The sequence below is a fragment of the Meles meles genome, chromosome 16 (genome assembly GCF_922984935.1).
Source record: "Meles meles chromosome 16, mMelMel3.1 paternal haplotype, whole genome shotgun sequence".
Lineage (NCBI taxonomy): Eukaryota > Metazoa > Chordata > Mammalia > Carnivora > Mustelidae > Meles > Meles meles.
In genome coordinates this window covers 13046571-13118659 of record NC_060081.1, presented here as the reverse complement: position 1 = coordinate 13118659, position 72089 = coordinate 13046571, and the positions used below count along the sequence as shown (strand labels likewise).

Genomic DNA, 72089 nt, shown 5'->3' with positions numbered 1-72089 from the left:
ATCTGCTAGAGTGGAAGAAGTGCCTGGATTAAAGGTGCTCGGGTGGTGAAGTGGGGTGGAATCCCAGGTGTGACAGCATAGTCGGAGGATCCGAAGAGTCCCAAGAACACAGGTGATGCCTAAGTGCAGCATTGTTCCCAGGCACATTGTTCCCAGCAGGGAAGGTGGCTGAAAACAGTACGTCTAGGTGCTGGCTTTCTGCCCTCTGTTGCCATATACTGCAAATTGCTGCATGGTCTTGCCACCCCTTTCCTGGGAGGGGTCTAGCAAAAGGCAGAAGCATGGCCAGATGCCTCCCCTCCCCCAGGAAGAGCAGAATGGGTCTGCACCACAGGAGTCCTAAAAACTTTGGAGTTTTGAGATTTAGTCTTGTGCCTGAGACAAAAAAGCTCAGACAATCAGCATGAACACAGAATTCTGATGGAAACCAGGGTGACAAGCGTGGTTGATTGCTCTTCTGTTAGAGTTCACTGAAGAGTAGGGAGGGGAGGACAAATTTTCAGCTCCAGGGCTAGAGAATTGGGCACTGTCATATTCATCCGTTCAATCAATGCTGAAAGCATTCAGGGAGCAAAACAGTATCACCTACTGGAATCCGGAGCCGCATACACTGAGCCCTGCCTCCGCACCCTGGAGGCCCATTTCCATGAGGGTAAGTCCACCTGAGAATCAGCCCAACAGACCCCTCTCCCCAGAAGACCAGCACAAACAACTCACTCTCACCAAGTTTACTGATCATAGAGGGCTGCAAAACTTCAGCTCTGGGGGAAAACAGTAATAGCATTCTCTGTACTTTTAATCTTCATTTTTTATTATTACTGTTCAGTTATGTTCTTTTTTTTTAATCCTTTATTATTCTTCTTTAATTTTTATTTTTATATATACTTTATATATTTTATTTTTTGTTTTCTTTCATTATATTTTATTTTATTTACATGTATATTTTCTTTCTTTCTTATTTTGAGATCTAGTTTCTCTTAACAAGCAGACTAAAACACACCCAGGATCTAGTTTTTGTTCTTTTTGCTTTTCTTTTTCTTTCTTCTTTTCTTTTCCAGACAAAATGATGAGATGGGGAGATTCACCCCAAAAGAAAGAACAGGAACTAGTACTCACAACCAGCGATTTGATCAATACAGATATAAGTAAGATGTCTGAAATAGAATTTAAAATAACAGTTATAAGGATACCAGTTGGGCTTGAAAAAACCATAAAGGACAATAGAGAATCCCTTACTGTAGATATACAACAACTAAAATCTAGTCAGAGCAAAATTTAAAGTGTTATAACCAAGATGTAGTCCCAAGTTGGGCCATAAAAACATGGATGAATTAAGCAGAGAGTGAATCAGTGATACAGAAGATAAAATCATGGAAAATAATGAAGCTGAAAGAAGAAGGAAAGGAAACTTCTAGATCACAAACTAGACTTAGTGTACTCAGCAATTCCCATAAAGCAAAATAATACCAGTGTTATAGGAGTACCAGAAGAAGAAGAGTGGGGAAAAGGGGCCAAAGGTTTATTTGAACAAATATACCTGAGAACCTCCCTAATCTGGGGAAGAAAACAGGCACTGAAGTCCGAGATGTACAGAGAATTCCCAACAAAGTCAACAAAAAATTGAGGCACCTGGGTGGCTCAGTCAGTTAAGTATCAGCCTTCAGCTCAGATCATGATCCCAGGATCCTGGAATAGACCACGACATCAGGCTCTCTGCTCATTGGAGAGCACGCTTCTCCCTCTGCTCCTCCTCCCCTCCCCACTTGTGCTCTCTTGCATCTGTGTGTGCCCTCTCTGTCAAAATAAATAAATAATATCTTTTAAAACAATCAAAAAATAGGTCATCACCATGACATATTATAGTGAAACTTGAAAATTACAAAGATAAACAGAAAATTCTAAAGCAGCTCTGGAGAAGAGGTCTTTAGCCTACAAGCATAGATACATAAGTCTGGCAGCACACCTGTCCTCAGAGACCTGGAAAGCTAGTAAGGACTGGCATGAAATATTCAATATACTAACTGGGAAAAATATGCAGCCAAGAACACTTTACTCAACAAGGCTGTCATTCAGAATAATGAGAGATAAATAATGAGAGATAAAGCGTTTCCAAGACAAAATCTAAGAGAATTCATGAACACTAAACCAGCCCTGCAAGAAATATTGAAGGGGACTCTCAGTGGAAAGAGAGACCAAAACTAACAAAGACTACAAAGGACAAAGACAACCTACAAGAACAGTGACTTTATACGTAATACAATGACACTAAATTCATATCTCTCAATAATTACTCTCAATGTAAAAGTGCTGAATTCTCCAATCAAAAGACATAGGATACCAGAATGGATTAAAAAAAAAAAAAGACTTCTCAATATGCTGCTTACAAGAAACTCATTTTAGACTCAAGGACACCTTCAGATTGAAAGTGAGGGGGATGGAAAACCATTTATCAATGGAAGTCAAAATAAAGCTGGAGTAACCATCCTTATATCAGACAAACTAGATTTTAAACCAGAGACTATAATAAGAGATGAAGAAGAACACCATATCATAATAAAGGTGTCTATCCAACAAGAAGTTCTAACAGTTGTAAATATTTATGTCCCTTATTTGGTAGAAATATATAAATAAATTCATAATAAACTTAAAGAAACTCATTAATAATAATACTATAATACTAGGGGACTTTCACACCCCATTCATAGCAATAGACAGATCATCTAAGCAGAAGATCAACAAGGAAACAAGGGCTTTGAATGATGCACTGGTCCATCAGGTGGACCTAACAAATATATTCAGAACATTTCATTCTAAAGAAGTAGAATATACCTTCTTTTCAAGTGCACATGGAACATTCTCCAGAATAGATCACATACTGGGCCACAAATCATCATTCAACTGGTACAAAGGGGTTGAGATTATACTGTGCACATTTTCAGACCACAGTGCTATGAAATTTGAAGTCAACCACAAGAAAAAACTTGGAAGGACCACAAACAACATGAAGGTTAAAGAACATCTTACTAAAGAATGAATGGGTCAACCAGGAAATAAAAGAAGAATTTTAAAAATACAAGGAAGCAAATGAAAATGAAAACACCACAGTTCAAAACATTTGGGATGCCGCAAAGGTGGACCTAAGTGGGAAGTATATAGCAATACAGGCCTTCCTCAAGAAGCAAGAAAAGTCTCCCCTTATTTAAAAAGCCACCACAGCATATTTCCATTCTCTACCCATTTGGTCTATACCAGTGGTTTCCACATTACATATAACCTTATACCAAAGGAGCTGGCCATTACCTTGATTCCAAAACCAAAGACCCCACTAAAAGTGAGAATCACAAACCAATATTCCTGATGAATACAAACCAATACTCCTTATGAATATAGATACAAAAATTCTCAACAAGATACTGGCTAAATGGATCCAATAGTATGTTAAAAGGACTATTTAACATGACCAAATGGGATTTATTCCTGGACTACAGGGTGGTTCAGCATCCACAAATCAATCAGCATGATACATCACATTAATAAAAGAATGTATAAGAACCATATGACCCTCTCAATAGATGCAGAAAAAGCATTTGACAAAATACAGCATCCTTTCTGGATAAAAAAACCTTCACAATATAGGGATAGAGGGAACATACCTCAACATCATAAAGGCCATATATGAAAGACCCACAACAAATATCATCTTCAATGGGAAAAGCTAAGAGATTTCCCCCTAAGGTCAGGAACATGACCCCTCTCACCACTTTTTTCTTTTTTTTTTTTTTAAGATTTTTTTTCTTATTTCTTTATGTCACTTTTTTCAATATGCTACTGTAAGTCCCAGCCTCAGCAATCATACAATAAGAAGAAATAAAAGGCATCCATATTGGCAAAGAAGAAGTGAAACTTTCACTCTTCACAAATGACATGACACTGTATGTAGAAAACCCAAGACTCCATCCGAAAATTACTAGAACTGCAACAGGAATTCGGCAATGTCATAGGCTATAAAATGAATGCATAAAAACCAGTTGCATTTCAAAATACTAACAATGATGCAGAAGAAAGAGAAATTAAGGAATCAACCCAATTTACAATTGCACCAGAATCAATAAGATACCTAGGAATAAACCTAACTCAAGAGGTAAAAGATCTGTGCTCTGAAAACTACAGAACACTTATGAAAGAAATTGAGGTGGGGTGCCTGGGTGGCTTAGACAGTTAAGTGTCTGTCTTCAACTCAGGTCATGAACCCAGTGTCCTGTGATCAAGGTCGACATCCAGCAGGGAGCCTGCTTCTCCCTTTCCCTCCGCGTGCACTCTCTCTCTCTTTCTATAAATAAATAAATAGTAAGGAAGAAATTGAGGAAGACACAAAGAAATGGAAAACCATTCCATGTTCATGGATTGGAAGAACAAATATTGTTAAAATATCTATACTACCTAAGGCAATCTACACATTCAGTGCAATCCCTATCAAAATAACAACAGGATTTTTCACAGAGCTGGAACAAACAATTCTGAAGTAAAGTATGTAAAGTAATGTTGAAAAAGAAAGCCAAAACTAGAGACATCTCAATTCTGGACTTCAAGCTGTATTACAAACCTGTAATCCTCAACACAGTATGATTCTGGCACAAAAACAGACACATTGAAAATGGAGCAGAACAGAGAACCCAGAAATGGATTCTTAACTCTATGGCCAACTAATCTCTGACAAAGCAAGCAAGAATGTCCAATGGGAAAAAAGACAGTCTCTTCAACAAATGGTGCTGGGAAAACTGGATGGCCACATGCAGAATGAAACTGGACCACTTTCTTACACTATACACACTATACACAAAAATAAATTCAAAACGGGTGAAAGATCTAAACGTTATCCTGGAGGATAACACAGGCAGCAACCTTTCGTCTTGGCCACAACAACTTCTTGCTCAACACGTCTCCAGAGGCAAAGAAATCAAAAGCAAAAATGAGAGTTTGGGACTTTAGCAGGATAAAAAGCTTTTGCGCAGCAAAGGAAACAATCAACAAACTAAAAGTCAACCTACAGAATGGGAGAAGATATTTGGAAATGGCATATCAGATAAAAGGCTAGTATCCAAAATCTATAAAGAACTTATAAAAACTTATCAGAACTTATTTACACCCAAAAAAACAAAAAAAAATCTAATCAAGAAATGGACAGAGGACATGAACAGACATTTCTCCAAAACAAATAAACAAATGGCCAACAGACACATGAAGAAATGCACATACTGAGCATCAGGGAAATACAAATCAAAACCACCTCACAGCTCACAACAAATTAACAACTCAGGAAACAACAGATGTTGGTGAGGATATGGAGAAAAAGGAACACTCTTACACTATTGGCGGGAGTCCAAACTGATAGAGCCACTGTGAAAAACAGTATGAAATTTCCTCAAAAAGTTAAAAATAGAACTACCCTAGGATCCAGCAATTGCACTATGAAGTACTTATCCAAAACATACAAACATAGTGATTTGAAGGGTCACACGCACCCCAATGTTCATAGCAGCAATGTCCACAATAGCCAAAATATGGAAAGACCCAGGTGTCCATGGACAGATGAATGGATAAAGAAGAGGTGATTAGATATAGATATAGATAGATAGATAGATAGATAGATAGATAGATATAGATATATGGATATAGATAGACATACACACACATACACATACAATGTAATATTAGTCACTAAAAAGAATGAAATCTTGCCATTTACAATGACATGGCTGGAACTAGAGGGTATTATGCTATGCGAAATAAGTCAGTCAGAGAAAGACAAATATCATATGATTTCACTCATACCTGGAATTTAAGTAACAAAACATGAACATAGGGAAAAGAAAGGGAAAATAAAATAAAATAAAAGCAGAGAGGGAGGCAAACCATAAGAACCTCTTAAGAATAGGGAAAAAACAGGTTTGCTGGAGGGGTGGTGGGTAGGGGATGAGGTGATTTGGGTGATGGGCATTAAAGAGGGCACTTAATGTAATAAGCACTGGGTGTTATATGTAACTGATGAATCACTAAATTCTACCTCTGAAGCTAATAATACACAATGTGTTAACTAAATTGAATTTAAATTTTTAAAAGTTATTGAAAACCCCAAATAGATTTCATTTATGTGGGTTATATCTAGCAACATTTTTCATATTAGAAACTAAAACAGAAATAAAATAAAAATAAAATAAAACCGAGAAATGTTTAAAACACAGGAATACCTAATATTCATTCCATCATCCCGTTTGTCATCAAAATAATGGTATCAATTGGGAGGGAGACAAACCATAAATGACTCTTAATCTCACAAAACAAACTGGGGGTTGCTGGGGGGAGGTGGGATTGGGAGAGGGGGAGCGGGCTATGGACATTGGGGAGGGGAGGCGAACCATAAGAGACTATGGACTCTGAAAAACAACCTGAGGGTTTTGAAGGGTCAGGGGTGGGAGGTTGGGGGAACAGGTGGTGGGTGATGGGGAGGGCACGTTTTGCATGGAGCACTGGGTGTTGTGCAAAAAGAATGAATACTGTTACGCTGAAAAAAATAAATAAATAAATATTATTAGTATATTAAAAAAAAAAAATGGTATCATCACAGATAATATAGCTCCAAAAAAGCCACACTATACACTCCTAAAGAGAATGAATACATAAAATGCAAACCTAATTTATTATTATAAAAACAGTTTCGATCTCACACACCCCCTAAAGAATTTCAGGGATCACCAGGGATTCCCAGAGCATATGTTGGGAAATTGCTGCTCACCGTTAAAGTCAAACAGGATTAGTCTGTTTCCCCAAACAGACCGCACATCTCCCAAGCTCCTCCTCTTTAATGAGGCTGTTGAGGCCTGAGTCCTATTTGCCCCACTACCTCTAATCCACATCACAACATTTCTTTCTTCTCCTTTGAAAGAGGAAATTATATGTTATCTTCTTTGCGCAGTTTTTCATGATGGACCACCACCGTGTGTGTGTGTGTGTGTGTGTCCTTCAGACTCTTCAAAGTATTTTATTTATATAATTTCTATGGTACTTGTAACATGTTCCCTTCCATTAATGCTGCTTATGTATTTATCTTATTCCTTCCTTGTACACACCTGTTGTTTTCATCGTTCCAAAACTAATTCCCCCTTCTACTATTACCGACTTTGACAAACTGCTCCTCCCAAGTGTATACAATTCCATGGGATTAACCGTCAAAGAACCCCACTTTTCTCTAGACAAAGGGTAAAAATATGAGCCAAACTAGGCCAGCCTAGTCAGGCCCCGAATTTTAAGTGTGAGCAGACACTGAATTCATTTGATGCTCACTCAACTTGAGAGAAGTACCTTGAGGAGAAATTTTTCTTTAGGTATTCTACCTAGATTCCTAGAGCTGCTTCACTCTCTGCCCTAGTTCTTTCTCTTTTCTTTCAGTTTTGTGAGCTAACTTATATCCTTCAAATAAAACATTTTTGTGTCTAACTTAAGCGTGGTCAGCTGTTGCTGCTTACAAACAAGCTCCTCTTCAGATCGCCCCGAGTTCTTCCCTCTTCACACCACCCCTGGAACAGGCTTCTGTACCAGTAGCTAGACCTACCCCAGCATGTAAGACTGTCCTAGCCGTCCAATCCACAAAGTGAAATCCAGGGGCTGTCTCCACCCACCACCTCCCCTTCTGCCTCCCCCTGGCATTTGACTGTCTTCACTTGTCATGGTTGGAGCTCTTGCTCATCTTCCCTCTAGGCTATATCCAGTGTCACCTACCTCTGCCTCAAGTCCCTATATTCCTTTAATGCCTCCCCACCCTGCCACTGCAATTTATACCTGCTTCTGAGTCAAAGTGTCACTGATGAATCATACCCATAACCTGTAACACTTAGAATATAATTCTGGAAGCAATACAAAAGGTATCCAGCATGTAAAGTCAAAGCAGTGGGAACAAGGAGCTAGACATAAACACATTGAAAATTGTGTTACCGCCATCCTATCCTGCTATACTGCTATGAAATACAGTGATTCAGAAGAAGATTCAGAATTTGATGGAGTAGACTGCTTGGAGTAAGAAAAATGCGTTGATAAATATTATAGAACAAAATGCAAGCATCCTTTGTGGTGCTTGTTCTTTGAAAATTCTTGATCATTCTAATGTTTTGCCTTTTCCTTGTGATGAACACTTTGTGATAAACCCTTCCCTTGTGATGAACCCTTTCTCTTTCCTTTCCCTTGTGATGAACCCTTTCTCTTTCCCTTTCCCTTGTGATGAACCCTTTCTCTTTCCTTTCCCTTGTGATGAACCCTTTCTCTTTCCCTTTCCCTTGTGATGAACCCTTTCTCTTTCCTTTCCCTTGTGATGAACCCTTTCTCTTTCCTTTCCCTTGTGATAAATTACCCTTTCTCTTTCCTTTCCCTTGTGATAAACCCTTTCCTTCATAAACTTTTATTTCTAAAAAAATATAAAATACATTTCAAACTAAATATTTTACATTGGCTTACCTTTTTCTCCCCCCTGAAAAGACCCAATTTGGTCAAATAAACCACTAAATACTAAGCATGGAAACCTCTTGCTAGAGTAACAGATTTAGTTTTGTGGTATACCTTAATTATGCACTTGTGAGTTCTAATTTAAAGAAAACCAACGAGATTGAAATCTTAAGGGCAACTGCCTCTACTTACAAGCCTTAGTGCATTTCCTAATATTTTAAAAGAAGAAACACTGCCTTGATGATATGAACAACTCAGCTTGTACACTCAGCTTGTAGCTTGTAATGTTTAATTCTCTTAAGGAAATACTTGAAATTTTAAAAATTATTATTTTATTGCTTTTAAATACTTATCTTATTTGAATGTTTAGCATTATCCTTCCCCACTTATATACTTTTATGTAAACACCCAAAAGAAACGAAAAGGATCTGTTCACACAAGAACTTGCACATGAATGTTCATAGGACCGTTATTTCTAAGAGACAAAAATTGAAAACTAACCAAGTGTCCATCAACTGCTGGATGGATAAAGAAAATGTAGTATATACATAAAGTGAAATAATATTCAGCCATGAAAAGAAATTAAGTTCCCACACATGCTATAGCCTGGATGAGCCTTGAAAAGATGACAAAATTGAAATTACAAGGTTAAGAATATTATGAGAAGTCAGTCATAAAAGCCCACATACCGTATGATTCCTTTTGAATGAAATGTCCAGAATAGACAAATTTTCAGAGACATAAAAGAGATTAGTGGTCATATATGACTGGGGTGGGTGGGAAGACTGGAGGAGGTATCTAAATGGAAAAGGAAAATGCTCTAAAATTGATTGTGGCACAAATGCGTGGCCACTAAAGCCCCTAAGTTGTACATTTTAAGTAGATGAATTTGTAGTATTGCATTACATCCAAATAAAACTGTTACATAAAGGAACCAAAAAGAACAGAGATATCACCTTGAAGGTGACGGCTGGCCCAGTGTGTAGTAAGGAAGAAGGGCAACAAAAAATCTACAGCTACAGGTTGGAGGAAGTTTGTCAAAAGTAGCTTTAACTTTAAATTCAAGAATTTTCTTTATTCTAGATACCAGAGTGAGCAAACTATGGCTTACCATCTGTTTTGGTAAATAAAATTTTATTGGAACAACCACGGCCTGTTGAGTGTTGTCTGTAATTGTTTTTACATTGCAATGGCAGAGCGGAGTGGTTGCAATTGCCACCATATGATCAGCCATTCCCCAAATATGCACTACTTTACAGGAAAAGTTTCTGTACAGTAACTTTACAGTGAAATCCAGGGGCTGTCTCCACCCACCACCTCCTCCTCTGCCTCCTTTATGGAAAAGGTTTGCTAACCGCTGATGAAGGTTTTTGAGATGATAACTTGCTTGCTGCTCAGAGAGTAGATTTGATAAGGGAGAAACAAGCAGAGTGTACTTGTCCTGGACACAGACCCCCAGAATTCTGTACCTCTCCCACCAGCGTTCACCCTCTGCTCGAACCTCTACTCATCCCTGCTCAGGGTTATACAATGGAAAGTATGACCCAACATCACTTCCACTTGTTCTAAGACTAAGGGCACAGGCTCTTTATTTTGGTTGGTTAGTTCGTTGTTTAATTGAGACAGAATTGACATACAACACTGTATTAGTAATAGGTGTACTTTACAGAAGTACACATAATGACTGCATACACATATATACTGTGAAATCATCACCATAATAAATCTAGTTAACACCCATCACTACACATAATTATATGCAGTACAGTATGTCACTATGCTATACATTACATCCCAGGACTGACTTATTTTATATTTAGAAGTTTGTGACTTTTAACCACCTTCACCTTCACTCACTTTCCCCACCCACATGCCCCACCTCTGGCAACCACTAGTTTGTTCTCTGTATCTGTGAGTTCAGTTTGTTGAATTGTCTTCTTTTTTTTTAAGATTTGACATAGAAGGGAGACACAGCATTTGTATTTCTCTGTTTTATTTCACATAGTATAATAGTCCCACAGTCAATCCATGTTGTCACAAATGGCAGTATTTCCCTTTTCTATGGCTGAATAATATTCTAGTGCTTATGTGTGTATCACATTTTCTGTATCCATTTATCCACCAATGAACACTTAGGTTGTTTCCATATCTTGGCTATTTTAAATAATGCTGAAATGAACATCAACTTGCTGTTTGTGTTAAGTGTTTTGTTTCCTTTGGATAAATACCCAGTAGGAGAATTGCCAGATCATATGGAGATTTAAGTTTGAGAGAGCGCTCTGTCCTCTCACCGTGACCTGATTTTTATGGAAGGGTGTTCATTCAGTCATTTCCTCCCATAGTTGGGAATGAATTCACCTTGTGTTGCACTCTGAACAGAAACCCAACCCTGACTCTGTACCTCGGCGTGGTCAACCCTATCAAAAGTAAACTCTTCAGGCAGGGCCTTAATAGAGTGATACCGAAAGTAAATTATTGGACAAGAAAGCTATAGCAACATATAGGCTACAGCATTGCCAAGAATGTGGCCACATCTCTCTATGGTGGGACTAATGGTGATTAGACCTCAATGCTGTCGGTTTAACCTGGGTCAAGGTGTTCAAACAGCCTGAAGGTGAAGACTGGTAAAAGTCTCTAAGGAAATCTAGATCTGATCTTGACTTCCTTGCCTGAAGATACACTGCTTGCCTTTAAACACCATCGGTAAGTAATCATAAAAACAAAGGGAGAATGTGTTTGTAGCTCTTCCTTTAGTTAGTCCTTTAAATGAAATGGATTAAAACACTGAAAATGAAATATGTTATTAATTTTAAAAGGGAGTAGGACTGTTAGCAACTTAAAAAACAAGAATAAAGTTCAGGTGGACTTGCTTACTGAGAGAAATGGTTTTTTTAACTTCTTTTATATTTTATTATTTTCCACCTTTATTGACATATAATTGACATATTACATTGTGTAAGTGTATATAGCATGTTGATTTGATACACTTATATGTTTCAAAATGATTACCACCATAGCATTGGCTACCACCTCCATTATGTGATATAACGACTTTTTGCAGGAGAAAACATTTAAGGCATATTCTCTTAACAACTTTCAAATTTATAATACATTATTGTTAACTATAATCACAATGCTGTACATTAGATTCCCAGAAACCACTCATCTTATAATCGAAAGTTTATACCCTTTGACATTTTGTTTACCCTGCGGTGCCTGGTAACCACAATTCCACTCTGGTTCTAGGAGTTCAGCTTTTTTAAACTTCACATATATGTAAGATCGGGTGGTTTTATTTATCTGACTTATTTCACTTAGCACAGTGCCTTCAAGGTCAATCCATGTTGTCACAAATGGCAGCATTTCCTTCTTTTCTCATGAGTGAATAAAATTCCAGTGTGCATGTGTGCGTGCGTGTGTGCGTGCGCATGAACACGCGCATCTCCCATCCTCTTTATCCATTCACCTGTAAATGGACACTTAGGTCATTTCCATGTCACAGCTATTGTGAAAAATGCTACAAAAAACATGGAGTACAGATATCACTTCGATTTTCTTTTTTCATTTTCTTTGAATATATGTCCAGAAGTGGAATAACGAAATCATAGGGTAGTTCTACCTTTAATGTTTTGAGGAAACTCCATACTGTCTTCCACAGTGGCTGCACCAATTTACATTCCCACCAACAGTGCACAAAAGTTCCTCTTTTTTATGTCCTTAACAACTTGCTATTTCTTGTCTGTTTGATCATAGCCATTCTAATAGGGATTAGGTAATACCTCACTGTGGTTTTGATTTGCATTTCCCTGGTGATTAGTGATATTGAGCATTTTTTCATGTACCTACTGGTCATTTGTGGGTCTTATTTAGAAAAATGTTTCTTCAGGTCCTCTGGGAAAGAAATGTTTGTAAAAAGTGATATTGCTCCACACTCTGAACTATCAAAGTATTCTTTACACTTAACATATAAGACCAAAAAGATGAGCAAACAATTCCTTTGGAGGATAAGAGGAACTGTAAGTTACTTAAAGATGTGTCCCAGAGAACATATGGGGAAGGGAGTCAGGAGTAGCCTGTTCTGTGAGAAAGTATGTGAGATCCTTTGTGTCCAAAAATTGAGCCTGGAGCTCTGACCTCAAAAAAAGGGGCCCAACCTGCAATATTCCTCATGTTGTATCAGTGCTGCTACTCTACATTCACCAGGAAACTAAGCTATAGAAGATGGACTTAAAACATGGTGTAGTGTGTTTAGAAGCCTTCACTGGGGATGCAGCCGGCTAGGGTTCAAACTGTGCCCCTGCTGCTGTGATGAGTGGGTACTTACTTCTCAAGTGCCATGACAGAACAGTAGCAGCCACCCCACATTAATTTAAAGATCTAAATTAACTAGTCTGCCTTAGGCTCTGGTCATGATCCTGGAGTCTCAGGATCAAGCCCCACAATGGACCCCCGCTCAGCAGGGAGTCTACTCCTACCTCTGACCCTCACTGCTCTTGTGCTCTCTCTCTCTCTCTCTCTCTTTCCTTCTTAAATAAGGAAAGGTCTTTTTTAGATTTGGAGGGGCAAGATGGCAGAGAAGCAGGAAACCCTATTTCACCCAGTTTCCTAAAGTAAGCTAATCATATACCAGAACCAGAACACTCCCAACACCCATGAAATCAGCATGAGATGTAGGATTGTACACGTCTGGATCTCCATGGGAGCAGAAGACACCAGTGGACAGGTAAAGCATACTGGAGATGATCGGACTGATATCAGAGGATAAACAGAAGGGGGAGGGAGCCACCAGAAATGACCCACTGGAAAATAATACCCCAATATGAAAGTGCCCTGTGATTGGGGACCAGGATTAACTTGGAGTCTGGTTAAAAGCACTCAAAAAGAACAAAAGATCTTAAGGGGCAACTGATGGAATCGGGTGGTCACAGGCATGGGCCTAAGCCCAGGGACCCAGGACGGCCACCGCTGGTGACCACCCATGCCAGAGAGAGTGCAGTGGAGCTCTCAGGGTTGTGGGTTTGCATCATGGCTCAGCTGGGCACACTCCCGCCCCCACATGAGGGAGTCTGGTGACGGCTCCAGCCTGCGCTCCCTAGAACTTTTGCACACTGCACAACTGGGGTCTGATGTACTCTCCACCCACACCTGAGAAAATCTGTGCGGGAACTAGCCAGTAGTCTCTAGGACTGGCAGAGTAGCGATCCCATGGTGACAACCTGAAGTCTGGACCCCTGGCAGCAGTCCTGGCAAAGGCAGCCACCGGAAGCAGTCTCCCCAGACCGATATTGCTCCCCATTTTAGTGGCACGGGGGTGCAGAGAAAAGCAAGCGCTTCAAGCCACCCCTGAGACGGTGGTTGGGGATGTGGACTGCCTGTGGGAGGTTGCACAGTTCAGCGGAGTTTACAGAGGGGAGTCTGTGTGTTCTGGACACCCAGAAGGGAGTGGACTGAGGCTTCTCTCTGAGACGGAGGTCTGGGCGCAGTTTGCTTTCCACTAAACCTCCAAAAAAGCTGCAAAAAGCCTCCAAAGGAAAAAAACCTCCAGAGAAGAAAAGCCTGAAAAACAGGTTTCCACAGAGCCCAGCCCCTTGATAGGGGGCAGGAGGACTCAACCCAAGCAAGACTCCCTGAAAAAAACAACACAGCAGACCCATCCCCCAGAAAGCCAGCCAAAAGAATGAGAGGACAACCACCACATAAAACTGTAAATACCCAATATCAGGGGAAAACAAGATATTAAGCTCCCAGTATTGCCCTAAAACCTGCATATTTCATAGAAACAACATTTTTTTAAAGATTTTATTTATTTATTTATTTGGCAGAGAGAGAGATCACAAGCAGGCAAAGAGGCAGGCAGAGAGGGGGAAGCAGGCTCCCCACTCAGCAGAGGGCCTGATGTGGGGTTGGATCCCAGGACCCTGAGATAATGACCTGAGCCGAAGGCAGAGGCTTAACCCACTGACCCACCTAGGCGCCCCAAAATAACATTTCTTTAAGATTTTATTTATTTATTTATTTATTTGACAGACAGAGATCACAAGTAGGTAGAGAGGCAGGCAGACAGAGAGAAGGGGAAGCAGGCTCCCCGCTGAGCAGAGAGCCCAATGCGGGGCTCCATCCCAGGACCCTGGGATCATGACCTGAGCTGAAGGCAGAGGCTCAACCCACTGAGCCACCCACGTGCCCCACAACTTTTATTTTTAAGTCATTCTCACTATTCTTATTCTTTTTAATTTTTTAACCTACTTACCAGTACAACTAGAGGTTTAATACAACATATTCCAAAATGACCTTTTAACTTGAACTTTTTTCATACATATGCCTGTGTTTTTCTTTTGCTTTTGTATTTTTTAATATGCATATAGATATAAGCTTCAAAGTAATCCTCTTTCCCTAATCAATACTACCCCTCTATATAAAACAGGTTTAATCTCCCTTTATCTCTGGGAAGTTGAGTCCTTTACAAAGATATCTAGATACACCCAGGAAGAAACAAAATAACCTTCCTCACCCACATTGAGGATTTATAATCACCCTCCCATCTATTTCTTCTGTCAGTGTTTCTGTGAATTTGTTTTTGTTCTGGTATATAAATCTTATCCCTGGGGTTCATTTCGAATCCGAATACTTGGAAGCTAAAGACCACCATGCTTAAGAATGTTTGGATCAACCAGGAAATCAAAGAACTTAAACAATTCATGGAAACCAATGAGAATGAAGACACTTCCATCCAAAACCTAGGATACTGCAAAGGTGGTCCTAAGGGGAAATACATAGCCATCCAAACCTCCCTCAAAAAAAGGAAAAATCCAGAATACACCAGCTCTCTTTACACCTTAAAGAACAGGAGAATCAATAACAAATTAAGCCAACCCCCCACACAAGAAGGAAAATAATCAAGATATGAGCAGAGATCAATGAGATAGAAACTAGAGATAAAGTAGAACACATCAACAAAACTAGAAACTGGTTTTTTGAAAGAATCAATAAGATCAATAAACCACTGGCAAAACTAACCAAAAGAAAAGAAAGAGGACTCAAATTAATAAAATTATAAATCAAAAGGCAGAGATCACAACTAACCCCAAAGGAATAGAAACAATCATTAGAAATTATTATCAACAGTTATATGCTAATAATTAAGCAACCTAGACGAAATGGATGCATTCCTGGGAACCTATAAACTTCCAAAACTGAATCAGGAGGAAATTGACAACCTGAATAGACCAATATCTAGTAACAATATTGAAGCAGTGATCAAAAATCTCCCAAAAAACTAAAGTCCAGGACCTGATGGATTCCCTGGAGTTCTACCAAACATTCAAATAAGAAAAAAATACCTATTCTCCTGAAGCTGTTTCAAAAAATTGAAACAGAAGGAAAACTTCTGGACTCTTTCTATGAAGCCAGCATTACTCTGATCCCCAAACCAGGCAAAGACCACACCAAAAAGGAGAATTTCAGACCAATATCCCTGATGAATATGGAAACCAAGATTCTCAACAAGATCCTAGCTAACAGGATCCAACAGTGCATTAAAAAGATTATCTACCATGACCAGGTGGGATTCATCCCTGGGATGCAAGAATGGTTCAACATTCATATATCAATCAACGTGATAGAACAAATCAATAATAGAAGAGAAAAGAGAAAAGAACCATATGGTCCTCTCGATTAATGCAGAAAAAACATTTGACAAGGTACAGCATCTGTTCCTGATTAAAATGATTCAAAGTATATGGATAGAGGGAATATTCCTCAACTTCATAAAATCTATCTATGAAAAACCCACAGCAAATATCATCCTCAATGGGGAAAAGCTGACAGCCTTCCCGTTGAGATCAGGAACATGACAAGGATGTCCACTCTTGCCATTGTTGTTCAACATAGTACTAGAAGTCCTAGCAACAGCAATCAGACAACAAAAAGAAATAAAAGGTATTCAAATTGGCAATGAAGAAGTCAAACTCTCTCTCTTCGCAGATGACATGATACTTTATATGGAAAACCCAAAAGACTGCACCCCCAAACTACTAGAACTCATACAGCAATTCAGTAATGTGGCAGGATACAAAATCAATGTACAGAAATCAGTTGCTTTCTTATACAATAACAATGAAAACGTAGAAAGGGAAATTAGAGAATCGATTCCATTTACTATAGCACCAAGAACCATAAGATACCTGGGAATAAACCTAACCAAAGAGGTAAAGTATCTGTACTTGAGAAACTACAGAACACTCATGAAAGAAATTGAAGAAGACACAAAAAGATGGAAGACCATTCCATGCTCATGGATCGGAGGAATCAACATTGTTAAAATGTCTATATTGCCTAGAGCAATCTATACTTTCAATGCCATCCGAATCAAAATTCCACTGGCATTTTTCAAAGAGGTGGAGCAAACAATCCTAAAATTTATATGGGACATGAAGAGCCCCCAAATTGCTAAGGAAATGTTGAAAAAGAAAAACAAAACTGGGACATCTCATTGCCTGATTTCAAGCTTTACTACAAAGCAGTGATCACCAAGACAGCATGGTACTGGCACAAAAACAGCCCATAGATAAGTGGAACAGAGTAGAGAGCCCATATATGGGCCCTCAACTTAATGGTCAAATAATCTTTGACAAAGCAGGAAAAAATATACAGTGTAAAAAAGACAGTGTCTTCAATAAATGGTGCTGGGAAAATTGGACAGCTATATGTAGAAGAATGAAACTCGATCATTCTCTTACACCATACACAAAGATAAACTCGAAATGGATAAAAGACCTCAATGTGAGGCAGGAATCTATCAGAATCCTAGAGGAGAACATAGGCAGTAACCTCTTCGATATTAACCACAGCAACTTCTTTCAAGATAGGTCTCCAAAGGCAAAGGAAACAAAAACGAAAATGAACTTCTGGGACTTCATCAAGATAAAAAGCTTCTGCACAGCAAAGGAAACTGTCAACAAAACAAAGAGGCAAACCATGGAATGGGAGAAGATATTCATAAATGACACTACAGACAGACGGCTGATATCCAAGATCTATAAAGAATTCCTCAAGCTCAACACACACAGATAATCACATCAAAAAATGGGCAGAAGACATGAACAGACACTTCTCCAACAAAGACATACAAATGGCTAACAAACACATGAAAAAATGTTCATCACCATTAGCCATCAGGGAGATTCAAATCAAAACCACATTGAGATACCACCTTACACCAGTTAGAATGTCCAAAATTTACAAGATGGTAAACAACACACGTTGGAGAGTATGTGGAGAAAGGGGAACCCTCTTCCACTGTTGGTGGGAATGCAAGTTGGTGCAGCCACTTTGGAAAACAGTGTGGAGATTCCTCAAGAAATTAAAAATAGAGCTTCCCTATGACCCTGAAATTGCACTACTGGGTATTTACCCCCAAAATACAGGTGTAGTGAAAAGAAGGGCCATTTGTACCCCAATGTTCATAGCAGCAATGGCCACGGTCGCCAAACTGGAAAGAGCCAAGAGGCCCTTCAATGGATGAAGAGATAAAGAAGATATGGTCCATATATACTATGGAGTATAACGCCTCCATCAGAATGAATGAATACCCAACTTTTGAATCAACATGGATGGGACTCAAAGAGATTATGCTGAGTGAAATAGGTCAAGCAGAGAGAGTCAATTATCATATGGTTTCACTTACTTGTGAAACATTAGGAATAACACGGAAGACATTGGGAGATGGAAAGGAGAAGTGAGTTGGGGGAAATTGGAGGGGGAGACAAACCATGAGAGACTGTGGACTCTGAGAAACAAACTGAGGGTTTTGAAGGGGCGGCGGGGTGGGGGGTTGGGTGCGCCTGGTGGTGGGTATTATGGAGGGCACGTATTGCATGGAGCACTGGGTGTGGTGCAGAGACAATGAATTTTGGAACACTGAAAATAAAATAAAATAAAAATCTTTTTTAAAAATTTATTAATTAAATATTTTTTAAAATGTGAAATTCTTAAACAGTGTAATTTATATGGTAAATCTTATATTATTATGCCATCATCACTTAATGTCATAAAAAGATTTTAATTTAAAGAAAGAAAACTGCTTAACAATGAACTAAAGTAATTTTTCAAGTTTCTTCACCAGAACACAAACACCTTGAAGAACTATAACTATATTGTCAAAACAAAACAAAACAACAACAACAAAAAACAACTCTACTCACATTGGCTGACATCAGCATCATGGAGTTGTACATAGAGATAAAATACCAGTCCAGGCAAGTCTGCTGTGTCCTTGGAACACCCAATGACTGTAACAACTTCTGGAGAGAAGTATATCAGAGGAGGAAGTCCTAGAACTGAGGCCGGAGAAGCAGAGGCCGTGACCAAGACCCTGTCACCACCATAAACTGTAAGACTGAGAGGGACAATGACCCACCACCATGGGAGCCATCCACATTCCACCTGTTGTGAGGCACGAACTCAAAACATGTTCCCAAAGTTCTTCCTTCAGAAGGCAAAAATTCCACCCTTCGGTTACCCTCCATGACCTGTTTCTATGAAATGCACTCTGAGGAATCAAGGTAAACCCACCCTATTTATTTACATAGATCCCTTAGTTTTGCTGATAACTTGGTTTCAGTTGCAGAGCTGAGATGCATTAAAAAATAGAAAAATTTTTTTTTGTTTTGTTTTGTTTTTTCCATTTTATTTATTTTTTCAGCGTAACAGTATTCATTCTTTTTGCACAACACCCAGTGCTCCATGCAAAACGTGCCCTCCCCATTACCCACCACCTGTTCCCCCAACCTCCCACCCCTGACCCTTCAAAACCCTCAGGTTGTTTTTCAGAGTCCATAGTCTCTTATGGTTCGCCTCCCCTTCCAAATTTTTTTTTTAATAAACATATAATGTATTTTTATCCCCAGGGGTACAGGTCTGTGAAGTGTGAAAAATTTTTTTAAAAGAGTATGCTCTGGAGAAAAATATCATTATATTCTGATTACAAAAAGAGCATAAAATCAGTAGAAAATTCAGAAAATACAGAGCAACAGAAAGAAAGGGCAACTGTAATTAGATCCTACTTACTTATCATCCCCCAAACTTGATAAATACTGTCTTTTTCCTTTTACACATTCTGGTGGTTGGGTAGTTGCATTTGCGATTTAATTTTTCATTTAATTTCTTTTAAATTTTAATTTATCAACTTATTGATTTGATCTATTTCTCTGGTAATGACTGATGTTAGTATCTTCCCATGTATTTCTGGCCATGTCATTTTTGTGAAGTATCTGTTCAAATCTTCTGCCCATTTTTCTCTTGGCATGTTAGTCTTTTTCTCATGGATTTGAAGTTCTGTGTATAACATGGATATGAGTCTTTTGACAAATACCTCCTCCGACTTTGTAGATTGCCTTTTTACTCTCTTAATGTGTTTTTGACAAACATAATTCTTCATTTTAATTTAATTTTGTGATTGTTTTCCTTTATGGTCTATGTTTGAGTCTATTTAATGAAGCTTGGCTTTTCCAAAGGTCATAGAAATGTCCTCTCTTGTTTCCTTCTAAAAGCTTTATTGTTTTACTTCTTGCATTTAGATCTATAATCCATCTGGAATTGATTTTCATGTATGGTATGTGACAAGGTGAGAATTCAGCATCTTCCAGCTGGATATCCAATTTCCAGCATTATTAGTTGGAAAGTTCATACTTTCCTCTTCTCCACTGCAGTGACACCTTCCTAAGCCTGATGACTGTCTCTGTGTGGGTCCGTTTGTGGACTCTCTCTGCTCTCTCATCAGACTCTTTGTCCTTGCACAAATACCGCACTGCCTTAATTAATGTCCTCTTATAATAAATCTTGATATCAAGAAGTTTAAGTTAAAATCATTCAGACTTTGGGCCATAAACAATCAGGAGATAACTTGATCTAAACTCATAAAACTTAATTTATATGCTAAGTGCACGGGAGACCAGACAAAAAGAGGCCAGAGGTGAACAGATCTGCTGGAAAGTTCTGCAATGTTACACTTCATCTGCTGTGGATGGGGAAGAAGGAGACATGCATAGTAGTTTCTAACTATAAATTCTTTGATTGAATGAACCATGGGTTTATTCACTGCTACAGTTGCATTCAGTACCTATATGTTAAATTTATAACTGACATTGTTAAGTAGGGGGCCTTCCGCACCCTTAGTTCAAGATGATGCTTCAGATGTGGATGATGGGGCTACTATAACCAGCAGAGAGCATAAGGCAGGTGAAACATGCAGTGCCAAGTGGCTCTCAAATTGGTGCAGCCTTAGCAGGTGGTTGGAAATGAGGGACTTCACAGAGAAAGATTGTGAGTTAGTGCTGAGAACTTATGAGTCAGCCAAGGTTCCAAGATTTAACAGCACAGGAGTAAGTCAAAGAGAAGACAGCAGAATGAAGAGAAATGGATTGAGATTATAGGAAGAAAAAAAAAGAGCTTTGGGATACAGGAGGAAGAGGTGTCAGTGAAGAAGCATCATGAGATTCAGAGTCAAAGAACACAAGAAGACATTGGCAGGAGGGGTGGCTGGGGTGCCTGGTCATACTTAAATTCCAGAAAGAAAAGCACAGGTTGGGAGTTGGCAGAACTGTAGCAGCTCAGAGATTATTCAACACGGACATGGATTCCATTTCTAGATAGCTGAAGACACTAGAGAACATGATCTGTGCCCATGAAGGTACACCCTCTGTAGGACAAGGCAAAGTATAAGTATAAATAAATACTCACTTAGCTAGGCTCTAGACTTTGTTCTGTCTGTGCATTTAGGTTTGGCTGAGTACACTTTGGGGACAAAGGCAAGAAGAACCAGCAGTTTAAAGCACTTACAATGTACTAGGCAAGGTGTTTTCATTAACATTGCTGTTTTTTAATCTTAAAACATTAGTGGCGGGGCACCTGGGTGGCTCAGTGGGTTAAAGCCTCTGCCTTCGGCTCAGGTCATGATCCCGGGGTCCTGGGATCAAGCCCCACATCAGGCTGTCTGCTCAGTGGGTAGCCTGCTTCCCTCTCCCTCTCTGCCTGCCTCTCTGCCTACTTGTGATCTCTGTCTGTCAAATAAATAAATAAAATCTTTAAAAAAAAATTAGTGGGAGACAGGAACTGTCACCCACATTCAGAAAGGGAGTTAAGCTAAGAAGCCAAGAAGGAAGAACTAAAGGAGTGAGAGTCTGTTCAGAGCTGGATGCATCTACTCCTGAAGCCAAGTTCCCATTTTTCCCACAGGTCCAAGTGTTTTAGATTCTCTGCCAGACAAAGGAGCTGCCGCAGCATGAAATCCAGGTTCTGCTGCCAAGCTCAGTTACCAACAGGCATGCACAGATGCTGGGCAGTGAACTCAGAGGAAGGAACAGTATGTTCATCCAAACAGCCCTCAAGTTTGCATAAACTCAAGGGAAATTGGTAGAGAGGGCAAAGCCACATTTGACCTTGTTTACATTTCTTCCACATTAGGCAAGGTCACAGGGCTTGTTCCTGTTTAATACCAATACTTACAGGAATGACTCCAAATTACTGTACTGATGCAAAGCGCCACCTAAAGGGCTTTTACCTGCTGAAGGCCTTGCATGCCTCTGACACTAATTTGAGCCTCTGCAGATGCCATACCCAAGGACCGCTTTCCTGCTTCCTTGGAATGCACTTTACATGCCCACTGACCCTTGATCAGGCCTTTAGTCTGCTGATTCTCAGCTGGAGCTTGAAGGTAAGAATATGGCTTAAAAGAAATCCTTAACTTACTGATTTTTTTAAAATTTTTATTATGGTAATATATGTACTGCTGTATAAATAGAAGTGATTAACTAAAGCCAGAGAGTATTTTAAGGAATCCAAAAAATAGAAGGTATTTGTAACCAATACATACCAACCTAACAGTATAAAGCCTAGAAATTCAGGACCCAGAGGCAAAAAGCTCCAAAATCCCTGTCCTGTAATACCACTCTCCTTCCCACTCAGATCTTCCCCTACATGTTAAGCCTGCAAAGGGGATTGGACCAGGTCCCTGAGCTCCAGCAGGGTTGGACATAAAAACAAGTAATTTTAGGACAGTGGCGTAAGAACTATAAAATCTACATACAAAATGCTACAAGGTCCTGTGAGAAGGCACTCTTTCTGTCCATGGAGTCACAGACAGCTTCACAAAGGAGGCCATGCATTATACGGTCTGACCCGGAGGGATGACAAAGCTTCCAGCTGGTTGCTCAAGTGGCAAGTTTTGTGCCTTTGTGCCTGTAAAGGAAAACCTCTTCCTGTGCTCTCCTTTATGTTACTTAGCAAACTTCATACTTCTGTGACCAGATATGCGGCAGAGGGTGGGGGTTCCCCACACCAAGCAATCCTCCCATTCTCTGGATTCTGGCCACTCAATTCCGACACTCTTTACTTGGAGACAGCATGAGATCCCACAGGTGAAAGGCTCAGCGCCGCAAGACCGCCCTCCGACCCTGACTTCAGATACCAATCACAAGTTCAGGCTACAGCACGCGTTTCTGACCAGCCGCCTTTAGATGGAAGGTTGTCGTGACCCCTTCTTTACGTTTGATTAATTTGCTAGAGTGCTTCACAGAACTTGGGAAAACACTTTATTTAGCAGATTACTAGACTATTATAAAAGGATATAACTCAGGAACAGCCAGATGGAAGAGATGCACAGGACAATGGATATGGGAAGGAGCACAGAGATTCTATGTTCTCTCCAAGGACACTGCCCTCCCAGCAACTCCACGTATTCATCAACCTGGAAGCTCTCTGAGCCCTATCTTTTTGGGGTACATTTATATTGTAGATTAAATTTTTTCATATATATATAGTGGAAAAAATAGAAATACATCAAAATAATAATTCCTAGGTGATGAATTTTTCTTTGTACATTTGGGCTTATTCCAAATTTTCTGGTACATATATACACTCACAATAAAAGACAGGAGGGGTAATTTTTTTAAAAAAGATGTGAAATTTGCAGAAAGACACTGGCTGCAACCCTGGACAAGTTATTGGTCATATGACTCCTAGCTCCCTCACATTTATAAGTGTAAATTATTCCCTCCTAGTAAAACTGTAATATGAATTAAAAGGCAGGGGAAAAAGCTTTAAGAGATCTGACATAGAAGTCCTGTAAAAAGGTTAATTCTCTCCTCTCTCTTAAAGTTGATCACACGGTAATTTCAGTATCATCCAAACTCTACTTCTTTGACATATTGTCAACACAGCCGCTACTTAACGCTTGAAATTTTTTTGAAATAGTTCATCTTTCATTTTCTGAAAACATAGTCTCCATTCTAAGGGACTTGACTCGGTATAAAAGTAGAAGCCACCTCGAAAACAAGCCTCACAATGTGGCAATAAGTCCTTCTCACCCACTCCCTGGAAAGGCTGGGCCAGATTCTTTTATTTGACTTCCAGTAAGTATGTACTATTACATCTCCTGTAAGGATCCTTTTAGCTCCAGAGTCCTGGCACTCATTTTATGCAACACTTAAAATGAGTTTGGGCACTAAGCCCAGCACATGGCTATCTCAATAACCAATTATTCTGGAGTAATATGGCCCACTACTCCTGGCTTCCTCATTTTGTGCATTTAAAGCAAAAAACCTGATTCAAAACATGGGCAGAAGATTTAAATGGACTCTTATCCAAAAGAGATATATGAATGACATATAGGCACATGGAAAGATGCTCAGCATCACTAATCATTAGGGAAATGAAAATCAAAACCACAGAGGAATATCATCTCATACCTATTAGGATGACTATCATAGAAATTAAAAATTTTTTAAAACATGTACTTAATAAATAAAATAAAGTAATAAACAGAAAATAACAAGTAAGTGTTGGCAAGGATGTGAAGAAATTAGAACGCCTCTGCCTTTCTGGTGGGAATGCTAAAGGGTGTAGGCCGCTGTGGGAAACAGCATGGCAATTTCTCAAAAGCTTAAATGTGAAATTACCATATGACCCAGCAATTCCAATACCAAAGAACTGAAAGTCATGTTCATAGCAACATTATTTACAAAAGCCAAGTTAGAAACAAGCCAAGTGTCCATGTGTGGATGAATGGACAAACAAAATGTGGCATATACACAGAATGGAACATTATTCAGCCTCAAAAAGGAAGGAAATTCTGACCCATGTTACAACATGGATGAACTCTAGAGACATTATGCTGAGTGAAATAAGTCAATCACAAAAGGACAAATACTGTATGATTCTATGGATTTGAAGGACCTAGAGTAGACAAATTCATAGAGACAAAGTAGAAGGGGATGGTAGGAAAGGAGCAATGGGGTGTTAGTGTTTAATGACATAGTTCGGAAGATGGAAAAGTTCTGGACATGGATGTTGGTAATGGCTGCACAACATTAGAAATGTACTTAATGCCACTGAACTGTGTACTTAAAAATGGTTAAAATGGTAAATTTTATGTTATGTGTATTTTACCACAATTGTTTTAAAAGTCCCCTCTATCCTCTGCCCGCAGGGACTCCCCCTCCCATTGCAAGACAGTATGGCCCTGGCTGCAGCATTGGAGGGACAGCTACAACTGAGAGAGGTCTCGGGGATCCCCCTACAGGCTAGCACGGTGGACAACTGGAGCCAGATCCAGAACTTTGAGGCCAAGCCGGATGATCTTCTCATCTGTACCTATCCTAAATCAGGTGACTCTGGGACCCGGGGAACAACCAGACTTTGGCTTGCAGAGTCAGCCAGGGTTCTTCACATCAGTTAGACTCCCCCTTCATAGGGTGTTTGCACTGATTCAAGGAAAGCTGCGCCTTCTCACTGTTCCATGACAAGGCCATCTTGGAATGCTTCAGGTTCCCCGGCTTATCCAGGGTCAAATATAATGGCACTAGAGAACCAGCCTGCTGTGCTCTGTCATGGACTGCTCTTGGGTGACAGTGTTGTGCGGCTTTGCTTCTGCTCCTCTTTCTCTCCATAAGAGACCTTGTGGGTTTTTCCTGCATGGATGTCCACCTGTTGTGACTGACAGGACCCTGATCTGAGGGGAGGTTGGACCAAGCTCCATCAGTCTCTATGCGTTCCCTTTCCTACCCAGGACACTCAAGACTGCTTGTCTAACCAGTTTCTTCTTCCTGTCCTTTCCACTTGGGCCCCAGGAACCACATGGATTCAGGAAATTGTGGACATGATTGAGCAGAATGGAGATGTGGAGAAATGTCAGAGAGCCATCATTCAACACCGCCATCCTTTCATTGAGTGGGCTCGGCCGCCCCAGCCCTCTGGTGAGATCTCCCCGCTTTCTACCCTGGCTCCTTTCTCTCTCTTCTTTTAAGAGTTTATTAGTTAGAGCAGTGTTAGGCTTACAACAAAGTAGAGACACAGAATTTCCCACACATGCACAGTCTTCTCCCCCAGATGGCGTATTTGTTACAGTTGATGACCCTTCACAGACATGTCATAATCACCCAAAGCCCATAGTTCACACCAGGATTTGCTCTGGGTGTTGTATATTCTATGGATTTGGACTAACTTCCATGACCTGGATCCAGCAATGTACTACAATACAGAGTAGTTACACTCCCCTAAAAATCGTCTGTGAGCCACTTGTTCACCCTCCCTACTCCTCAACCCCGACAACAACTGATCTGTTCACTGTCTCCAGTTTTACCTTTTCTAGAATGTCATATAGTTGAAGTCATACAGTATGTGGCCTTTTCAAACTGGCTTCTCTCACTTAGTAATGTGCATTTCAGTTTCTTCTATGTCTTCTCATGGCTTGAGAGCTCATTTCTTTTCAGTGCTGAATACTATTCCAATGCTTAGCTGTGCACAGTGTATTCATTCACCTACTGAAGGTCCTGGAGGCTCTCCTTCCTTTCTCTTCCTCTCTCTCCTGTCTCTGTAGTATTCTCTCCTCTGTTTTGTCTCTTTTTTCTCCCCCCCCCCATTCTTGCTCTCATCCTCATTTCTATAACCATGTTTCCTCCTCTTTTTTCCTCCTTGATTCTTTCTACATATTATCTAAGATTATTTGCCAAAAGCGAATCACCAAGTAAAAAGGAATCTGCCTTATTTTCTTCTTAAATGCTCCCTCTGACCATTGCTGCTGTAGAACACACAGAGAGGTTGGAGAGCTATTTATGGAACAATCACTCTTTCTTCTCCTTACTCCACCCATACAAATGCTCAGTCCAGCCAAGGAAGTAACAGATAATTAGCAAACATAATGCATTTGCAGCCAACCATTTCTGTTCTGTAGGGAAATTTTTTTAAGGTAATACTCAACCTAGAAATTTTTTTCTTCACACCAAAAAAAATAATAATAATAAGACAAAAGACAACCAAAATATAAAAGAAGCCATTTCAGCTGCTGGAAGAATTTTTTGGAACAAGGATAGGAGGGAGGCCTACTTCTCTATGTTTCAGCATTGCAAAGGTCAGCAGAATAAAAAAAAAAAATGGAAACTCACCTAGCTAGAGCTACAGAATTATAGACAATATAAGTCTGGTGTTGAAGTCTAACTTGGAGCAATTGTGGACAGAGAAGAGATCTGATAAATCTACCAATGCGTTGAGATAGAGAAATTCTTGATCTGACGTGCATAAGACCTGAAACATGCACAAGAGTGTGTCCAGGTTAGAACAGCCTTGAGGCGTTTGCTTGTCGTTATGGTTCTACTTGCCCTGCTGCTCAGACTCCTCTGGTCCTCAGTTCCTGTCTGTCTGATTGACCATTAGCTTATTACTAAGACCAGCGCCTGGTCTGATGCCTTCTCTGAACTACCTGTGGGGCTCTGACCCCCCACAAAGGGCACTGTCTGCCTGTTTAACTCTGATCTCACTCTATGTGTCGTCAGGGCCTTCCATTTTTGTTGGTTCCTGGTCTTTTGACCCCTTGAGCAGCAGGATTGCATAATGGTTAAGGACAACCAGGGTTTAAGTCCTGACGCCACCACTCAGTCAGTGACCTTTACCAAGTTACTTACCCTCCCTGTGTTACAGTTTCCTCAGATGCAAAATGTCAGTAGAATTAGTGCCTACCTCAAAAGGTCGTTGTGAGGATTAAATGAGTTAATGTGTGTAGAAAGCTTAGAGCAGTGCCTGGCACTGAGTGGATCCTATTAAGTATTAGGTATGACTGACCACCTCAAGGGCATGGGTTCCCTGGGTTATCCAAGCCCAGCTTTTGATCTCACATCTACATCCCACCCCTGCCACCACTGCCTTACCTCTGACAGTTCGGGAGATTAAAGAGAGAACGAAAAGTCAAAACATGATTTCTAGTGAGGGATTCTTGGCCGTGGGGAGTGAGCTGTCACTAAGTTAGCATAAGAAACAAGAGAGAACGTCTCTCAAGGCAATGCCAGCAGCTGCAGAATTCAGGAAAGGATGATAACCAATAGCCCAGCATGGCCCATCATATACAAACCAAGATGGTTCTTTAAAACCCAAGGTGCCCCTGTCCAAAAATGTTACAAACGGTTACAGGATTTATGGTCTTTCCAACCACAGACAGAGGCCAGGTGGAGATCAGCTGGTCAGTGCTTTTATTTCAGGGTAGATGGTGCCTGCCACCAGGATAAGGGCTATAGACTGATGGGTCTTGGTCAGGTATACCAACCATCCACAGACGGTTCAGGAGTGGACAGACACTGCCACCTGTTGTATAAGCTTGTGTCCCATGTAGCCTCCCTCCCAGGCCTCCTTCCATACCACCTGCACCAACTTCCAGCTACAAAGCTGTTTGACATCAGAAGTATTGCATATGTGACTGCTCCCTGAGAGCAGGGCTGGGAAACACCCCGGGGGCACCTGGGTGCTTCAATCATTTGAGCATCCAACTCTTGATTTTGGCTCCAGTCGAGATCTCAGGGTCTTGAGATCGAACCCACTCCCCCAGCTCTGCCACAAGACCTAGCTTGTCCATTCTCAGCTTCCATCTCCTCATCCTCAAAGTGACAGATTAATATAAGCTCCCTTCCAGCTCTGAAGCTGTAGGAGTCTACAGAAGTGATGGTAATCTCTATAATCTCATTATGAAATCCCACAGGAAAGTCATGATATAAGGAGAAAGATGGGAGGTGATGGGACATTCTGGACAGAGCCCAGAATGTAACTTCCCCCATGCAATACTTGTACTATGCAGATGTTTCCTCTTGATTTACTTTAAAGGGGTGGAAAAAGCCAAAGCAATGCCCTCTCCACGGATACTAAGAACTCACCTTCCAACTCAGCTGTTACCTCCATCTTTCTGGGAAAACGACTGCAAGGTAAGACAGCAACAGTTTCCCTTGGGGCTCGCGGTAGACTAGGTCTCCTGAGAGCAAAGCCCCCACTCCCTAACTCACAACAACATCATCATATTTACTCCTCCCACCATCTCTGAAGTGTTGACCGCTGATTAGCAATAAGAGAAGATGTAAAGTTCTCTCTGCACTCTTCAGGATATTTATCTGAACGGTTTTCAAGCAAGACATGGAGGCAAAATCCAGACTGAATTTTTGGAGAGAACTAGAGATAATGATGTCCACAGTGACCCAAGGGTGTGGGTAATTAAGACTTAGAGCAGAGAAGAAAAACTGAGGGGAAAGAAAAAATTCCTGAAGATCATTTAAAAGGGTAAATAGAAGGAGCTATATTACTTAAGAGGAACACTTGGCCTTAGCTTCTGGTGAACTCTGGGCTCTTAGCTTTATTTATTTGGGGACCTTATTTATTCTGCACTCTAGTACCTAATCAGTCACTGCCACACAGAGGATGTTCAAATTGTTTTTGCTGAGTGAATAACAAGCAAGCAGAGTGCGTGGAGGCGAGGGGAGAAACTGAGGAGTCGGCCGGCATTGGTAGGAAAGTTTTCTCAAAGGTGGGAATGAAGGGAACAAAGGGCCCAGAAGGGTGTATTTCTAGGGAACAATAGCAATTCTGTGAGTCCTTTCAGTGAAGTTGCATAAGGGAATAAGAACCTCCATTTCTGGATTATGGCCAACTAAGTTCCCTAAAACCTTCTGTATGAAACACCTAGCAATAATACATAACACAAAAAAGTTCCCTTTGTAAATGTGTAAGTGGATCCAGAGAGAGTAAAGGAAATCCCTAAGTTCTACAATAAGGAGGGAGCTGGAACTAGAGAAGAGGCCACTGAGACTAGAGCTGTGCTGTGGTTTATTTGATAACCTGGAGAATCCAGCATCATGAGTTTCAGTGACGGCATGGGGTCAAAGCCCAGAGCAGAAGGAACCAGAAAAGTGAGGAACCGAATGTAGGACAGCTGAAGGATTTCATCCTCAATGGATAGAGGGAGGGGGCCAAGGCAGACACGAGGAAACCTCTTTGCTTGACCTGGACCCTCAGCTGCCCTGAGAATGTGTGGCCATAAGCTTCTACTGTCAAGGAAAGAGAGTCAATGTTGTAATACTTGAATTGTCCAAAAAGCCCCAAGCTAAGAAACTAGCATAAGGTGGTTTCCATTGCCAACATCCCCAGAATGACCCACAGAAACAAACACAGGGAGGGCATAGCCTCAGCTTGGGCAGCAGCATTCCCGCTTAAGTTCACCCCCTCACATTACAAAATACGCCAAGGAGCAAGCCAGCACAAGAAAGAGAGTCTGCAAAAAGCGCAACCAGCAGGGTTTTACCTCAAAGGATTTCCGATATTAAAATGATCAGATACAGAAACAAAAGAAGAATGTTGAAGTGTGTAAGTAAATGAAATACTAAATAAAATATTAAAAAGAACACTATTTTTAAAATGGAATTTCTTATTAAATTAAACAAATAGGATTTCTGTAACTGAAACAAGATATAAGCATTTGCTATAAAAATTCAGCAACAGGTCTCTGGTTTGCCAGTCCTCGGGTGGCTCTCCCCGGGGGATGGGGGGGGGGGCACAGTGCACACTGGGGCCTCGAAGGCACCAGGGCACTGGGGCAGGTTAGAAAATTTCATGGGTGGCAGCTGGGTGGCCATGGGGGCAGAAAGCCCACCATGGTTGAGGGAGGAGGTGCCCCGTACCACTTCACCTCCCTGCTTGCTACTTGTTCTGCTGGCCTGGGGCAGGGCTTCCACTCCTCCCAAGCTGCACCTGCAGGACTCACCCCCAGAAGCGAAGGCTTCTCTCCCTCCTGCTATCCGCAGGCTTGTGGCCGTCAGCTTCATCACCACGGTCTCTGCTTTGGCATGCAAAGCACCAATCTTAGGAAGATCGTGTTCCTTACACCTAAAACTACCACCACAAAACTGGAGGTACAAACCAAGCCCTGACAATGGAATTTCATTTTGGTGTTTGTGGGATGTGAGGTTGCCAAGAAAATAGCTACTGTTGCCATCTATTGTCATGAATCTTTCACAAAATGTGTTATTGATCACTTGTGACTATTTCACATCAGTTTCTTAGTTCCTTTCAATTTCTGAGAAAAAAAAGAATTAAAAAAAATCCACTCCCACACAAAAATTCAACAAAGTGCAGAATAAACACAGTAGAAGAGAGAATTCATGAATTTGCAGGGGGAAATGGGATGGAGTTATGAGGAGAGAAAGAAGAGTCTTGTGGCTGGAGGGGAGAAACATGAGAGGAAAGATTAATAAAACCATTACCAAGCAGTGATGGGCCCCTCACAACTGGGAAGCACCAAGGTCACTCAGGAGGCAGAGGGGGTGAGGGTAAAATGTGGGCAAGAGCCTTTATTGTAGTTCCACTGGAGGGAATGGGTGAGGCAGGTAATCGGGTTTAGGATTGGGTAGTTAGGATGATTCCTGCAGGCTCCAGGGCATAGATGGCTGCCCCTTGTTGTGTGGTCCTGGCTCTGGCGTGGCCCAACAAGGGAGGTGTAGGCTCGGGACTAGTTGGTTTGCTTGTAAAAAGTGAGCTTGATAGTGAGTTGTTACTATCTGTAGTAACGAGCTAAAACTGGTAGGGGCAGTCTATCCAGAGTCTGCAAGACAACAGCAAGGTAAGCAACGATTCTGATTCAAAGCATCAGAATACAGAAAATGGCACTATTGACATTTTGGGCCAGACAATTCCTTTGGTGCGTGAGATGAGGCAGGGCACTGTCCTGAGTATTGTACAATGTTGAGCAGCACCCCTGCCCTTTACGCATTAGATGCCAGTGCACTGGCATCCCCAGTTGGAAAAGCAAAAACATTTCCAGACATTACCAAATACCCCCTTGCATGCAAAATCATTCTCAATTGAGAACTGTTTCAGGGTTTAAAAAAAAAAAAACCAGCATCCCTGTGAAATGACTAGTCATGGATCTGAGGTAGCTATTCAATGAGGCCAGCTCAGGATTCATGCTGTCAGAAAGGGAGTCAAGTACTTAGCAGTCACGATGAGATTGAAGGTCAAATTGGGATAAAGGGAAAAGTTGAGAAGGTAAAAGGATACAAGGTTGTTGTCAAAATGAAACCTGAACAGGATGCTTTGTAGGGCAAGAATTGAAGTTGATGGAAATAATAATAGAGTTGATGAGAACAGGAAAAAAAAATGAGACCATGAAGCCATCCTGCTTTCCAGGAAATGGACAGGAAGGTATTAGAAGGATCATCAGCATGCATGTGGACGTTTCTGTCTGACGCCATCAGTGCTCGAGAACGGTGGGAGCCTGACAACTGAAGGGGCAATCAGGAGTCAGGCTATGTACTAGGACTGAGCCTGAATTAAAGAGGAGAATCACTGGAAGGGGAGATGAACCATGAGAGACTATGGACTCTGAAAAACAACCAGAGGGTTATAAAGGGGCGGCGGGGGGGGGGGGGGGGTGGGGGGTAGGGTGGGGTGGGAGGTTGAGGTGGTGGGTAATAGGGAGGGCACGTACTGCATGGAGCACTGGGTGTGATGCCAAAACAATGAACACTGTTATGCTGTAAATAAACAAATAAAAATAAATAAATAAATTTAAAAAAATTAAAAATAAAAAATAGATAAATAAAAAAATAAATAAATAAAGAGGAGAATCAGCAGAGCAGCAGGACAGCCAGAGGAAGAGGGGGTCACCAGCCAAGTCAACTGCCGCCAAAGGAGAGCAGAGCCCAGTGTGCAAAGCTGCTCCTGTAAAGGAATTCACCTGAGTGAATTCTATGAAAATTCACTTTCCATACCATCTTTTACCCACCTCTCTCCGTACCCCAAAGTTCCTTTATGTAGCTCGAAATGCCAAAGACTGCATGGTTTCCTATTACCATTTCCAAAGGATGAATCAAATTCTTCCTGACCCTGGTACCTGGGAAGAGTATTTTGAAACCTTCATCAGCGGAAAAGGTAAATGCTTGCCCGCTCTAGGTAAGTTCAGTCTAGGAATCAAGCATAACATTTTGGCCCCTTAGAAGGTTGTGTTCCTCCTTAGGTGCGTCCTACCTCAGACTGGGACTGGGAAGAGTAGGCTGACTGAGCTCAGAGTGAATACCCACGATCCTAGCAAACATCCCTCACCCGACGTGAAAGCCTTTATTCTGGGTCACTTGACCTGTAGAGTCACCTGCATTCCAAAGGGTATCCTTGTCCCAATATTTTTTATATACACAATTTATTATACTCATTAAATATGAAGCCACTTTAGGTAAATTAGATAAATTACTCCAAGGCTGTACAGTACCACATCACCCTCCAACTCAAACACATCAGGACTCGGGACCTGTCTGAGGTTCTGGGTGATTCTTTTGTAGACTGTTCTGTTTTGTAGACTGTTCTGTTTCCTGTGTCTGTTACAGTGGGTTGGGGTTCTTGGTTTGACCATGTGAAGGGATGGTGGGATATAAAAGACAGATACCAGATTCTTTTCCTCTTCTATGAGGACATGAAACGGGTGAGTAAAAGCCCTTCCGAAGAACCACTCTCCAGGCTTCTTCAGGGATGCGCTTCTGGGAGGGACATCCTGAAGAATTTAAGATTGTCCTAATACCTTCTTCCATTCTAATGCAATTCTAATCCTGTTACCACAGGACCCAAAGCATGAAATTCAGAAAGTGATGCTGTTCATGGGAAAGAACTTGGATGAAACAGTCCTAGATAAAATTGTCCAGGAGACATCATTTGAGAAAATGAAAGAAAATCCCATGACAAATCGCTCCACAGTTCCTAAATCTATCCTGGACCAGTCCATTTCCCCCTTCATGAGAAAAGGTTTGTGTGGCTTCAAATACTATACATTCATTTTGTCTAGTAATATACTTTCTGCTTCTTAGCAAGAAGATGTTAGGTTTTATTAGTTTCAAGACAGCACATTTAGCCTATTAAAAATAATCTGCTAATAGATGGGAATTTGATCTTGTTACAGAAGAGAGCTCTCTGGGGTATCTGGTTGCAAGAAACAGAGAGTCCTTCTGGCCAGCCCCAATAAGAGGGGCTTTTTAGAAGGGGTCATGTGCAGGTGTAAGGGTAACGTATTTTCACAGGTAGTTAAGAGTAGGAGCCATCATTGGTCCAGACCTCATGGGGGTCCCTGGATGTCAGGGTCAGGACTTCAGCAGCAACAACTTTTTGCTCAGAGGGTCCACCACTTACAGGACTCAGCTGCCCTCCACATGTCTGCTACAAGTGCCTTCCTCGACTGATCAGCTTCCTGTCTCTGCCCATTACAGCTTTTTCCTACTTTATAGCTTCTGCTCATTCAGCTTCTGCTCATATCTTGGTCTTGATCATGGCTCAGACCGCTGTACATCATGACTTCCAATTATAACTACCATTGAGCACTGCCTTGTTCTCTTAATATTTTTTTAGTTCCAGTTCCCAAAAGAGGATTCTAAGAGCCCCAGCTAATATTTTTTGAAGGAAAAGAAAAAAAGCTTTATCATTTTTTAATTTAAAAAGTAATGTATATCATTTAAAAAATTAGATCAATATTTTTAAAACTTTCCTTCACCAAAACTCTGTTCCCCAGAAGTGACCACCAACAATATGGAAGTCCCTTTCCCTCTCTGTTTAAAAACACAGACTTCTGGGGCATCTGGGTGGCTCAGTCAGTTAAGCGTCCAACTCTTGATTTTGGTTCAGGTCATGATCTCAGCGTTGTGAGATCAAGCCCCATGGTGTGTTCCATGGGCACGGAGCCTGCTTGAGATTCTCTCTCTCTCTCTCCCTCTGCCCTTCCTCTCTTTTCCCTCTCTCTCTCTAAAAACAAACAAACAAACCTTTTTTTCTTTTTCACGACTTTTTCACACCAGGAGGACCATGATGTGCTACTGTTTTGCAACTTGTCTTCTTTTTTAATTTATTACTTCATTTTGTTACATTTTATTTTATTTTTAAAGATTTTGTTTATTTATTTGAGAGAGAGAAGGGGAGAGCACAGAGGGAGAAGCATTTTGTTGCATTTTAGAATCAATAACAGCATCCCATGCTAGTGAAGCAAACCAAACAATACCATTCCTTTCCTCTTCAGATAATCAATAGCAATGATTTCACAAGAAGTTCTTCTTTAGATCCATACATATCTATATTTCTATATACCCTCATTCCCTCAGGTTCATACATGCACAAACAAAGATATATACCATGAAGATGGCTAAATGTGGTCATAAGATACTTATTTACCAGATATTTACCAGAATATCAGACATCCCTCTGGCACCGTCAGGCCAATGCTCTTTGACCCCTGCTCAAAGTGGCAGATCCGGGGAGATCCACCTTCCGCCACTGGAGGAGAAGTGTGGCAGGAATTTGCTGGGTTTGGAGACTCCAAACGTGGCCGTGTGCCAGAGACAGAATGCTCAGTCACAGGCCGAGTGAGCTTGGAGAACAGCTGGAGACTAGGGAGATGGGAGTGATTGACTGCTTTTCTCCGAGGGCACACTGAGGAGTGGGGCCCCAAGCTCTCGGCTCCTCTGGGCTAGACTGGGAGGCCACCATTTTCATTCCCATCCTCCAGAGCTCTACAGAAAGCATTCAGGGAACAAAATCTTCCAAATGTGAACCCGAGCAGATTACTTAGCCTGGCCCCTGACAAGGGCAGTGCAAATCCACCTTGGGCAAAGGCATTTGAGAATCAGTACAAAAAGCCCCTCCCCCAGAAGGTCCGCAAGAATATCCAGCAAAGACCAAGCTCACTGGTCAAGAAAAAGAGTGGAAGGGAAAGCATGGAATTCGTGGCTTTCTCCTCATGTTTCTTTAGTCTTGCAGTCAATTAAATTTTTTTAATTTTATTTTTTCTTATTCTAATTTATTTTAACATTTCCTCTTTCCTCTTTTAATGTTTTTTAACTAGTTTATCTTAACAATACCTTTCTTAGAAAAATCTTTTTAAACCTTCATTATTACAGTCATTTTATTGTTCATTGTATCTAACTTTATTTTTTGTATACATGTAAGTATTTTTTCTTCTAAAAAATTTTGGGAAACAATTTCCTCTAATAGATCAAAATATACCCTAATCTTGCACAGGACTTTGTTCTAGTCTCCAGCCTGAGAAAATTCACTCCACTTTCTTTTCTTGCTTTTCCAACCAAATTATCGTATCAATTACTTTTTTAGAATTTTTTTTAATTTTCATCTTTACAGTCATATTCCATCCCTTCATCATATTTACATATATATATATATATATATATATATATATATATATGTTTTTCTTCCTTTAAAATTGTGAGAGACCAAAATACTCCCAAAATCAAATGGGTGACTCTATTCTATTCACCAGTCTAATAAATATATATATTTTTAATTTTTTAATGTCTTTTTACCCCCCCTTTCTTCTCACCACAATTCGGGATCTCTTCTGATTTGGTTAACATACATTTTTCTGGGGTCTTTTCCACCCTTTTAGTATTTTATTCTCTCATTCATATATTCTTATCCAGATAAAATGACAAGGCAGGAAAACTCACCACAAAAAAAAAAGTCTGTACCAAAGGCTAGGAACCTAAACAATACAGACGTTGGTAATATGTAAGATCTAGACTTCAGAATGATGATTCTCAAGGTGCTAACTGGGCTCGAAAAAGGCATGGAAGATATTAGAGAAACGCTGTCTGGAGAAATAAAAGCCCTTTCTGGAGAAATAAAAGAAATAAAATCTAACCAGGTTGAAATCAAAAAAGCTATTAATGAGGTGCAATAAAAAATGGAGGCTCTCACTGTTAGGATAAATGAGGCAGAAGAGAGAATTAGTGATATAGAAAACCAAATGATGGAGAATAAAGAAGCAGAGCAAAAGAGAGACAAACAACTACTGGACCACAAGGGGAGAATTTGAGAGATAAGTGTTATCATAAGATAAAATAATATTAGAATAATTGGATTCCAGAGAAGAAGAAAGAGAGAAGGGGACAGAAGATATATTAGAGCAAATTATTGTAGAGAATTTCCGTAATATGCAAAGGGGACAAGCATCAAAATCCAGGAGGCACAGAGAACCCCACTCAAAATCAATAAGAATAGGTTCACACCCCGTCATCTAATAGTAAAACTTACTAGTCTTAGTGACAAAGAGAAAATCCTGAAAGCAGCTTGGGCTGTGATCTGCAGAGACCTGGCAGGCCAGAAAGAAATGGCATAATATATTCACAGCAATAAATGAGAAAAATATGCATCCAAGAATACTATATCCAGCTAGGTTATCATTGAAAACAGAAGAAGAGATAAAAAGCTTCCAGGGCAAACAGAAACTAAAAGAGTTTGTAAACACCAAACCAGCCCTACGGGAAATATTGAAAGGGGTCCTCTAAGCAAAAGTAGTAGACCAGGGGTGCCTGGGTGGCTCAGTGGATTAAGCCGCTGCCTTTGGCCCAGGTCATGATCTCAGGGTCCTGGGATCGAGCCCCGCATCGAGCTCTCTGCTCCGCAGGGAGCCTGCTTCCTCCTCTCTCTCTGCCTGCCTCTCTGCATACTTGTGATCTCTCTCTCTGTCAAATAAATAAATAAAACCTTTAAAAAAAAAAAAAAAGTAGTAGACCAGAAAGGAAAAGAGACAATATACAGTAACAGTCACCTTACAGGCAATACAATGGCACTAAATTCATATCTCTCAATAGTTACCCTGAATGTTAATGGGCTAAATGCCCCAATCAAAAAACACAGAGTACCAGAATGGATAAAAAAACAAAACCCATCAATATGCTGTCTGCAAGAAACTCATTTTAGACCCAAAGACACTTCCAGATTTAAAGTCAGGGGGTGGAAAAAAATTTACCATGCTAATGGACATCAAAAGAAAGCTGGGGTGGCAATCCTTATACCAGATCAATTAGATTTTAAGCCAAAGACTATAATAAGAGATGAGGAAGGACACTATATCATACTCAAAGGGTCTGTCCAACAAGAAGATCTAACAATTTTAAATATCTATGCCCCTAACGTGGGGGCAGTCAACTATATAAACCAATTAATAACAAAATCAAAGAAACACATAGACAATAATACAATAATAGTAGGGGACTTTAACACCCCCCTCACTCAAATGGACAGATCCTCCAAGCGAAAGATCAACAAGGAATTAAAGGACTTAAGTGACACACTGGACCAGATGGACATCACAGATATATTCAGAACATTCCATCCCAAAGCAACAGAATACACATTCTTCTCTAGTTCACATAGAACATTCTTCAGAAGAGATCACATCCTGGGTCACAAATCAGGTTTCCATTGGTACCAAAAGACTGGGATCATTCCCTGCATATTTTCAAGACACAATGCTCTGAAGCTAGAACTCAATCACAAAAGGAAAGTTGGAAGGAACTCAAATACATGGAGGCTAAAGACCATCTCACTGAAGAATGAATGGGTCAACCAGGAAATTAAAGAAGAATTGAAAAAATTCATGGAAACAAATGAAAATGAAAACACAACCATTCAAAATCTGTGGGACACTGCAGAGGTGGTCCTGAGAGGAAAGTATATAGCACACAAGCCTTTCTCAAGAAACAAGAAAGGTCTCAAATACACAATCTAAACCTACACCTAAAGGAGATGGTGAAAGAACAACAAAGAAATCCCAAACCCACCAGGAGAAGAGAAATAATAAAGATCAGAGCAGAAATCAATGAAATAGAAAAAAAAAAAAGAACAATAGAACGAATCAACAAAACTAGGAGCTGGATCTTTGAAAGAGTGAGTAAGATTGGTAAACCCCTGGCCAGACTTACCAAAAAGAAAAGAGAAAGGACCCAAATTAATAAAATCATGAATGAAAGAGGAGAGATCACAACCAACACCAAAGAAAAACAATTATAAGAACATATTATAAGCAACAATATGCCAGCAAATTTGACAATCTGAAGAAATGAATGCATTCCTAGAGACATATAAACTACCACAACTGAACCAGGAAGAAATAGAAAACTTGAACAGACCCATAACCAGTAAGGAGATTGAAGCAGTCATTAAAAATCTCCCAACAGGGGCGCCTGGGTGGCTCAGTGGGTTAAAGCCGCTGCCTTCGGCTCGGGTCATGGTCCCAGGGTCCTGGGATCGAGCCCCGCGCCGGGCTCTCTGCTCAGCAGGAAGCCTGCTTCCTCCTTTCTCTCTGCCTGCCTCTCTGCCTAGTTGTGATTTCTCTCTGTCAAATAAATAAAATATTAAAAAAAAAAATCTCCCAACAAACAAGAGCCCAGGGCCAGACGGCTTCCCAGGGGAATTCTACCAAACATTTAAAGAAAAACTAATTCCTATTTTCCTTAAACTGTTCCAAAAAATAGAAATGGGAGGGAAACCTCCAAACTCATTTTATGAGGTCAGCATTACCTTGATCCCAACACCAGACAAAGACCCCATCAAAAAAGAGAATTACAGACCAATATCCTTGATGAACACAGATGCGAAAATTTTCACCAAAATACTACCCAATAGGATCCAACAGTACATTAAAAGGATTATTCACCATGACCAAGTGAGATTTACTCCTGGGCTGCAAGGTTGGTTCAACATCCACAAACCAATTAATGTGATACAACACATTAATAAAAGAAAGAACAAGAACCATATGACACTCTCAATAGATGCTGAAAAAGCATTTGACAAAGTACTGCATCTTTTCATGATCAAAACTCTTCAAAGTGTAGAGATAGAGGGTGCCTTCCTCCAGATCATCAAAGCCATCTATGAAAAACCCACATTGAAAATATCATTCCCAATGGGGAAAAACTGAGAGCTTTTCTGCAAAGGTCAGGAGCACAGCAAGGATGTCCATTATCCCCACTGCTATTCAACATAGTACTAGAAGTCCTAGCCTCAGCAATCAGACAACAAAAAGAAGTTAAAGGCATCCAAATCAGCAAAGAAGAAGTCGAACTATCACTCTTTGCAGATGATATGATACTTTATGTGGAAAACCCAAAAGACTGCACTCCAAAACTGTTAGAACTCATACAGGAATTCAGTAACATGTCAGGATATAATATCAATGCACAGAAATCAGTTGCATTTCCTTTCGCCAACAACAAGACTGAAGAAAGAGAAATTAAGGAATCAATGCCATTTACAATTGCACCCAAAATCATAAGAGACCTAGGAATAAACCTAACCAAAGAAGCAAAGAATCTGTACTCAGAAAACTATAAAGTACTCATGAAAGAAATTGAGGAAGACACAAAGAAGTGGAAAATTGTTCCATGCTCATGGATTGGAAGAACAAATACTGTGAAAATGTCTATGCTACCTAAAGCAATCTACACATTTAATGCAATCCCTATCAAAATCCCATCTATTTTTTTCAAAGGAATGGAACAAATAATCCTAAAATTTACATGGAGCCAGAAAAGACTCCAAATAGCCAGAGGAATGTTGAAAAAGAAAGCCAAAGTTGGTGGCATCACAATTTCAGACTTCAAGCCCTACTACAAAGCTGTCATCATCAAGACAGTATGGTACTGGTACAAAAACGGACACATAGATCAATGGAACCAAAGAGAGAGCCCAGAAATGGACCCTCAACTCTATGGTCAACTAATCTTTGACAAAGCAGGAAAGAATGTCCAATGGAGAAAAGACAGTCTCTTCAACAAATGGTGCTGGGAAAATTCGACAGCCGCATGCATAAAAATGAAACTGGACCATTTCCTTACACCACACAGAACAATAGACTCAAAATGGATGAAGGACCTCAATGTGAGAAAGGAATCCATCAAAACCCTTGAGGAGAACACAGGCAGCAACCTCTTCGACCATAGCTGCAGCCACTTCTTTCGAAACATCGCCAAAGGCAAGGGAAGCAAGGGAAAAAATGAACTACTGGGACTTGATCAAGATCAAAAGTTTTGCACAGCAAAGGAAACAGTCAACAAAACCAAAAGACAAATATTGTCAGTTGACAAATTCTGTCAGTTGACAGAATGGGAGAAGATATTTGCAAACGACCTATCAGATAAAGGGCTAGTATCCAAAATCTATAAAGAACTTATCAAACTCAACACCCAAAGAAGAAATAATCCAATCAAGAAATGGGCAGAGGGCATGAATAGACATTTCTGCAAAGAAGACATCCAGATGGCCAACAGACACATGAAAATAAGCTCAACATCCCTCAGAATCATGGAAATACAATCAAAACCACAATGAGATACCACCTCACACCAGTCGGAATGGCTAAAATTAACAAGGCAGAAAACGACAGATGCTGGAGAGGATTTGGGGAAAGGGGAACACTCCTACACTCTTGGTGGGAATGCAAGCTGGTGCAGCCACTCTGAAAACAGCACAGAGATTCCTCAAAAAGTTGAAAATAGAGCTACCCTATGACCCAGTAATCACACTACTGGGTATTTACCCTAAAGATACAAATGTAGTGATCCAAAGGGGCATGTGCACCTGAACGTTTATAGTAGCAATGTCCACAATAGCCAAACTATGGAAAGAACCTTGATGTCCATCAACAGATGAATGGATAAAGAAAATGTGGTATCTATATACAATGGAATACTATGCAGCCATCAAAAGAAATGAAATCTTGCCATTTGCAATGTCATGGATGGAACAACAGGTATTATGCTGAGTGAAATAAGTCAGAGAAAGACAATTATCATATGATCTCCCTGATATGAGGAATTTGATAGGCAAAGTGGAGGTTTGGGGGGTAGGGAAGGAAAAAGTGAAACAAAATGGGATCGGGAGGGAGACAAACCCAAAGAGACTCTTAATCTCACAAAACAAACTGAGTGTTTCCTGAGCGAGGCAGGTAGGGAGAGGGTGGTTGGATTATGAACATTGGGGAGGGTATGTGCTATGGTGAGTGCTGTGAAGAGTGTAAACTGGTATCCCTGGGGCTGATAATACAATCTATGTTAATTTAAATTTTTTTTAAAAGGATTAAGCAAAAAACTTCAACCAGAGGTTTCAAATACAGCTTAATCCAGAGACTCAAAAAAAAAAAAAAAAAGTTCCTTCTCATGGTCCTTTTCTGTCTATCTCCACCCTCAGATACAACCACCATTCTCATTTCTGTCAATATAGATTGATTTTGCCTGGTCTTGGATGTCATATAAATGAAATCATACAGTGTGTACCTTCTTGTGTCTGGTCACTCCATGTAATATTTTGAGATTCCTTCATGGGGCTGTGTCTGTAGTTCATTCCTTTTCATTTCTGCGCAGTAGTCCATCATGTGAATATTCCACAGGCGTGGCCAAGACACCAGTGCCTTTGCATAAATTGTCTGCCCGATCTAGGAGCCTACCCCCTGCACAGAGCACCCTAGGGCCTTCTCAGAGCAGAGAGCTGCAGTGGGTGGGTATGCATTGAAGGGGAGGTGGAGTAAGGCAGGCATGTTGCTGGGTCACAGAAACTTTCAATCACAGTGACAGCCTCGTCTTGATTTTTCTCTTCTAGGAACTGTGGGGGATTGGAAAAACCACTTCACTGTGGCTCAGAATGAGAGATTTGATGAACTCTATAGGCAAAAGATGAAAGGAACATCAATAAAGTTCTTCACAGAACTCTGAGCAATAAGTTCATAGAAAGTGGATGACAAGAATGGGCAAATGATCTTCAGTTCTTCAGCCCAGCCCAAAGAATCTCTGAAAGCATTTCATAAAAGTATACAATTATGGCCCCACTGTCTTTGTGATTATTGACAGTGTGTACCAGCTTTATTTTTTAGAAGGATCATGTTCAATGCTTATTTTCTCAACCATTCTTTCCAAAGTAAGAAATAAAGTGGCTTAATAAACAAAATAAAATATAAGACTTGAATATTGCAGGGATTTTTTAAGTCTCCATTATTCTGGAAAGTGCATCCTACTTTTTTAGTCTGTAATATAAAATATCTTGGGCACAAGTATGCAAATATTAGGTTCCATCTATATTGATAAGTGAAATCTCTGATATCTGTCCCAGCCATTCAAAGAAAACTCCAGAAGTGCTAGGTTCTAAGGTTCCACCTGATTACTATGGAAGGGATTCCTTGAGGGCAGTCCTGAGGCAGTCAACCTTGAGAAAACATGTTCCAAATGCCATCTGCCGGTGGTGAGGAAGAAAAGGGAAGCAGATGGAGTGGGATGTCAGAAGACCAAAACCTGATCAGGAGTCATAGTTCTTAATTACAGAAACAGAAAACAGAAGGTTCAAGGGTGTCCATTCAGGGGTCTGAGTTGTATCCTGGTAAAAGCAGAAAACACAGACAGAGAAGCAACATTGACAAACTTAGCTCGGGCATAGTTGTCAGACTTAGAGATAGTCTCAGCTGCAATGCTGTGCCCTCTAGAGGCCTGCATTACCAAGCTGTGTGCCCTTTTCATTGATTTCCCATATTTACCCTGCTGTAGCCCTGTTGCTCCATATCTATTTATAGATTTACTTGTCTATATCCCCCCACTTGATCATAAATTCTTTATTTTTTTTTAAAGATTTCATTTATTTATTTGACAGAGAGAGAGATCACAAGTAGGCAGAGAGGCAGGCAGAGAGAGAGGAGGAAGCAGGCTCCCTGCAGAGCAGAGAGCCCGACGCGGGGCTCGATCCCAGGACCCTGAGATCATGACCTGAGCCGAAGGCAGCGGCTTAATCCACTGAGCCACCCAGGCGCCCCATAAATTCTTTAATATTTGGTTTCATGTCTTATTCAACATTTTATTCCCAGCATGTAATGCAGTGCATGGTACGTAACAGGTGTCCAGCAAATACTTGTAAATAAGCAAATGAATGCATAGATGAATAACTACAGGAAGGTGTGGACATTTCAGATCCCAAATTCCGCACTTTGAGTCCCAGCTGGTAGCATTCCAAAGCTACCAAAGTTTGCCTCAGGAGAAGGCAATAAGAGGCTGAATAAAGCCAACTAAAATTCTGACTGCTTTTTATTATCACCCTTTTCTGGCAGTTCTAAACAATGTCAACAATAAAATACTTTGGGGTAAAAATCTTGTAACAGCCCTACATTCTATTTATTTTTATTTATATATTTAATCTATTTTGAGATGGGGGCACAGAAGGAGAGGGACAGAGAGAATCCCAAGCAAACTCTAAACCCAGCAAGGAGCCCCACATGGGGCTCAGTCTCACGACCCTGAGGTCACGACCTGAGCTAAAATTAAGAGTCAGATGCCTAACCGACTGAGCGATCCAGGCTCCCCTATTAGCCCTAAATTCTAAACAATTATCTGGTTACTACCAAGTTTTAGTCATATCTATGTAACTTCATATTAGCATCTTTTTGCTGTATAAAAAAGTTGTCTATATCCCCCACAGTTGGCAATTTTAGATTGTAAGTATTTTTTGCTATTTGGTTTCATGTCTATTTAACTCTGTTTGGAAGTTAATTCACTGAACAGGCAGGCATAGAGCCAGCCTCTGTAACTATCACACAGTGCAGCCAGGCCTGCTTCCTTTCAGGGTAAGTTCGTTACAGTTCAGGATCCTTCAAGTTCACTTCAGGTAAAATTTGTGTCCCTGCTATTTAGGAATACCCCTGTGTTTAAACAGTAGTAGACTCAGAACAGACAATGATAGCACAGTGATTGTAAGAACAAATAAGCAAAATCTGAATTTCTTCAGTTCTGCCATTTTTTGTGACTGGAGTTTTGTATGTATTCAGAATTTAAAATAGTGAAACTTAAAGAAGTGGGAACTGCAAGGTATAAAATTTTTGTTTAGTAAATGCTAAGTTTTGTTGTTAGAAGAAATAGTTTGCTGATTTTGAGTAATATCTTTAAAATGAAAATTTACTCTCTTCTCTAATTGTTGAGTTTTAAAACTCAAAAGTGAATCAAGAAAATGAAATGTTACATCAGTGGTATGATTTAGTAACTGAACTGTACAGGAAATGTAGGTCATCTTCAGTCAGAACACTTCCTCCCACCAAAAGAATACTTATAGAAATTTTCAACAAAAGAAAACTATGGTAAAACTGGGCAGAATTCCAATGAAGATTAATTTGTTGAGAAGAAGGGGGAGGAGAAGAAAAGAAGGAAAAAGGAAAGAAAGAACAAAAAGAAAAGCCAAGTTACCTAACCCCAAAGACCAGTTTAAATTGCTTCAGGTCCTTAATCCACTTACAAAGAAAGTTAGAATGCCACTGAGCCCATTCACAATGATATGTATTCTTAGGTCTTCTGGTAAACCATTTCAAACTATCCCAGGAGTCAAGACACCAATATCTCCTGTTGTGCTTAGTCATGATGTAATAAATTAGAAATTACAGTGCCCCAGCTATAATCAGCAGCACTGCAAATGAAATCACATCCACCGCCCTCCCAAACTCTCTTTACAGTGAGACATTTGCTTCCCAGCAAGCTGGCAGCTAGAACCACCCCCAACTCAGACAAGCTTGCATGCACGTTGCTACAAGCTTCTACATTTCTGAACATCTCTAGTGAGATAACCTACATTGTCTAAAATAAAATATTCTGCCCTCTCTTTGGTTTTTTGTTTGTTTGTTTGTTTGTTTGTTTTAGACTACCATTTCCCAAGAGGCACCTGGGTGGCTCACTTGGTTAAGCTTCTGCCTGCCTTCAGCTCAGGTCATGGTCCCAGGGTCCTGGGATCAAGCCCTATGTCAGGCTCCCTTAGGGAGCCTGCTTCTCCCTCTCCCTCTGCTCCCCTGCTCCCGCTCTCTTGCTCACTCTCTCTATCTCAAATAAATAAATAAAATCTTTAAAAAAAAAAAAAAAAAGAATACCATTTCCCAATGGTCACAGAGCAGAAAGGCCAAATTCAGCACCCCAAAATGGATGACGTACAGGGAATTTAGTCGACCAAAGTCATGTATGTCTTTTGGGATGAAATCCAGTACTTCCAGACTGGGTCTAATGATCTCATTGCCATTTATCCTAAAGCAGGTGTGCAAAATTGCTCAGGAAGATAGGAAGTCAAAGACCCAAGTCTTTTCACATACATACCCTCATGTGTAACATAGGGTTAATACGCGTACATGTCACCTCCAATGCCCTGGTTATTCTCCTTGGCAGAGCAAGTGGCATTGAATAGTGCTAGGTAATATGCGTCCAAACACAAAGTACAGGCACATATGCACACGCACATGCACGCACACGCACATGTGTGCACGTGCACACACATGCACGCATGCACACACGCACATGCACGCACACATGCACGTGCACACATGCACATGCGTGAGCACACGCACACACGGACGTATACACACACATGCACACGCACGCACACAAAACATGCAGTCAGGCCGCAGTGTCATCTGCCTCTGCCCAGGAATGAGAGAAGCTTATGTGGAAGTCAATTTTCCTAAACCTCTTCCCTAAACCTGACCCTGAGGATTCCCTCAGCTCTGTTTCCTCATAATCTTATTTTATTTTAGATTTTCTCCTCGTATCTTTCTCCTTCTTCCATTAGCTCCTGATTATGGAAGAGGCAGAGAAGAAATAAATCTAGCTCCTAGTCAGTTGGTGGTGTGTGTGAAGTGGTAAGAGTGAGCCTGCCCCACACACTTGGAAAAATGTTCTAACTCCTCTGACTTTCATCTCCTTACACCCATAGTGAGGAAGTGGAAGAGAATGTTCTAAGATACTTGCATTCTTTGTTTTAATAAAAATTTACTGAATTTTACAGTATGCTCTGCACTGGGCTATGCATGACTGGGCATCTGAAGATGAGTAGAAAAATAGTCCTTACTCCCACGTGTAAGAGAGGCCAAGATATGGATCAGTGGAAAGAGAAAGTCCTCCAGTCTCAGACTTTTCCACTTATAAGTTGTGACAAATTAATTAACCTCTCCGGGCCTCCCATGTTACCCAGGTCCCCAGCTTGAGCATCTGGGAGGATGGTGGATTTAGTCTTCCTTGAGGAATTAAGAGGCACCCACAAAATACGTTAGTGGAGATAGGATCCAAAGAGATTGTTGGACTGGAGAAGTAAACAGGAGAGTCACCAGACCACGGCCAGGAAGTGAAGCCATGAGAGAAGCTGCAGTTGACCCTGAAGATCATATTGATTGAGGAAAAGGCCTTCCTGTGGAAGCAGAGTACATTGATCCATATTGATCCAAGCCCCCAGTTAAAGGGAAATGCAAAAAAAGCAAGGGCATTGAGAACCCCGGCAAGAGTAGTTGCAGGGATGAAGGCAGAAAGGAGGGGCAGATTAAGAGAAAGAGTGGTGATGACGGGAACTTATGGCAGTGATGTGTTTGGATGAAGAGAAGAAAGTGGAATCGGGCAGGCTGTTAGAGAAGAGTATCTGTCTGTGACCGCAGCTCCCAGGACATGCAGGGGTAACCTAGTTACTGACAGAGTATTCTCTTTCATCATCCAGAAGACAAAACCATCTAAACAGAAACATCTTCAAATTAAGTTTCTTAAACAGATATAAACAAAGTAAAATCAGTTCACAGGTTTAGAAAAGGCCGATAGAATGCCTTCCCACAGGTCATTAAAGCTCATCTTTCAATTGATGCCGCCATCCATTTGGGGGAAAAAACTGTAAGGTAAGAAACAGGGGGGGAAAAGTGCTGTTTTATGAAAATTAGACAGTCCATTTAATTTAAAAGATTCTGGATCTATGAAAATTTAGTCTGAGCTTATTCGCTTTTTGTAACAGCTAAGAAAAATGTCTTGCTAAACTATTAAATGTATAAAGAAGATTTCAAAGAGAATGTTATAACCCAGTTACAATTTACAGGATTAAGTGGTACTGAAGTACTCTTATTATGTTCATTATTTCTACACAAATCAATGTCTCTATATGTTTACTGATAAACTGTGATGTGCACAGTTAAGGCCCTGCTGCTAATTGTAGAGAACACTTAGACTCTATTAAGTAAAATTGGTTAAGATCCCTTCTTAAAAAGATTGATTAGTGGTTATCCTAACCCTTCTTAAAAAGATTGATTAGTGGTTATCCTAACTCATCAAATGTAATTTAATGTAACACATCATTATTGTTTGAAGTAATTCTGAAATTTAGCTTGTCCTTTAACTTGTATGTGTTCCCTCTCCACTGGTTCAAATTTATGTGTTATTCCAAGTTGTTATCAGGTCCCTTAAAGGAGCCCCAGGAATGGCCTTGGGTACCACATTGCTGGCTACTAATACCCCATAACATATCATAGTTTGCAATGGAATTTAAAACCCCTTGACCACTGGGCCAATAGGCAGCTCTGAGATCCCAGGGCAATGTCAATTCACAACATTCAGGGTATGTGGGGGGTTGGGATAATTGGACAATGGACATTAATGAGGGTATTTGATGTAATGAGCACTGGGTTTTATATACACCTGGTGAATCACTACATTCTTCCCCAAACTTAATAATATACTATGTGTTAACTAACTTGAATAAAACTAAAACCAAAAAAATTTCACATTCAAGAATCTGAGACCAGGGGTACCTGGGTAGCTCAGCAGATTAAGCCTCTGCCTTCAACTCAGGTGGTGATCTCAGGGTCCTGGGATTGAGCCCTGCATCGTTGGGCTCTCTCCTCAGCAGGAAGCCCCCCCCCCCGCCGCCTGCTGCTCTACCTACTTGTGATCTCTCTCCCTCTGCGTCAAATAAATTTTTAAAAAATCCTTAAAATAAAAAAAAATTTTTAAAACAAAAAAAGAATCTGAGTCCCAGTAGCTTCCATGGCCCTTAGAAATCCTTCCATGGTCTACGGAGAGACTAGCCCTTTCTGCATCTAATGGAAAGGGTGATTAAATAGAAATAACCAACTGCTGTGCCTCAGATATTTTAAAAACCAATATCTCTTGTCTGCATTGGAATCCATCCCTTCTTTCCAGCTCAGTCACCATCACTTCCAATTACTCTGCTTTTTTTTTTTAAGATTACTTATTTATTTATTTGTCAGAGAGAAAGAGAGCACAGGCAGGGGGAGTGGGAGAGGGGAAAGCAGGCTCCCCACTGAGCAGGGAGCCCAATGCAGCACTCAGTACCAGGACTCCAGATTCATGACCTAAGCCAAAGGCACATGCTTAACCAACTGAGCTACCCAGGAGTCCCCCAATTTCTCTGCTTTTTTAATTGTTGTCTTCAACTTGTAAATGCCCAGGTCTAAGTCTACTCACCTTTTGTTTTCTCCCTTTTTGAGCTTCAGACTTGCTAGAAAAAAAATTGTGTAAGAATGCTACAGAAATCACTGCAAATTCCAGTGTCTCTCCTCAGCCGGAAGGTCACTGCCTCCCCAGGGCCTTCTGTCTCTATGTCAAAGTTTCTTCTGACTTCTCAAAGCCTGACCCCTCAAGTTCCCTAGTGACAATCTGGATCTCCCCTCTGGCTTCTGGGACAGATAAGACCCCATTCCCACCCAAGGCTGACCATGCCATCTGTGTTTCAGATCACACCCACCCATCACTTCCTTGGTGTCCTGTCAATGACCCCTTTTCTCATATCTCTCTTGGGAGGAAGGGGTTTCTCCAAGGAGCTTTCAAAAAATTCTCCCATTTTTACAAAACACAGTGTACTCAATTATTTTTAAAAAATTGTTTATTCCTTGACTTCCTTATTAGAATTTAAGTGCCCTCAGGGCAGGGATCATGTCTGTTTTATTCAGTATTATATACCCAGTGTCTAACAGGTGTAGATAAGTATTTGGTGAATGAATAAATGAATGTAGGAACTTAAGAGAGGAGGAACAAATCAAGAAGGGAGTGATCGGTAGTGGCCCACTTATAGAAAGAACAAGAGAAATGAAAGAAAAAAGTTTCCTTTGAGTTTAGCAAGGAGATGGGCATCACTCATTCTGGAAGTCCCCAGAAATTCACAGTGAGTCAGTGCTAGGAGTCTAGTTCACCCTTGGAGGGCAGCTTGTGATGTGCCCGCCCTCAGGCCAGCGGGGGAGGACCTTCACAGCCAATGAGGGGCTGGAGCTGAGGCAGGGCAAGTTTGCATAATCTCCACACCAGAAAGGGAACCTGCAACGTTAGCCACAAAGATGGCCAGAACTTGCTAAGACTTCTTAAATTTTTGTGATTTTTATGTTGTTTTAATGATGTCCCACAACTACTTTCCCACAGTGAATAGCAAAAAAACTCTCAAATAAAAAGTATCCATATGTGCTTAGCTTCAGGCCATGTGAAAGGGGCATGCTAATGATCCTGTCATCCTAGACAGGCAGTCTAGTGCAGCAAGCTCCGGAACCCCCTCCAGGGGTTTGAGCTCTGACTCATTCAGCTACTAGATGTGCGGCCTTGTGCTAGTCGACGACCTCACCTTTAGTCTCCTCATCTGGAAAATGGAGTCAGTAATCATGCCAGCTGTGACATTATGATTTTTGATAAGAAATATATATTTGTTCTTTGTCTCATTCATGGCAGAGAGCTCCTAAAACCCTGAACTTCCCTAGGTGATAAGGGCAGCACAAATGTTTTTGTTACATTAATGAAGTGACTTTTGGAAAGTCCCTAAGTTATCTAGGAAGGGAAGCGGGTTACCAGGGAACTAACCATGTGATTGGAAGGTTGGAAATCCCTGACCTCTGGGGGTGGGAGAGGGACTGGAAGTTGAGTCCAACCAATGATTTAATCAATCTTGCCTATGTAATTAAGCATACATAAAAACCCAAAAGGACTGGGTTAGAGAGCTTACAACTTGGTGAACTTGTGGAGACGTAGTGAGAGTGGCAGACCCAGAAAGCATGGAAGCTCCTTCCCACACACTTTGCCCTACATATCTCTTCTCTCTGGCTGTTCCTGAGTTCCTTTTACATGAACTGATAATCTAATAAGGAAAATGTTTTTCTGAGTTCTGTGAGCCACTCTAGCAAATTAATTGAACCCAAGGAGGAGGTCATGGGAACTTCTGATCTATAGCCAATAGATCTGGGTAACAATCTGAACTTGGAATTGATAGCTCAGGTAGGGGGTGGGGAGGGTAGTCTTGTGGAATTGAGTCCTTAGCCTATGGGATCTGACACTGTCTCCATTTAGATAGTGTCAGAATCGATTTGAATTGTAGGAGAATTACCTGGAAAAAAACACTCATGAATTGGTGTCAGACTCATACCTATCTCATAAAATTTGAGGAATAGATGAGCTGAGCATATAAAGCCCCTGCCTGGGACAGTCTCCAGCTAGCCAGCTGGTAAGCATCCAGTAAGCTTTGTGGGGTTTTGTTGTTGTTGTTGTTACTGTTGTTTTGCTGTAATTAGTAGTAGTAGTTAGGGGAATAATATTAGTACTACCAACACGGAGTTAATTGGGGCAATGTCAGCTCTTAAAAGGAAATGAAAAAGGTTGAGTCCTTGGATACTCTGACAGAGAAAATGGAAGTGAAGAGACCTAGGCTTGAGCAAGAGCCTTAGAAATTTGTCAGATGATTCAGTATTAGCCTGAAACAAACAGAGTATTATTCTATTCCCTGAACAAGGAAGAAAAACATTAAATTTGCACAAACCAGGAAGAAGACTATTTGACATATATCCTAAGCCAAATTGCTCCTCATTCTGCTAAAGACCTTGTGCACTTATTTGCTCCCTGTGGGAACATTCTTTTGTTGCAAACAAGTGACGACACAAACAATAGAATGTTCTTTCTCTCGCCCCTGATTCACGCACCATCAAGATACCTGTGAGTAAGGAAGGGCAAGGAGAGCTCATGCCCTGCTATTTATTACTTACACACCCCTGCAGGCCCTGTAACATGGAATCAGTACTCTCAAGGAGCTGTGAATGGGGAGAGTGGTTCTCGTAGGGTCCTATGAAGTCTTAGCAATGTCTACTCTACAGTGAGAAGAAAGGAGACAAAAACAATCCAGCTCTGAAGCCAGCTTCACTAAGTGCTTCCCCTTGACACCTCAGCCCCGGCCTGGGAGCCTTCACCTACCGGCTTTTAGGCAAGGGAGCCCACTCCCATGTTTCCTTTTTTTCTTTCAGTGTGCAGGGGTTCCTGGTATGACCAGGTAAAAATGGAAGCTGGAAAGAGAAAGACCAAGTATGCATCTAATCGTCCACTGCTTCTACCAGAAAATGAAAGAGAGCAGGCAACGCACCTCCCCATTCACTACGTACGCGTTAGCAAAGCAGGCAAACTACAACAATGGAATGTGCACACGCACTGCCTTGTGCTGTGCTGCAGGAACCGGACGTGGACTCCTAGACCCTTACGGCTGCGTCAGCCGGTCGAACCATGGTGGCCCTTGGCAGTCCAAAATTGTTTTCTCTAAGAGGTTCCTGGAGGCAAGAATGATGCAACTGGCTTTTACAGCTGTCTTGGTTCTCAAATTGTCTGTATTCTCACTTTGTTCTCAGAGATAATTTGCTTCTAGCTTTATCAGATCCATGTAAAGTTATTACCTTGAAGTACCCACCAATCACAATAAAACATTTTTTTCTTCTCCTGGTGCTCTATTTGGCTCAAAAAACATTGAATAACTTGTTCAACTCCCTGGGGAAATGTTCTGCAATCTTTACTGCAAACAAATATTGCCTAATACTTGGGTAATCCACACTTGGATTATAAAAATACCTAAGAGGATGATTTCACTGCTTTATTTCCTCCAATTTCAAAAATTCAGAAATGAAAGTCATCTTCCTATATGCATCATATTATTCATGGTATTCATGCTCCTTAGAAACTAAAATAAATATGTAAAGACATACTCATAAGCTAAGAGAATATTCCAGATGAAATATTAATGAAATATCTTTCTGATGAAGGGGTATCTAGTACAAAATTGAGGATAAAGAAAATTTTGTGGGTAAGAGAAAAAGATGGGAATGGGGAAGGTCAGAGCAGGAGCTGTTCAGTGAAACCACAAGGAAAAGAATTTAGGTTTATGTCTGAGGCAGGAATTAGGGATGGGGCAATAGAACAGGAGCCCAGGCCCACTAGAGTAAGGGGAGAGCTCTAGATAATGTTCAGTCCTTTACTGGAAGACATCATATGTTTCTGATAGGGAAGCTACAAGAAGATAGTTGACTGGTAAGAAAAGCAGAAGAAACACAGAGAGAAAGAAATCAAGATAATATAATGCCCCTGAATTTCAAGATGAAGAACATCTCATTGTTCTTCTGGTGACCAAGATCAATAAGATCATAAATACCGAGATGGGATGAATTGAGAGAACTTCTCCCAGATTTTGTTTCCTTGCCTTTTTTTTCTCTTACCAAAAATCCCCTAATGACTACTTGTTGCCCCTACACAGAACTAGGAACATGAAAAGAAAATAGTACTTATGAGGAAGAAGCTAGAAGGATTGTTCAGCACACTTCACTTGCAGGCATAAAGACAAACCCGATGACCAGCTACACAACCTTGCCTTGTATAGTTGTCAACCAATCCATCTCCCCATTACTGACAGATGGTACTTTCCAGCCATCATGAAGTTCTTCAAGAACAATACAATTGCATAACTAATATTCTGAGAAGGAATATGCTTATTACACTTTTAACTGTCACTAGGCTGCCAATAATTCTGAGGTTTCCTCAAACCATTATTTGAAAGAAAATAGATTGTGACATGTAGTTAGAATAAAAATTAGTGCTTTGGGGCGCCTGGGTGGCTCAGTAGGTTAAAGCTTCTGCCTTTAGCTCGGGTCATGATCGCAGGTTCCTGGAATCGAGCCCCACATCGGACTCTCTGCTCAGCAGAGAGCCTGCTTCCTCCTCTCTCTCTGCCTGCCTCTCTTCCTACTTGTGATCTCCGTCTGTCAAATAAATAAATAAAATCTTTAAAAAAAATTAGTGCTTTTTAGTTATGTCTAAAATTTCACTTCAAAGAGAAAGCATTCAGAATAGACTTTCCACCTAGTCTCTTAAGTATGACTTCATTGTCTTTCAGGGATGATGGGAGATTGGAAGAATTACTTCAAAGTGCACAGAATGAGAGGTCCAGTGAAGACTGAGAGAGGAAAATGACTGGCACTTCCCCAACCTTCCACATAGAACTCTGCAGAAAGGGAGACAAAATCTAGAATACTCAGAGGAAATGTTATTACCTTATCTCGTGTTTATTTTCCTTATCCTTGCTTTTCCTTTAGAAATGACTTTCTGAACTTTCTCAAATTGTTCAGGCAAGAACTAGAACTTATGTACATTTTTTCCTTTCTGCATGCACCTAGAAAATAAAACCGTTGTATTAACTAAAGAGCTGGTCTTGCATCTGCACAGACTGCATAGTTGTAACAGCACCTGAGGAACTTAAGAGACTGGTGGTTAAGTCCCTAAAGCAAGGTACAAAGTTCCTGAGGCCTGCTGGACAAGTCTTCCTTCACCTGGCCCTGACCTTCCCAGTAGGAGTATCTTCTCTAGTGGGCCCCTGTAGCTTAAGAATTCCACAGTGGCTTTGCTAAAACTCTTGGACCCAAACCGCAAGCTAAGACATTTCTCACCTCATCTTTCTTTTATCCCTCCCTCTCCCCTACACAGTTTGGTCCCGCAGCATGCACTGACAGCCCCCCCACGTTTTTCCTGCACAGGCATTGGCCCTAGTAAATCTCTTATGTGCCAAGGGTCCGCTTCTCACTGAAAAAGAGAACATTACTCTTCCTTTGTTAGAGCGACCTGTACTATTAAATTCAGATGTGCAAGTAAATATATTGGTTGAGTCATTTGAAACTGGACACACACACACACACACACACACACACACGCATGCACACAAGGAAAAAAACACTCAAGTGTCCCAAAGGCAGCAACTTCAGGATGACTGAAATTACTAACACTGAGAAGCTGGGAGGTGGGGCACCAGAAGAGGAAATGCCAACCTTTGGGGAGGAAGCCCTGCTGGACCCAGCTCCTATCCCTGAAGAGACCACAGTAAGGATCTTTGCATTATTGAGTGCGGTTGCACAACCTGCACATGGAGGGCAGCTCTGGCTGCAGGGGGACACGCCACACTGGAGGAAGCAGCAGCTCAGCTCGGGGTCCTGCTCACAGAGGAAGCAAATCCAGGTTCTCTTTGTCTCTCAGTCTCCCTACTACCCTACTCCCTACTCAGAGGGGCCAGCCAGCCTACGGAAACCTGGACTGATTGTTCCAGCCCCTGGATCTCAAAAAAATACCAGAGACTGGTAGACTCGGACGTGAGAGGCAAAAATTTAAAAGCGGGGCCAGCCAATATGACCTTTTTAAATCTCAAAAATGGCAATTTGGTTGGTTCAAACTAATACATATACCTCATATTAAAAAAATGAACTGGGAAAATATCTACTTATCTAAAGAAAATGAAGCGATCAGCTATGATATAGTTAGCACACTCTTCCTTCCTTTCCACCTCTGCTCTGGGATTCCAGGTGGAAGGTCTTCTCTGCCAAAGCTCCCACAGCACCTGTAGCAGCAGCAGCAGCAGCAGCAGCAGCAGTTAAAAAACAAATGTTGAGAAATGACTGTTTCCTGAATGGCATGTTTAATGGTTTGTTGAAATTTCTGATTAATGTCAGTGCCCAATGTGTGAAAGGAAATATACTACAAAAATAGATGAAAAGTATGGGCTCTAAAATCCCTTTAAGGTATGGAAGAATCCCCTTGCGTGGGCTGTCAATCTTGAGGCTGGGCAATTCCAGCAGAGGTGATGTCTGGATACACCTGACTCTCCCACAGAATGACACTGAGTGACCTGGGGACAATACTGGATTCACTCCAAAGTGAGTGAAACTTACAATCCAACTAGGCAGCTACCCACATGAGCCCGCAACTAAGTGACCTAAACAAAAGGCTGCCATTCCTCCCACTCCACCAGAAAGAATCTCAGAGTTAGAACCTCTTAGAAGTCAGTCAGACAGGCGGTCAGGTGGGTTTTTTGTTGTTTTTTTTGTTTGTTTTTTTGAGGTCATTAATCTGTGTACTTATCTGTGCAGAGAAACTGTTGGGCAGTTTCTACTTGAGTTAAATATACCTGTGACTCAGCAGCTCAGATCCTAGCATATACCCAAGAAACATGAGGCATATACATTTGTGTGCACACACACACACACAACTGTACAAAAATCCCATAAAAGTTTTATTAATAATCACCAAAAACTTAAATCAACCCACATGTCTATCAAAGGAAGAGTAGATAAACAAAGAGTAGTAAAGTGCAGTACACAGCAATAGAAACAAATGAATTGCAGGGACACCTATCCGGTTCAGTTGGTAGAGTGAGCAACTCTTGTCCTCAGGGTTGTGAGTTTGAGCCCTGCATTGAGTGGAAAGATTATTTAAAAGTAAAAAGTCTTGACTCCACACTGGGCATGGAAACTACTTTTAAAAATTATATTAAGTTAAATTTAAAATAAGAAAAAATTTAAAATCTCTTTAAAAACAAAAGAAATGAACTACACTGACACTTAGAATCATATCACTGAATTTCAGAAACACTGTTGAAAGAATAATGCCAGACAAGAAAGAGTACACAATTACCATAAGGCTAAAGCAATACCTCACTTGTCCTGATGAGTGTGTTGTATTGCATAGCATTGTTGAACCACTATATTGCACAACTCAAACTAATAGAACACTGTATGTTAATTAGCTGGAATTAAAGTAAAAAATTCTTTAAAAAGCATAAGCAATAAGCAATACCTGTCAAATCACTGTACTACACATTTGAAACTAATATATTATTGTATGTCAACCATACTTCAGTTTTTTAAATAAATTACTGACCATTAAAAATAATATTTTACAATAACCAAGATATGGAAGCAACTCAAGTATCCATGTGTCCATTGAAGATCAGTGGCTAAAGAACATGTGGTGTGTGTATATATATGCATAAATATTATTCAACCCTAAAAAAGAATGAAATCTTTCCATTTGTAATAACATAGTTGAAGCAAGAATACATTATGCTAAGTGAAATAAGTCAGCCAGAGAAAGACAAATACTGTAAGATTTCACTCATATGTCAAATTCAAGAAACAAAACAAACAAAAAAATAAACAAAAAATAAAGATACAAACCAAAAAACAGACTTTTAAGTCTCATATTTAAGTACAAAGAACAGACTGGTAGTTGGGGGGGGGGAGGGTGAAATGGGTGAAGGGTTTTAAGAGTGAACTTATCCTGATGAACACTAAGAAACATACAGAATTGTTCAATCATATTGTATATCTAAAATTAATATGACTCTGTATGTTAATTATGTTTGAATAAAAAAAAGAATAAACAATATTTATGTGTGGTGATCAAAGTCAAAGTAGTGCTTGCCTTGGCCATGGGTTGGTGGTAAGGCACTGACTGGAAAGAAGCAGGAGGGAACTTTCTGAGGTGATGGGTTACATGGGTGTATGTAAAAATAAAAATTCATCAAGATGTAACTTAAGGTTTATGCATTTTACTATATATTATGCTTTGATTTTTCAAAAATCCTATCTGGTAATAGTCATCAAATATTACAGTCTAACCTCACACTTACAAAAAAGAAAAAAAGGACAGAACCCTGAGAATTAAGTAATTCTAATTCAGCTTTGGAAATTGGGATTGAATTCCAAACTGAACTGTCCCGGCTGGCAACATCAACATATGCCTTTAAAATCAGGGCGTGTTAACAGAAGCTCTGTTCTGCTCAGTCTTGGGAAGGTGTTTCTCCAAAGCTCCATGGATGATCCAACCCAGAAGGAAGAATTACTAAATCTGGATGAAGAGAGGGAGAAAGGAAGGGTAGTTCCTGGAAACTTGCTCCAGAGACTCCTTCAGTGACAGCTCTCAATTTCCCATTTTTGTGGGAACCAGGAAATCACCTGCTGGATTTGCACAAGCCCCTTGGCGGACCTATCTTCCCACTGTTCTTCCTCCTGGCAGCATCAAGGAAGTGTCGAGGAGGCTATTCTGGCACAACATCAAGGATTCTGTTCCAGTGTCACTGAGGGTAGAGTCATGCAAATTACTCCTCTTTGTTTGCTGGAGCATGCACACGTGGAACAAACGACTAGAGCTCTGTGGATATAGACACTGGGGATATAAAGCCTATATGAATCCTCAATTTCATCTACTTTTCACTTTCTCCAGCTGGTGCCTAAGACCAAAAGAATAGCCAAGCATATTGTGGAAGAGACAAGAGAGTTAGAGTGACCTTGCTCCCCACCAGACGTTTCCCAATTTGATGGGTTTGTGCTAGAGAAAAAGTTATTCAACATCTGGGATGAAGTCTGGAACATCCAAGCCAAGCCTGATGACTGGGTCATTACTTCCTAACCCAAGCAGACATGTAAACAGACATAAGAAGGGGTAAAGAGAAGACAGCATGTCTGAGCTCTTTTTAGGTCAATGCAGTAAATTGGGGAAAGCAGTGTCCCTGTCTATAAATCAGACAGAATGGCAAAGAACCTAAATATTTCTTATCAAACTGTGGGAGTATTTTTAGAGATGGAATAGCTGATTTATTAATAATATATAGCCAGGGACACCTGGGGGCTCAGTCAGTTGGGCATCTGCCTTCCACTTGAAGTCCTGGGATCATGTCCTGCATTGGACTCCTTGCTCAGCAAAGAACCTGCTTCTCTCTCTGCCTATCACCCCCTGCTTGTGCTCTCTTTCTCTGTCTCTCTTTTAAATAAATAAATTATATATAATATAGATCTGTTTTGGATAGTCATATATATATAATATAGATATATCTATATCTATAGTCAAACCCGATGCTTTCAGATGACCTACTTACACCTTCCGTGGGGAAAATATTAAGAACAAAACAAATTCATCTAAACCTCTGGGCCACCTGGTTGACTTTTAAACGTAAGAACGGAATTCCAAACACTTCACACATTCAGGTATATGACAGAAAGGAAATCTATGGATATGGTATTTTGTGAATGATCTTTTAAATAAAAGAAAACCTTACATAAAAAAAATATAGATAGATAGATATATAGATAGATAGATAGATCTATATTATATATATATGACTAGCCAAAACAGATTCTTCAGGTCAAAACCTCCATGCTAAACTTTTTTTTCTTTCATTTGACAGTAATTCATAAAAATCCTTTTAAACACCAGAGACCAGCACCAGACATAGTGATAGATAACATGTTTGTTCATTATCTCTGCCTTGCTGGCATTGCCTGTGCAGTCCGGAGGGCAAGAAACCATTAAGCAAATCATTGCACAGACCTTTGATTACAACACGTGATAAGGGATAAGAAGGAAAAATGCAAAGTATAATGAAAGAATACTGGTGGGTCCTAATTTAGATGGAGGAAAGTATAATTTACCATGCTAATGGACATCAAAAGAAAGCTGGGGTGGCAATCCTTATACCAGATCAATTAGATTTTAAGCCAAACACCATAATAAGAGATGAGGAAGGACACTATATCGTACTCAAAGGGTCTCTCCAACAAGAAGACCTAACAATTATAAATATCTATGCCCCTAACATGGGAAGATCCAACTATACAAACCAATTAATAACAAAATCAAAGAAAAACAAACAATAATACAATAATAGTAGGGGACTTTAACACCCCCCTCACTCAAATGCACAGATCATCCAAGCAAAAGATCAACAAGGAAACATTTAAAAGCCTTAAATGACACACTGGACCAGATGGACATCACAGATATCTTCAGAGCATTCCACCCCAAAGCAACAGAATACACATTCTTCTCTAGTGCACATGGAACATGCTCCAGAATAGATCACATCCTGGATCACAAACAAGGTCTCAACTGGTATCAAAAGATTGGGATCATTCCCTGCATATTTTCAGACCACAATGCTCTAGAGCTAGAACTCAATCACAAGAAGAAATTTGGAAAGAACCCAAATACATGGAGGCTAAAGAGCATCCTACTAAAGAATGAATGGGTCAACCAGGAAATTAAAGAATTTAAAAATTCATGGAAACAAATGATAATGAAACACAATGGTTCAAAATCTGTGGGACACGGCAAAGGTGGTCCTGAGAGGAAAGTATATAGCGGTACATGTCTTTCTCAAGAAACAAGAAAGGTCTCAAATACAAAACTTAACCCTACGCCTAAAGGAGCTGGTGAAAGAACAACAAAGAAATACCAAACCCAGCAGGAGAAGAGAAATCATAAAGATCAGAGCAGAAATCAATGAAATAGAAACAAAAAGAACAGTAGAACAAATAAACAGAACTAGGAGCTGGATCTTTGAAAGAATGAGTAAGATTGGTAAACCCCTGACCAGACTTATCAAAAAGAAAAGAGAAAGGACCCAAATTAATAAAATCTTAAATAAAAGAGGAGAGATCACAACCAACACCAAAGAAATACAAACAATTATAAGAACATATATGAGCAACTATATGCCAGCAAATTTGACAATCTGGAAGAAATGGATGCATTCCTAGAGACATATAAACTATCATAACTGAACCAGGAAGAAATAGAAAACCTGAACAGACCCATAACTAGTAAAGAGATTGAAGCAGTCATCAAAAATCTCCCAACAAACAAGAGCCCAGGGACAGAGGGCTTCCCAGGGGAATTCTACCAAACATTTAAAGAAGAATTAATTCCTATTCTCCTGAAACTGTTCCAAAAAATAGAAATGGAAGGAAAACTTCCAAACTCAGTTTATGAGGCCAGCATCACCTTGATCCCAACACCAGACAAGGATCCCACCAAAAAAGAGAACTACAGACCAATATCCTTGATGAACACAGATGCGAAAATTCTCACCAAAATACTAGCCAATAAGATTCAACAGTACATTAAAAGGATTATTCACCACGACCAAGTGGGATTTATTCCAGGTCTGCAAGGTTGGTTCAACATCTGCAAATCAATCAATGTGATACAACACATTAATAAAAGAAAGAACAAGAACCATATGATACTCTCAATAGATGCTGAAAAAGCATTTGACAAAGTACAGCATCCTTTCCTGATCAAAACTCTTCAAAGTGTAGGGATAGAGGGCACATACCTCAATATTATCCAAACCATCTATTAAGAACCCACCGCAAATATCATTCTCAATGGAAAAAAACTGAAAGCTTTTCCGTTAAGGTCAGGAACACGGCAGGGATGTCCATTATCACCACTGCTATTCAACATAGTACTAGAAGTCCTAGCCTCAGCCATCAGACAACAAAAAGAAATTAAAGGCATCCAAATTGGCAAAGAAGAAGCCAAACTATCACTCTTCGCAGATGATATGATACTATATGTGGAAAACCCAAAAGACTCCACTCCAAAACTGCTAGAACTTGTACAGGAATTCAGTAAAGTGTCAGGATATAAAATCAATGCACAGAAATCAGTTGCATTTCTGTACACCAACAACAAGACAGAAGAAAGAGAAATTAAGGAGTCCATCCCATTTACAATTGCACCCAAAACTATAAGATACCTAGGAATAAACCTAACCAAAGAGGCTAAGAATCTATATGCAGAAAACTATAAAGTACTCATGAAAGAAATTGAGGAAAACACAAAGAAATGGAAAAATGTTCCATGCTTCTGGATTGGAAGAATAAATATTGTGAAAATGTCTATGCTACCTAAAGCAATCTACACATTTAATGCAATCTGTATCAAAATACCATCCATTTTTTTCAAAAAAATGGAACAAATAATCCTAAAATTTATATGGAACCAGAAAAGACCTCGAATAGCCAAAGGAGTATTAAAAAAAGAAAGCCAAAGAACAATTCTGGACTTCAAGCTCTATTACAAAGCTGTCATCATCAAGACAGTATGGTACTGGCACAAAAACAGACACATAGATCAATGGAACAGAATAGAGAGCCCAGAAATAGACCCTCAGCTCTATGGTCAACTAATCTTTGACAAAGCAGGAAAGAATGTCCAATGGAAAAAAGACAGCCTCTTCAATAAATGGTGCTGGGAAAATTGGACAGCCACATGCAGAAAAATGAAATTGGACCACTTCCTTACACCACACACGAAAATAGACTCAAAATGGATGAAGGACCTCAATGTGAGAAAGGAATCCATCAAAATCCTTGGGGAGAACACAGGGAGCAACCTCTTCGACCTCAGCCACAGCAACTTTTTCCTAGGAACATCGCCAAAGGCAAGGGAAGCAAAGGCAAAAATGAACTATTGGGACTTGATCAAGATCAAAGCTTTTGCACAGCAAAGGAAACAGCTAACAAACCAAAAGACAACAGACAGAATGGCAGAAGATATTTGCAAACAACATATCAGATAAAGGGCTAGTATCCAAAATCTAGAAAGAACTTATCAAACTCAACATCCAAAGAACAAAGAATCCAATCAAGAAATGGGCAGAGGACATGAATAGACATTTCTGCAAAGAAGACATCCAGATAGCCAACAGATACATGAAAAAGTGCTTCACATCACTCGGCATCAGGGAAACACAAATCAAAACCACAATGAGATACCACCTCACGCCAGTCAGAATGGCTAAAATTAACAAGTCAGGAAATGACAGATGCTGGCGAGGATGTGGAGAAAGGGGAACCCTCCTACAGTGTTGGTGGGGATGCAAGCTGGTGCAGCCACTCAAAAACATCATGGAGGTTCCTCAAAAAGTTGAAAATAGAGCTACCCTATGACCCAGCAATTACACTACTGGGTATTTACTCTAAAGATACAAATGTAGTGATCTGAAGGGGCACGTGCACCCGAATGTTTATAGCATCAATGTCCACAATAGTCAAACTATGGAAAGAACCTAGATGTCCATCAACAGATGAAAGGATAAAGAAGAAGTGATATATATATATATATATATATATATATATATATATATATATATACACATATATACACACACACACACACACACACACACACACACAGAATGGAATACCATGCAGCCTTCAAAAGAAATGAAATCTTGCCAGTTGCGATGACGTGGATGGAACTAGAGAGTATTATGCTGAGCAAAATAATTCAATCAGAGAAAGACAATTATCATATGATCTCCTTGATATGAGTAATTTGAGAGGCAAAGTAGGGTTTCAGGGGTAGGGAAGGAAAAAATGAAACAAAATGGGATTGAGAGGGAGACAAACCATAAGAGACTCTTAATCTCACAAAACTAACATGGGGTTTTTGTGGGGGTGGGGGAGGGAGAGGGTGGTTGAGTTGTGGACATTGGGGAAGGTGTGTGCTATGGTGAGTACTGTGAAGTGTGTAAACCTGGCGATTCATAGCTGTACCTCTGTGGCCAATAATATATTATATGTTAAGAAAAAACATTTTTTTAAAAGGCTATGAAATGATAAGAGCTGAAATTTTAAAAAGACAATAAAAAATAAAACCAAATCAACTTTTTTGTAGGATTCTCTGTCTAATATTCCCTCATTCTTTCTTTGCCTTTTTTTTTTAAAGATTTTATTTATTTATTTGACAGGCAGAGATCACAAGTAGGCAGAGAGGCAGGCAGAGAGAGGAGGAAGCAGGCTCCCTGCGGAGCAGAGAGCCCGATGCGGGGCTCGATCCCAGGACCCTGAGATCATGACCTGAGCCAAAGGCAGCGGCTTAATCCACTGAGCCACCCAGGCGCCCCTTTCTTTGCCTTTTAATAAGAAAATAATTCAATCTAATTTTCTCCAGCTTGTGGGTTATTTGGAATTCTTAATTTTCCTTCCTTTTCACATTACTGACATTGGATCATGGTTCTAAAAAAAGTATCTGCAGTAGGGAGGGAAGAAGATTCTTCATTAGTAGCCCAGGTTTAATGGTAAAAGTGAGCATTTGGGAATTTCTGTGATTTTCTTCAAACAGTAAAACTTTTTAAAATTAACCCCTATTGGGCACCTGGGTGGCTCAGTGGGTTAAGCCGCTGCCTTTGGCTCAGGTCATGATCTCAGGGTCCTGGGATCGAGCCCCGCATCGGGCTCTCTGCTCAGCGGCGAGCCTGCTTCCCTCTCTCTCTCTGCCTGCCTCTCTGTCTACTTGTGATCTCTCTCTGTCAAATAAATAAATAAAATCTTTAAAAAAAATAAAATTAAATTAAATTAACCCCTATTGTTACATGTAATAATTATCTTTATTATCATTTTCTAGAAATACCAATGCATATTCAGATTTTTTTTTTATTTTTTTTTTTGCATATTCAGATTTTTAAAAGTAAATCATTGGAATATAAAAATGAATACCACATTTCTTCCCTTAAACTTTCCAGTGAGGAAAAAATAATCTTAATAGTTTAAATTTAATGTTGCAAGTAATATGAGATATGATAGACAATTATTTCTTTCTGTGACATTAAAGGTTTCTAAACTATAAACTTCAGAAAATCAATAATCAGTTCTCAGTTCTTCCACTTTCTTTTCAGGAACTACTTGGATGCAGGAAATTGTAGATCTGATACAGAACATTGAGAAGAGCAGGCAGGCTCCCAATCATGTTCAGCAATTTTTCTTGGAGTAGGTAAGAACTATAAACTGGTAAGCCTGCATTTTAAAAATTGTAACCTTCTATCCAAATTGGCAAGGAAGAAGTCAAACTCTCTCTCTTTGCAGATGACATGATTCTTTATATGGAAAACCCCAAAGACTCCACCCCCAAACTACTAGAACTCATTCAGCAATTCAGTAACGTGGCAGGATACAAAGTCAATGTACAGAAATCAGTGGCTTTCTTATACACTAACAATGAAAATACAGAAAGGCAAATTAGAGAATCGATTCCATTTACTATAGCACCAAGAACCATAAGATACCGGGGAATAAACCTAACCAAAGAGGTAACGGACTTGTACTCAAGGAACTACAGAACACTCATGAAAGAAATTGAAGAAGACACGAGAGATGGAAGACCATTCCATGCTCTTGGATTGGAAGAATAAACATTGTTAAAATGTCTATTACTGCCTAGAGCAATCTATACTTTTAACACCATTCTGATCAAAATTCCATCGGTATTTTTCAAAGAGCTGGAGCAAATAATCCTAAAATTTGTATGGAATCAGAAGAGACCCCGAATTGCTAAGGAAATGTTGAAAAACAAAAACAAAACTGGCGGCATCACATTACCTGATTTCAAGCTTTACTACAAAGCTGTGATCACCAAGACAGCGTGGTACTGGCAAGAAAACAGACACATAGACCAGTGGAACAGAGGGGAGAGCCCAGATATGGACCCTCAACTCTATGGTGAAATAATCTTTGACAAAACAGGAAAAAATATACAATGGAAAAAAGACAGTCTCTTCAATAAATGGTGCTGGGAAAACTGGACAGCAATATGTAGAAGAATGAAACTCGACCATTCTCTTACACCATACACAAAGATAAACTCGAAATGGATAAAAGACCTCAACGTGAGACAGGAATCCATCAGAATCCTAGAGAACATAGGCAGTAACCTCTTCGATATCAGCCAGAGCAACTTCTTTCAAGATATGTCTCTAAAGGCAAAGGAAACAAAAGCGAAAATGAACTTTTGGGACTTCATCAAGATCAAAAGCTTCTGCACAGCAAAGGAAACAGTCAACAAAACAAAGAGGCAACCCACGGAATGGGAGAAGATATTTGCAAATGACAGTATAGACAAAAGGTTGATATCCAGGATCTATAAAGAACTTCTCAAACTCAACACACACAAAACAGATAATCATATCAAAAAATGGGCAGAAGATATGAACAGACACTTCTCTAACGAAGACATAGAAATGGCTATCAGATACATGAAAAAATGTTCATCATCACTAGCCATCAGGGAGATTCAAATTCAAATTAAAACTACATTGAGATACCACCTGACACCAGTTAGAATGGCCAAAATTAGCAAGACAGGAAACAACGTGTGTTGGAGAGGATGTGGAGAAAGGGAACCCTCTTACACTGTTGGTGGGAATGTAAGTTAGTGCAGCCACTTTGGAGAACAGTGTGGAGATTCCTCAAGAAATTAAGAATAGAGCTTCCCTATGACCCTGCAATTGCACTGCTGGGTATTTACCCCAAAGATACAGATGTAGTGAAAAGAAGAGCCATCTGTACCCCAATGTTTATAGCAGCAATGGCCACGGTTGCCAAACTGTGGAAAGAACCAAGATGCCCTTCAACAGACGAATGGATAAGGTAGATGTGGTACATATACACGATGGAGTATTATGCCTCCATCAGAAAGGATGAATACCCAACTTCTGTAGCAACATGGATGGGACTGGAAGAGATTATGCTGAGTGAAATAAGTCAAGCAGAGAGAGTCAAGTATCATATGGTCTCACTTATTTGTGGAGCATAACAAAGAACACAGTGGACATGGGGAGATGGAGAGGAGAGGGAGGTGAGGGAAACTGGAAGGGGAGATGAACCATGAAAGACTATGGACTCTGAAAAACAACCTGAGGGTTTTGAAGGGGTGGGGGGGGGTGGGAGGTTGAGGAACCAGGTGGTGGGTAATAGGGAGGGCACGTATTGCATGGAGCACTGGGTGTGGTGCAAAAACAATGAACACTGTTACGCTGAAAATAAAGAAATTAAAAATAAATAAATAAATAAAATAAAAAGTTGTAACCTTCACATAAAGAATAAAGATGGACAATTTGGGACTGGAGAGTCTGAAAGTAGACTACACTAAAAACAAAACAGAAACCACCTCCCTTCAGTACCTAATTATAAGTACTGGATAAAAGTTGTCTTTTCTTGTGCAAATCTAAATTTATTTAGTCTTACTACTTAACAAGAGAGTGGTACTATCCCTCTATTTTTTTAAAGATTTTTATTTATTTATTTGACAAACAGATCACAAGTAGTCGGAGAAAGCAGGCTTCCCGCTGAGCAGAGAGCCCTATGCCGCGCTTGATCCCAGGATCCTGAGACCATGACCTGAGCTGAAGGCAAAGGCTTTAACCCACTGAGCCACCCAGGCGCCCCATACTATCCCTCTATTAAATGAAGTATCAGTGAGTTTCAAGGGCCAAAGAATAGCTACCTTGTCGTCCCCCAACTGAATCCCTGCTTTCCCAATGCTAATGTCAAGGAAGGCTAGCACCAAGAACTCTAGTGTCCAGTGATACTTTACAATGTATTTTCCACGGAAAAATATTAAATAGTACAGTCGTAGCTAAGATTTTATAGCATTTACCATATGCTAGGCATTATTCTATTTTATTTTTTTAAATAGGTTCTATGCCCAGCATGACAGGCATTATTCTAAGTACTTTCCATGTATTAATGCATTTAGTCTTTGTAACAACCTTGTGAGGTAGCTGCTATTTTATACCCATGTTACAGAGGAAAATAATGAGAACAGAGAGGTTATGATTTTCTCAAGGTCCACAACTAATATGTAACTGAGCCAAGATTTGAACTCAGGAATTATTTTTCTAAAGTCCATTCTCTAAAACACTAAGCTATAGTGTGTGTGTGTGTGTGTGTGTGTGTGTGTGTCTCCTGTTTGGACTACCCCTGGTATATGCATCTGAGGCATAATATGGAGTTAAAAAGACTGTGGTGTAAATAAATAAATAAATAAATAAATAAATAAATAAATAAATAAAAAAGACTGTGGTGGACTAGCACGGGAAACTGGCTATATTTAATAACTGTACATACATGCATCCATTGTAATCTAATCTGAGAAAAAAACCTTACTTATAAACTCTTCTTTGGAAAATGATTTAACTAATGTTCACTGTCTTTTCTCCCTCTCTCTCTGAAGTAGCCACACATGTGTCATATTTCAAAACTCCTTGGCTTGTAGTGCCAACTCAAAATATAATTAATATCTTCCATAAGAAAAGATTCCAGGAACAAACAGAAGATGAAAAAAAATTCTCAGAAATTAAAAATACTGTTGGATAAATGAAAATGGTAGGAGGATTATAAGATAAACTTGAAGAAATCTCCTAGGAAGTAGACCAAAGGACAAGATTTTTTGCAATGTTTCAATTTAGTGTTTTTTTCTGTTCAGGCAGTCTCTTTAATGTAAAAGATCTTACTACATCTTGTTTGTACATCTCATATGTATACAGTAAAAGTTCTATATCCATAAAAAAACTGCTTGGTCAGTATCATACCAGGATGTTTGGGGAAACATGGCAAAAATGAGGGTTAAAAATAACTGGGGCAGATCTCAAAGAATGTTCTAGGTTATACTAAGTGATTTGGGTTTCATCTTTGTGGCCATCTGTGAACACATTTTTGTGAGTCTTCAAGACATCTACAACAATTTCTTAGTTATTATTTTATTTTAATGGCAATTTTAAAATACAGTTAGCATGCTCTGGATCATCTAAATGATCAGTGTAATCCTAATCCCTGCCACATGGTCCTGGTGTCTTCATTTGCATCTGTGTCAACAACCCCTTGATGATGCTGGTACCGGTATAATTATTGAAGATTAACAGAATGAGAAATGGAGAGGGGGACTTAATAGTAATAACACACCAAGTGAAGGCTAATCTATCCAAGATTTTAACATACAAAATGAAACAAAATACCCAGCTCTAAAAGAAAACAAAAAAGAATGTTTTTTATCATCTAGAAGTGAAGAAGAGCAAAACATGACATAAAACCCAGAAGCCAGAAGAGGAAAAAAAAAAAAAAAGACAAAATTCATCAATGAGAAATAAATTTTTTTAAATTAAAGAATGAACCAGAACAATAATTTAGAAGTGACTAAGTTAATGTAATGCCTCCACTAAAGACCCTGAAAACTCATTTTCCCATGCAACTACTGCCTCCATCGTTCTGGGAGAAAAACTGCAAGGTAAATTTGAAGCAGAAAATATTCAGATGGATATCCCATAGAATCTTGTGCCAGAACCATTGTCCAGTCATTCCCATGTCATGCCTGCTAGGAGCAACAAGGAACAGATAGATTATGGGACCTCCATTCATCTTCAATGTCCTCCATCTCTCATTGATAAGGATGGGCTCAGTATATACCTATGATGAGAATAGAGAGAGAACACACATCTATTAAGCTCAATTTTGAGCTTCCCTCAGCCCCTCAATAATACTATGAAGGGGAGGTACAAAGAAGCACACTGTAGCTCTGAGATATCACACAACTTGTCCAATAAGAAACACCTTAAGGTAGAGGAGACACACTGCTAGTCGAGATCTTCCTGACCTGATACCCCATGATCTTTCCACTACCTCACACTGCCTACTCTTTGTCTCCTACATCCACAAGATTTTTTCCTAAGCTCATATACAGCTGGCCTGCTGTATATGAGTATTTATTATGTAATAATACATATTATGTATTTATTATTTAAATGATCAGAAGACGGCATTGGAGAAATCTCAGAAACCATGTGTTCCACTATGCTCTCATTTTAGTTCACTGTAACCAAACTGTCTCTTTCAATATCTAATGGCACCTATACGTTCTAGTCATTCTGAGACAATGAAAACCAGGTTACTTGGTCAAAATTTTATGAACACCAAAATTACTTTCCATATTGAAGCCTCCAGTGGTGCAGGTGCATTTTCACATCCATCTTCAATTGACCACTAAGGAATTTCTTTCATGTTTCTCAGAGCCCCAAGAGACCTCTTATTGCCTTCTGGTCTAAAGATTCATCAGGGTCGAGCTCATGGGTCAATTGACAGTCACATCCTCTCAATGACCTCCCCCAACAGAGAGGCACAGTCCTCTTGATGTTCATCTGTTTCAGATCTCCTGATTTAAGAGAAAAATCGCAGAGCCGGACACACTGAAAAAGGCTGGCCAAAAGATTAGAGAAGAGACAAAAAGAAGGAAAGAGGGTAAGCATGCCCACTACCTGCAATTGGTGGACAAAGGAAAATGGCTTGTCAAGAGCCAGATCACACAGGACATTGTATACCAGGTCTGGGATTCTAAATTTAATCCTAAGAGCAATGTATAGATAATGAAAAGCTTTATACAAGGGAACAAGCTGATAAGATTTGCATTTTCACAAGATTGTGCTGGATGTCTAGAAGAGTGGAAGAGAACAAAGATGTATTCATGGGTTTTAGAACTTGTTACTATGAACACAGAAACTGCAAACTCAATTTTGAGTTTTGAAATCACTCAGAGGGAAAAAAGAGAGAATTAGAAAGAGTAAAGAAAGCCTATGGGGCTTATAGGATGCCATCAAGAAAACCAATATACAATCACAGGAACACCAGACAGAGAAGAGAGCTTATTTAAAGATATAATAGCTGATGGAATTTAAGAAAAAAAAAAATGGGGACACCTGGGTGGTTCAGTCAGTTAAGCAACTGACTCTTGATTTGGGCTCAGGTCATGATCTCAGGGTCCTGAGATTGAGCCTCACATCAGGATCTCTGCCAGTGGGGAGTCTGCTTAGGATTCTCTCTCTCCCCTTATTCTGCCCCTTCCCCCACTTGCACTCACTTGTGCGCACGCTCTCTCTCTCTCTCTCTCTCTCAGAAATAAAATAAATCTTAAAAAAAGAAAAATAAACAAAACAAATGAACATAGGGGAAAAGGAGAAGTAAGCTAAGAAACAGACTCTTAACTATAGAAAATAAACTGATAGTTACTGAAGGGAAAATAGAGAGGGGAGTGCCTTAAACCAGTGATGCAGATTAAGGAGTGCACTTGTGAGATGCACTAGATGTTCTATTAAGTGATAAATCACTAAATTGTAGACCTGAAACTAATATTGCACTGTATGTTAACAAGTTGGTATCTAAATAAAAACTTGGAAAAATAAAGCAGATGGAGGGCTATAAGCCCTCACACATGCACACAAAAGGATAATGTGTATTTTGCAATAATTAACACAAATAAAGGATATGCATAAAACACTAAAAGAAAAAAAAAGACACAATGGCAGAAAATTCCCAAATCTGAAAAGAGTTATGCACATCCAGGGACCTGAAGCTCAAAGGTCCCCAAACAGATTCACCCAAAGAGGTCCTCCCTGAGACATATTGTAATCACACTGTCAAAAGTCAAAAACAGAGAAATTTGAGAACAGAAGAGGGACTCTTCACATACAAAGGAACCCCCAAAGGCTATCAACAGATTTCTCAGCACAAACCTTGCAGGAAAGGAGAGAATGAAGTGATATATTCAAACTGTTAAAAGAAGGGGGGAAAAAACCTGTCAACCAAGAATACTTCATTTGGCAAAGCTTTCTTTCAGAAATGAACAGGAGCTCAAGGAGTCAACCAGCAAGAGACCTATTATACAAGAAATGCTAAAGGAAGTTCTTCAAGATGAAACCAGAAGACACTAATTAGTAACAAGAAAACATATGAAAGTAAAAAACTGACTGGTAAAACAATATATAGTCAAATTCAAAATACTCTAAAACATGTAAATCACTTTTAAATCTAACACAAAGTTTAAAAGAAGTATTTAAAAATAACTATAGCTACAATAAGTTGTTAATGGATGCAATGTAAAAATGTAAATTATAACATCAACAACAAAAAAATGAGGGAGTTAAGAGGTCACAGTCTTGCATGTAAAGTTAAAGTGTTATCAACTTTAATGGCACCTGGGTGGCTCAGCGGGTTAAGCTTCTGCCTTCAGCTCAGGTCTTAATCTCAGGGTCCTGGGATCAAGTCCCTCATCCGCTCTCTGCTCAGCAGGGAGTCTGCTTCCCCCATCTCTCTCTGTCTGCCTCTCTGCCTACTTGTGATCTCTTTCTGTCAAATAAATAAATAAAATCTTTTTTTAAAAATAGTGTTATCAGCTTTAAAATAGATTATGATAAAATAAGTCAATCGGAGAAAGACAACTATCATATGATCTCCCTGATATGAGGACGTGGAGATGCAACATGGGGGTTTAGGGGGATAGAAGAATAAATGAAACAAGGTGGGATTGGGAGGGAGACAAATCATAAATGACTCTTAATCTCACAAAACAAACTGGAGGTTGCTGGGGGGAGGTGGGGTTAGGAGAGGGGGAGGGGGTTATGGACATTGAGGAGGGTATGTGCTATGGTGAGTGCTGTGAAGTGTGTAAACCTGGCGATTCACAGACCTGTACCCCTGGGGATAAAAATACATTATATGTTTATAAAAAAAAAAGAAAGAAAAAGAAAAAAGAAAGGATGAATACCCAACTTCTGTAGCAACATGGACAGGACTGGAAGTGATTGTGCTGAGTGAATAAGTCAAGCAGAGAGAGTCAAGTATCATATGGTTTCACTTATTTGTGGAGCATAACAAATGACATGGAGGACATTGGGAGATGGAGAGGAGAAGGAAGTTGAGGGAAACTGGAAGGGGAGGCGAACCATAAGAGACTATGGACTCTGAAAAACAACCTGAGGGTTTTGAAGGGGCGGGGGTGGGAGGTTGGGGGAACCAGGTGGTGGGTAATAGGGAGGGCACGAATTGCATGGAGCACTGGGTGTTGCGCAAAAACAATGAAGACTGTTACGCTGAAAAAATAAATTAATTAATTAAAAAAATAGATTATGATATATATAAAATGTCTTATGTAAGCCTCATGGTAACAACAAAGTAAAAACCTATAGTAGAGATGCAAAAGAGGAAG

At 40.1% G+C, this 72089-nt stretch overlaps 1 protein-coding gene across 1 annotated transcript; it reads left to right on the top strand.

Moving 5' to 3' along the window:
- Positions 1-22106: 22106 nt before the first annotated feature.
- On the top strand, positions 22107-42565 carry SULT1C2 (sulfotransferase family 1C member 2). Its single transcript, XM_045981067.1, has 8 exons — positions 22107-22204; positions 24977-25154; positions 25617-25742; positions 28633-28730; positions 32595-32721; positions 33171-33265; positions 33402-33582; positions 42217-42565. The coding sequence occupies exons 1-8, from the start codon at positions 22136-22138 to the stop codon at positions 42327-42329; spliced, it is 987 nt and encodes a 328-aa protein (XP_045837023.1). The 5' UTR covers positions 22107-22135; the 3' UTR covers positions 42330-42565.
- Positions 42566-72089: the final 29524 nt, after the last annotated feature.

Coding starts and splice junctions, on each gene's coding strand:
- SULT1C2 (XM_045981067.1), top strand. CDS start 22,136: ATGCACTTTACATGCCCACTGACCCTTGATCAGGCCTTTAGTCTGCTG. Junction 28,731..32,594: donor TCTGGGAAAACGACTGCAAG/GTAAGACAGCAA, acceptor CGTACCCCAAAG/TTCCTTTATGTAGCTCGAAA. Junction 33,266..33,401: donor TCTATGAGGACATGAAACGG/GTGAGTAAAAGC, acceptor CTGTTACCACAG/GACCCAAAGCATGAAATTCA.